Below are 72,089 nucleotides of genomic sequence, written 5' to 3' on the forward strand. Positions count from 1 at the left end.
AGGTTCTGGCCTATCTGGGCAACCTGGTCAGATGGCACCAGTGATTCTCACTGTGCCAACAATTCCTCCTTCCAGCCCTGTTGCATCAACATCCCAGGAAACCATTTGTCCCCCAACCTTTGTACCTAGCACAGTTTCCACCATCTTGTGCCCCCCAGTCCTGGATTCTGACCTACAGCTCCACACTAAGGAATCACAGCAACATACATGATGCATACTAACAATATCATGTGACAAAGTCTTTCTGACTGGAAATACATTGCACCCAGTACACATCACAGCTGTCAACTACACAGGGATCTAATGTGACCCAAATAGTTGTCAACGTGTGTCCACAACATGGATTTGAGTGACACCCAACTATCTGCTACTCAATTGCCCCTCAAAATGTGACTTTTTTCTGACAGTCTAAAAATACCATCAGTGGTCGTGGACCTTGCACCACCGTCATATGCCATCTGTGCCCAATAACACACTACATTGGTGATTGTTAGTTGGACCTACACAAGGCAAATTGAGTATGTTTGTGGTGATCCTAAACATATATTGTTGTTGTGACACATTTAACAGGGCCATATACAGTGTTTCAAACCACCTGTGTCTGTTGGCAGAAGTCATCCGCATGGTGGGCGGTACCAACTGTGGTGGACACAGCCATATGGTTAACCTTGTTTCCTATGGCAGTCACAGCCCAATGGCTTTGTCCGCATACGTGACATATGTATACGCTGTGTTGTGCTAAATCAGTCACTTGACTCCTGACACTGCTGCCAGCAACACCTCTAGCACTTCAGCTGCTCTGTGCCACCTCTGGGAGCAAACATGCCACATCCAGCAGGTGAACAGGTGCCTGCCTTTTCTCCAGAGGAGCTGAAAAGGCTTGTGAGCGAGGCCCTTCTCCTGTATGGTGAGCTCTATGGCTCACCAGAGGAGAAAATAAATACCTCATAGGTACAATGACTCTGTTCAACACCATCCTTTCCCTCCTCCTACAATGTGCCTCTGTTTGCCAGTTAGACTTCTTGCATGCCTGTTGTTGCAGTTTGTGTGCCATCAATGGGGTGTAAATGGTGCAGGTTTTGGAGATCAGTATAATATGTTGTGTTTATTCACATTGTGTTATGTGAGGTTTTCTGGGGTCCTAGATACTTTTTGTGTTGAATTCACATTATTAGACAATGAGACCTTGCTGCCATACAATGTTATTTCTTTGTTTATGATCATTGTAAATGTTAGACAACATGTATGTGCATGACAACATGAGCTGTGTATGCATTATGTCTGAGTCATTTTAGGATCTTGTAAGCAATGTGCATTGTGCTACTTATTTTTCACCCCACAACTGGCCTTGTCAAACTGTTGTCCAGAAGACGTATCATGACTCACTGTGCCCTTTAGGTTGCCACACAAGCCACATTGATGATGGCCACATGATGTACCGTCATGCATGGAAGTGATGGAAATGTGTCAAGTAGGTTCTGTATGCTCAGCCTGCAGTGACCAGGGCCTGTCAAATGTATCCCCCAGTATGTGACAAACACCATGATGTGAGAGAGCCACTGTGGCTATGCAACTGTGGTAGTAGTCCCACTCCCTGAAGACGTTGACATTCTGTCAAGAGGGCAATATGAGGCTCTAGTGGAAAGACTTGGCTGCATCCCTCAGTCCATTAACTAGATTAGGAATGGGTACTGAGGTAAATCCCTGAACTAGTCCATATATGCATTTTGCATCATTGTAAATGTGTAAATGTGTATTTTTGACTCATGTCAGGTCCCGTACTATCCCAGCTCTGTTGTCACCTTCACATAAGTCATATTCGTTCTGTACAGGCGTATTGCACAAATGACAAACCCACAGTGCAGACAGTGTGTACATTCCTGGGAGGCCATGACATGTGAATCAGTAGCTTGGTAACATAGCAGAAATAGAACAAGACATACCTGTGTATCTTGTATTCCATCTCTGTAGGTTAGAAACATATGTTCAAAGGTGTGTTCTGTGGTACAGGTACATACCACAGAAACCCACCCTGAAGACACTTTCTGACCCACCATGACAGCTCTTTCATTGTCACTCAAGTGTAAGTGTGAAGATTGCACTATGGTAGTTGCCTGTCAGGACTGCATGCATTGAGTCAATGTTACAGAGTGTAAATGTGTTGGTTCATTCAGACCTAAGGAGTTTACCCTTCGGAAGCCACATTGGTGGATAGTGTTTCATTGTGACTCACATCACAGTACATGTTGCTGGAGCATGGGCTACCTGATGTCAGTAGGCTTAGTTAGTCATTGTAGGCCATGAGCAGGGTAGTGGGTTAGTCTCCAGGAGACTCCAAAAGTGTGTAGTCATGTCCCTTTACTTATTGGCAGGTGTGCTTTACACTTGTGGTATGTTGACAAATTGCCCATTTTGTGCTTGGTGTTTCTGACATACGTGTGACACAACCATGTGTGCCAAAACTTGTGTTTGTAATCGTTTGATTTGTCTCTTGCATCCAAACAGGTCAACGCCCATCAGACAAAGGGGATATGGAGAGCCATCATCCAGAAGGTGTGAACCGTGGGGGTCCATAGCCGGCAGAGCTCCCACTTTCGCAAGAGGTAGGGGGACCTGAGACACTGGGGGTGGAAAATCGTGGAGGGATAGCTGGGGCTGTTCTCCCAATGTAGGCTGTCGCATGTCAGAACATGACTCCCCTAAAGGCCAGCATTCTGACCGTGACCTACCCGGAGCTTGATGGGCATTTGAGGGGAGCACAGCAGCCACAACGGGGTGAGTACAGGGCATATTTCTGCCTGTCACATAGCCAAGTTGATATGTTAGGGTCTGTCTTCTCTGCCTGATGATTTTTGATAGGCCATGTGTGACACACAAAATGAGTAACTTGAATTTGATGCATACTGATGTGTCTTGCCTATTAGCCCAGGGACCCTGGATACAACTGAGTACACTCCACCAAAAAATTGCTCTCCAGGGCCAACACATGGCTGTGTACAGTGATCAATCCATTAACATTTGTTTTTGTAGTGGGTAGAAATGCTATGCAACATACCACTACTCCTCATTGTTACGGCCCAAAGAGAAAGAAGTGACGAATCACTGTCATCAGCCATGTGTCTGGTCAAGCGAGTAAATTGGCATCCCACCCCCCCCCCCCAGAGGCCACTTGCCTTCAGTGGTGACGAGTGCTGAGCAACATTAGTACGACCTCCATGACTCCATTAGGACAATTTACACAGGGTGAAGTGTGCATTGTTGATATGTTTTCAGTGTGACATAGTATTTCCATGTCACCTTCTTCAGGCTACTGTACTGCTGTCAGCAACATGGCAGGATTTTGGAGCATCCTTTCTTATTGTTGTGGTATTCTGTATGTGACAAATAGATGTCTGCATGCCCTTGTACGGGATCTGTGGGAATTAACTTGGCATTGCCCTACTATTGTATGGCAGCAATAAATGTGATGATATCTCCTACTTCATCAATGGTTACTGTGTTGCACAACTTCACCCATGCAATTGGAGTTGGTTGAGATTCTGATTTTCCTGTGAGAAACTGTTGACAGTTCATGTAGCATGCATGTATATGGTATGGTACATGTAGGAGCTATTTTGATGTAGTTTGTTGCTGAGGCCTACTTGATGTTTTGATGATGTTTGCTAATCACAGCCGTTGTTCAAGTGTGATCAGGAGCATGTGGTGACCCTTTTTCCCTTTGTATTTGCAGCATCATCCCAGGCAAGTGAGGGAGACAGGGTGGATCCAAGTGGGGAAGCATCTGGTCATGGTACCTCTAGTTATGACACCACTGACACAAAGGGACCCAGTGGCCCAGAGGGTGAGTGGAGTGCCACGGAGGACCAAAGATCAAGCTCATCATTTTGTAATTCTACCACCAGTGACCACTTCCTAGTGGTGGCAGACTCATCAGGGCCTGATCCTGGACCATCCTTGTCTACCACCCCAAGTTTTATAGCCACCCTCCCTGTTGTTCACCCAGTTGGCAGTGTCCAGTCACCCAAGAGGGTGGCATCTTCTTTGTCCCAGACACCTCACCCCCAGCCCCTGTTACCCCTGCTGCCTTGAGTGAGTAGGCTATTGACCTCCCGAGGAGTATCTCTGTGGGGCAGACTGCCATTGTGAATGCCTTCCGGGGTTGGCAAGCCAACTTCAGCAGTCAAATGCGTACCTGGCAGGCATTCATAGTGACATGTCTAGCCTACAGAGATCTTTTAAGGCTCTGGCCTCTTCATTGATGGCAGCCATCCACCCCCCCTTCCTCCTCCCTGCTCCTCCCTCTTCCCAAGCCATATTCCCCATTCCCCTGCTTCTCTCAAGCACACAGTCACATCTGCATGCACCCACCTCAACACACACAAGCAGCACACATAGACACAAACACCACAAGACATACTGGCACACAGGCATTCAGCAGTCACCCACAGACAACATATCAGCCACCATTTCAACAGACACCCCCACCACCTCCATTGACACACTCACCATGACCACCATACCTGCAGTCACCACCACAACAGCCAGTGACAACAGCTCACAACCTGTGGACCCACACACCTCAGGCACCACACCTGCAACCACCATCACAACATCACACAGACCCATCTACCATATCCCCAGATACCACCCCATCACACACAGACACATCCACATCACCATACCCACAGATACCACCCCAATAGACACACACACATATCTACTTCCACATCACCCAGCACTTCCACCTCACAGCCCCTCCAAGACACACAAATGACCACACACAACAGACACCACCCAAATACAAGCAGGCCTCACATATACACGTACATCCAAGGCATCTACACCCACAGATAAGCCTACCACTACCTCAACCTCCAGATCCCCAGCCCCTTCTGATGACCCTACCTGTTTTCCCAAGGAGAGTTTCCTTTTTTTGCTTGACCTTCCCCTGTTCCCTCCATCCCCTCCCAAACTGAAGAGGCCCCCACCCACATCCCAATCCATCTCTTCCACATCAAACACTCCCCATCACACCTGCTCTTGCAAGTACTCATACACCTCCCCCAAAGAAGAAGCTCACACTTCCAAAGAAAAAGCCCACCCCTCCCAAACCCACCCATCCCAAATCTGACCCCACCACATCCAAGACTGACCCTGAGGTACCTGCCTGCTCACTTGATGCCCCTTCCTTTGGAGGTTCCCTGGCAGTGATTGGAGTCAAGGTTTTCACAATACTATACATGGACTCATTTGGACCAGACAATGGCATTTGACCTACGTCATTTGGAGTTAATAAATCCAAGTTGTTGTTTTGTTGGGTACACCTTTGTCCTGCCATTACTTTTCTACCTTTTTGTTGTTCCTGTGTAAGTTGTGTTGGATGCATACAGTTGTGTGTGTTTTACCCTGATTGCTGATCCATTTGCTGTTGTTTGCAATATTTGACTTTGTGGGCAGTGCTGGTGTCACCCAAGACAAAGGTAGAAGTACACTGTATGGATATGAGTTTTAATCCAACTGGGGTGTCATTGCATTGTTTTATGTTTGCTATGGTATTACATCTTGTGTTGGCCAGTAAGGGCATGCATGATGTTAGAATTTTCCCTGTGATATGGATTGTACATTTGTGTCATGTGTGGAAGGTAGAGTTTTGTTTGTCCACACATGGAGGGTGTTCAATTGTGTCATTTTCCTTTGCATTTGACAAGCTTGTGTCCATTTTGATGTGTGTACCTTGCAGCTACTTCATCTAGATGTATAGACCAAGCTGTTGCTGTTGTATTTGCTTTCTTGACTTGCACTTACATATTTGGCAGATTGGCATGTCACTTTGCTCTACCATTGGTCGTCCCTGAGATACATGAAGGCCCAGTTCCTATACAAATGTTGTTTTGGGGGCATGTGCAAAGTTTAGTGTGTCTGGGGTCAGCATCCATCCAGGAGTGCTCCTGATACCCCCATCCCTATTGTGCAGGTATTGTTTGCATTGTGAGCTTTTGATATTTGTTTAACCCCTTCTGTGCCTTGGACGAGATGATCTCGTCCAAGGCTACAGTTCCCCTGTGCCTTGGACGAGATCATCTCGTCCTAGGCACAGGGGAACTTGGGGGCGCGCTAGCGCGCCCCCGTGCACCCCCCTCCCCCCCCAAGTCGGGGATGGAAGGGGAAGACCTTCCCCTTACACCCCCGACCCCCCCCACCCCCCCCTGTGACGTCAGCGCGCGCGCGCACGCTGATGTGTCACAGGGGCCTCCCTAGTCGCGCTGGAAGCTCTGCTTCCAGCGCGATTGAAAAAGAAATGCAAAAGCATTTCTTTTTCAATCACTGGGAGGCCCGGAGGGGCTTCAAAGGGAAGGAAAAGTATTTCCTTCCCTTTGAAGTCCCTCCAATGGTTTCAAAAGCCGGATTGCTTGCAATCCGGCTTTTGAAACCCCACTAGACACCAGGGTTTTTTTTTTTTTTTTTATTGAAAGTGACAAAAGGGAGCGACCCCTTAGGCAAGGGTCGCTCCCAGGGGGGGCATTTTTTTGAGAAGGCCTTTTTTGCCCCCCCTGGGGGCAGAAACCTCTAGGCACCAGGGACCATTTTTTTTTTTTTTCATTTTTTTTTTTTTGGTGGGGAGCGACCCCTTAGGCAAGGGTCGCTCCCCTTGGGGGAAAATTATATTTTGGCCATTTCTGCCCCCCTTGGGGGCAGATTGGCCTATTTTGATGAGGCCAATCTGCCCCCAAGGGGGGAAGAAACCACTAGACACCAGGGATTTTTTTTTTTTTTTATTGTTATTGACAAAAGGGAGCGACCCCTTGGGCAAGGGTCGCTCCCAGGGGGGGCATATTTTCGGGAAGGCCTTTTCTGCCCCCCCGGGGGCAGATCGGCCTACTATTAGGCCGATCTGCCCCCAGGGGGGGCAGAAACCTCTAGGCGCCAGGGCAAATTTTGTTTTGTGTTTTTTTTTTTTTTTTGTTTGTTTGTTTTTTTAGAGATGGGGAGTGACCCATCAGGCAAGGGTCGCTCCCCAGGAGGGCAAATTGTATTTAGACCATTTCTGCCCCCCTGGGGACAGATTGGCAGAGTTTAGGTCAATCTGCCCCCAAGGGGGCAGAAACCACTAGGCACCGGGGATTTGTTTTTTGGTGCCAATGTCACGCAGGGGGAGCGACCCCGTAGGCAAGGGTCGCTCCCGGGGAGGGTGGGGGTTGGGGTGGCAAATTTATTTTAGGGCATTTCTGCCCCCCCCCCCTGGGGCCGGCTGAGCTACAGGCCAAACACCACAGGTAGGCACCTTGCAAAAAACACCTCTGTTTTCTGTGAAAAAATATGTTGTGTCCACGTTGTGTTTTGGGCCATTTCCTTTTGTGGGCGCTAGGCCTACCCACAGAAGTGAGGTACCATTTTTATCGAGAGACTTAGGGGAACGCTGGGTGGAAGGAAATTTGTGGCTCCTCTCAGATTCCACAACTTTCTGTCACCGAAATGAGAGGAAAAAGTGTTTTTTGGGCCAAATTTTGATGTTTGCAAAGGATTCTGGGTAACATAACCTGGTCAGAGCCCCGCAAGTCACCCCATCTTGGATTCCCCTGGGTTTCTAGTTTTCAAAAATGCACTGGTTTGCTAAGTTTCCTCAGGTGTCGGCTGAGCTACAGGCCAAAATCCACAGGTAGGCACTGCTTTTTATAAAAAAAATGTGATGTGTCCACGTTGTGTTTTGGGCCCTTTGCTTTTGTGGGCGCTAGTCCTACCCACACAAGTGAGGCATCATTTTTATCGGGAGACTTGGGGGAACGCTGGGTAGAAGGAAATTTGTGGCTCCTCTCAGATTCCAGAACTTTCTGCCACAGAAATGTGAGTAACATGTGTATTTTTAGCCAAATTTTGAGGTTTGCAAAGGATTCTGGGTAACAGAACCTGGTCCGAGCCCCGCAAGTCACCCCTCCTTGGATTCCCCTAGGTCTCTAGTTTTCAGAAATGCACAGGTTTGGTAGGTTTCCCTAGGTGCCGGCTGAGCTAGAGGCCAAAATCTACAGGTAGGCACTTCGCAAAAAACACCTCTGTTTTCTCCCAAAATTTTGGATGTGTCCACGTTGCGCTTTGGGGCGTTTCCTGTCACGGGCGCTAGGCCTACCCACGCATGTGAGGTATCATTTTTATCGGGAGACTTAGGGGAACATAGATTAGCAAAACAAGTGCTATTGCCCCTTGTCTTTCTCTACATTTTTTCCTTCCAAATATAGGAGAGTGTGTAAAAAAGACATCTATTTGAGAAATTCCCTATAATTCACATGCTTGTATGGTCACCCCGGAATTCAGAGATGTGCAAATAACCACTGCTCCTCAGCACCTTATCTTGTGCCCTTTTTGGAAATGCAAAGGTTTTCTTGATAGCAATTTTTTACTCTTTATATTTCAGCAAATGAATTGCTGTATACCCGGTATAGAATGAAAACGCACTGCAGGGTGCAGCTCATTTATTGGCTCTGGGTTCCTCGGGTTCTTGATGAACCTACAAGCCCTATATATCCCCGCAACCAGAGGAGTCCAGCAGACGTAACGGTATATTGCTTTCCATAATCTGACATTGCAGGGAAAAGTTACAGAGTAAAACGTAGAGAAAAATTGATGTTTTTTTCACCTCAATTTCAATATTTTTCTTTTTCAGCTGTTATTTTCTGTAGGAAACCCTTGTAGGATCTACACAAATGACCCCTTGCTGAATTCAGAATTTTGTCTACTTTTCAGAAATGGTTAGGTTTCTGGGATCCAGCATTAGTTTCATGCCCATTCCTGTCACTGACTGGAAGGAGGCTGAAAGCACAAAAAATTGCAAAAATGGGGTATGCCCCAGTAAAATGCCAAAATTGTGTTGAAAAATTGGGTTTTCTGATTCAAGTCTGCCTGTTCCTGAAAGCTAGGAAGCTGCTGAGTTTAGCACTACAAACCCTTTGTTGATGCCATTTTCAGGGGGAAATCCACAAGCCTTCTTCTGCAGCCACTTTTTCCATTTTTTTAAAAAAAAAACGAAATTTTCACTGTATTTTGGCCAATTTCTTGGCCTCCTTCAAGGGAACCCACAAAGTCTGGGTACCTCTAGAATCCCTAGGATGTTGGAAAAAAAGGACACAAATTTGGCTTGGTTAGCTTATGTGGACAAAAAGTTATGAGGGCCTAAGCGCAAACTGCCCCAAATAGGCAAAAAAAGGCCTGGCACAGGAGGGGGAAAAGGCCTGGCAGCGAAGGGGTTAAAAAATATTGTGTATCCCATTAACCTTCCATTGTGTTGCAAGGTGGGTGAGGTGTGGGTCCATTACAGGGATTGTTTATTATGAGGGCTATTTGCTTTCTATGACACATTCACATATGTGCTTTTTGAAGCTGATGACAGTCCAAGGCATGTGAGGGTGTCAGCTGAATTTTTAGATGTGATGTTGGTGTTGTTTGACACAATGTTCTGTCACTGTCTCTGTGCCTGAGCTGAGTAGACGTGTTTTTGTGAAGTGTGGCAGTGCAGTGTCAGTGACCTGCCCAAAGTGGGCGTGTAATAGCTGTGAATATGTCATTCTTTGTGAATGACTCAGACTGTGAACACAATGTCAAGTGTACTTGGTGCCAGTAGCGTATGTCTCATATCATGTGGATGACGGTGGGTGAAACTGTTGTTGAGCTTCATGCCACAGGCATGTGTTTTGTCTTACTGCCGGATGCGTCCACATCGGGTGGATTCTGGGCTCCATCAATTAGCAGCAGCACCGGCAGAGCATGTGTGGGGGGCTCCATGGTGGCACAGGATGAGTAATGCTGCTTGCAGGTGAGTTACTTTCTTTTTACTCTCTGTTTCTGCCTGCTCGGACATGGTGGTTGGACCGCCATGGTCACGTTGGTGGTGAGCAACATCATAATATGCCTGGCAGAAACACTTGCTCCATCAACCTGTTTGGCCTACCTTGCCACCGCAGTGGTCTGCGCTGCCTGGCGGTGTAGGTGAGACACCCATGGCGCTGCACGGACCACCAAACTCGTAATCAGGACCAATATTTTTTTATAAAGTAATGTAATTGTTGAGGAATAAAAACTTTGTATTACAATAAACGTTTTGTCTTTATATATTAAAAATGTATGTGTACATTACTAAAAAAGCATCATGGTCACAACCATTGTAAAAACAATGAGCACAGCAGGATAAATATGCTTTGCACATTTGCACAGTAAAGCATATCCACTTTTACATCTGCAGTTGACCAATTCTTGTGACTTGGTACGTGCAGGAATTAAAGTGATCCAGAATGGTTACCAAAGTGTTAAATGTCTACCTTGGGTAAAATCAAGGATATTTAAGTCTAGAGCTGAGGTAATTTCTGAAGCGCCTGGCCTCAAATATGTCCTTCCTGGTAGGCTATTCTAAGCACATGCTGTTGAAGGGTATCTAGAGTTGGAGGAATTGTGTATACATCCCTGTTTTTCTCTGGAAGTCTAGCCTTATTCACACTTGTCTCTTGATAGCAGGGTTCAAATAAAATATGATAAACCATCCAATAGCAGCAATACCTGCTCCAGTCTCTGCTACTGTAGAAGAGCTGGAAAGCGTACAAAGGGCTGGGGTCACTTCTGGGTAATTCTGGTTATACCCAGCAGGTTATTTTTTTGACTTCTTGAAAATGTTAATGTGCTTGATGTGGTGTTCTTCAGAGCATGGAATGCTAATAGCTCTATATTGGTTGTTAAAAATCGGGTTACTGGTTGGGGGATGAAACTCTACTCAAGCAGAAACCGCAAACATTGCAAACTAGCCCCTGGAGTAATTCTAAGGTCTTGGGTTCAAAGGACGCAGGTCTAGTCCTTCTCACCCAGGCAACAGTGCAGCGTACAGCAGTTCAGTACTACAGGTCAGCCGACCTGTAGAGCAGGAGTCAAGCAGAGTGGCAGTTGTTTCATGTGTGCTGAAGAGTTAGGGCCTACTTATGAGTCTTGCAGTCCCTAGACCGCCAGACTTTCAGTGGGGGTCTGGACCGCCATTGCTGTTGCAGTCTGATTGCCACATTACCACCCTGGCAGTCCAACAGATAGGGTACTGCTGTCTCCGCCGGGATCAGTGATGCTGATGAGCTGATGGTGGGTGCAGGTTGCAATCAGCCAGGACGGACCTGCACTCAGTTTCACCACTATGAAAAGGATGGGGGAGAACAGGTGCAGGAGGCTACACGTCCCCCTGCCCAGCACTCTCATAATGCGCTCTGTCTGATGCCACCACTCTCCTGCTGGGATGACCAGCAGAATCCTTGGTTTTTGCCTGTCAGGCCAGCGTTTAAGTCATAATGGGGCAGGTTGCCACTACAGTGTTTACAGGATTTTGACGGACGAGTGTTCCCATCTACCAAACTCGTAATCAGGGCCTTAGTGTCCGAAGTCCACTATTTATACCTGGTGCCTCCTTTCAAAAGGGTGAAGCCTCTAGAGGTTACCCTTTGAAGTACACAGATTTCGTGCCTCGCCAGCCCTGACTCCAGGCTAACTACATGGGCTATGCAGCACTTTGTGTGGAGGCAGGACACAGCTTATTCAAGTGTAAGTAGGGCTGCACCCAGCTCTGCTCTCCCATCCTGCCAGTGATGGCCCATGCAGGCACACCTAAGCTCTGTATAGTGTGTGGTTTATTAGGAGCAATACATGAAGTACATAAAGCCCAATTGTAAGTTACACTCAGTCATGTGATCCAGAGACAGGCTGCAAGCACTAAGGCGGTCATTCCAACCCTGGCGGTCCGAGACCGCCAGGGTTGGGGACCGCGGGAGCACCGCCAACAGGCTGGCGGTGCTCCCATGGGCATTCTGACCGCGGCGGTACAGCCGCGGTCAGAAACGGAAAACCGGCGGTGTACCGCCGGTTTTCCGCTGCCCTGGGGAATCCTCCATGGCGGCGCAGCTTGCTGCGCCGCCATGGGGATTCCGACCCCCACACCGCCATCCTGTTCCTGGCGGTTTCGGCCGCCAGGAACAGGATGGCGGTATGGGGTGTCGTGGGGCCCCCTAACAGGGCCCCACAAAGATTTTCAGTGTGTGCCATGCAGACACTGAAAATCGCGACGGGTGCAACTGCACCCGTCGCACCCCTTCCACTCCGCCGGCTCCATTCGGAGCTGGCATCCTCATGGAAGGGTGTTTCCCGCTGGGCTGGCGGGCGGCCTTCTGGCGGCTGCCCGCCAGCCCAGCGGGAAACCCAGAATAACCGCGCGGTCTTCTGACCGCGCAGCGGTATTCTGGCGGCTCCCGCCGGCCCTGCGGTTACCGCGGCCGGCAGGAGTCAGAATGACCCCCTAAATGTCTAAAGCAGACACATTTCTAAATGTGTCATTTTTTAACACTGTAATTTAAAATCCAACCTTACCATAAGAGAGATTTTTTTCTTACAGTTCCAAAGGCACAAAACATGAAATGGTTACTTGTTCCCATTTGGAAGTTACATCTTCTTAAATGTAATAAGATAATTCCCATGTTATCCTATGGGGTAGGTAGACCCTGCAGTACTGAAAAATTACTGTAAGCGTTTTTCACTACCAGGATGTAAAACTAAAAAGTAGATATCCAACTTTTTAAGTACACCTAGGACCCTGCCCTCTGGGCTGTTCAGGGACTACTCAAGGGGTGACTCAAATGTATTAAAAAGGAAGGTTTGGGCCTGGCAAGGGCTTTATCTTGGCAGGTGAATATAGCAGTTTAAAACTGCACACACCCGTTGCAATGGCAAACCTGAGACATGTTCAAAGGGCTACTTAAGTGGGTGGCACAATCGGTGCTGCAGGCCCATACATTGCATTTAACTTACAGGCACTTGAGTACATGTAGTACCACTTTACTAGGGTCTTACAAATAAATTAAATAGGGCAATAGGGTATAAACCAAGTCTACTATGTTTTAAGGAGAAAGCACAATCACGTTAGCGCTGGTTTGCAGTGGTAAAGTGCACAAAGTCCTAAAAGCCCAACAAAATGGGTTCAGAAGCCAGGGAGGGTAGAGGCAAAAAGTTGGGGATGGCTCTACAGAAAGGGCCAAGTCCAACATGACTCTCCTCCAGACAAACACGAGGGTAAACTAATACCTCAATGGATTTCCGTACTGAGACAGAACATGGACCAAGGCCTTGTTATGCTAAGGTACTTTCAGTTGGTATTTGAACAAAAATTGGAGAAAAAAATATGGTGACTCAAAAATATGATGTCAACAATATCTCAATGTCAATAATATCATTGCTAGTTATATCGTAGGTAAGATTTTGTTTTTTAATATTGTGTTAAATATTGTAAAAATATTGCTTAAGAAAATATTGTTATACATAATATGATTTGTAAGTGTTATTTTATATGTTACTGTGTTTGATAATATATTTATAATAATTTTTTATTTGTGTTTTTATAATCATGAAATTGTTGGACTTAGCATTTTGAGGTGTTTTTATGATAAAAATCATAGTTTTCTATATTTTTAGCAGCAGGATATGAGCTTTTTAGGGGGTAAAGGTGGGGAGAAAATGAAAAAGTGAATAATTTAATTCAAATGTAAATGTTCAGTATTCTTGTTATATGCAAATTAGCATAGTTAATTCCCAGCAGAGGCTTTGATTTCGTGGCAGTCCGACCGTCAGGATCATAATCTGGCAGTCCACCAAACTCGTAATTAGGCCCTTTGTATTGCTTTGAGGGAGCTCTTGTCAATTTGTTTTGTTTCTGCATATTTTTGAGCTTTTGGAAAATCTTTTTTCTGTTTTTGATGGATCATTGTTTTTGACTATGTGGATACAGAGGAAGAGCTGCATTTACAGAACAGTAAGTCATATTTATATTATTTATTTAGGTTAAGAAATGTTCTATTTTATTGTTTGTATAAATATTATGTGAGTGTTCTTTGGAAATCTGCCATTTATGTGTTGTATTCATTTACGTCATGGATTGAATTTGTTCTTTGAGTTTTTTAGTTGGCGAGATTTAGATTTTTCTTGTAAACAATTTATATATTATTTTACTCTCTCAGCCCTATTTCACATTGGAGTTTTATTTAATGTTTAGATTGATGTAATAAAATATTAAGTTTATTATTTATAGAAAAAAACGATTTGTAATGTTGGTGAATATTATGATATACTTTTTTGGGAGTTTTCTGTGTTAGTATTATTTTTTAAATACTCTTTTGGCTATTATTTCTAATAAATCTCCTCCCTTGTTGTTTATGAAGAGTTTTACTTTAGATTGTGGTTTATCATACATTCTTTTGGTTTGTTTGCTTTTTTTTTTTAAGGATATCTTTAGTGCATTTTTTTAAACATATGTTCTCAATCTTAAGTGTTCTTGACAATGTTTCTTACATCACAGGTAACACAAGATAAGCAATTAGCAGCACTCCCCTACTATTTGTCAATGCATGTAATTTATGCCCCATCCTATGTTCTCCCCGTAATGACTTAAGGTGTGGGGAGAGGTTTGCATCTGTTTGTGGTTTCTTAATAGATTGCAACACAGCTTAAACTATAAACTGAACTAAGCATCGCTGGGGAGCCCCGCCTATTGAGTATGTATGTGTTTAAGTAAGGGCATGCAATTAGCTTTTATAGTGCATTGAGTCAGACTCAGCATCAGAAAGGGTCTTGGGCAGATTTTCTATAATGACCTGTTCTAACCACTCTCTTTCTGAGATACTGTTTATACAGTGGGTGGGTGGGTACAGCCTGCTCACCCCGGTTGGGCCTTGGTCTGTCGCCCCCCTCATGCATCTTAGTCCACAGTTATCCCATCTGTGCTTCACCTTGGTCTAGCTCATCTTCTGCACACTCTTTGCTCGTGCTGTCTTGTTCCCCACATGACCCCAGTGTTGGTATGGTTTCCCAACCATTCAACACCTCCTACCACATCTCAGCCACAGGTTGCCACCTGAAGCATCTTCTTAGTGCAGAGTCCGTCCCTCCACCCAACCCAGACTGTGACCTCTTTCGCCCATGTTTCTACTGTAATCCCAGTACTGGATTTCCAATGCCATCGCAATTTTACATTTAGCCAAGGCCAGTGCTAAGTCTATGAACCTTGTACCTACCCTATGGCTGGTAGGTGTAGGAAAATTACCCAGCAAACATGCTACCATGGCCCGTGGGGGTACCCGCCCAATCAGGTCCCCAAGCCGCTGTAGATTTGCCAGCATCCAGTGTGTGACATTTCGGGCAGACCCTAGAATCCCCTCCGTAGATCACCTGGAGTCTGTGTGGGGTGAGGTATGTGATGTGGAGATAGTTAAACTGTATGTATCTTAACCAAGTGTTGCGTGATATTTGTCGAGGGTATGCAAGAATTTTGTCCCAGTACGATTTTAGTATATCATGCCCCAGCATCTCTTCCCATCTGGTTTTGAGTGCGGTCATGGGCAATCGAGTCATGTCAGTCAATGCCATATATATCGACATCACCTGCCCTGTGGAGGTGCCCAAAGTTAACAGTGTGTGCAGTACTAGGTGTTGTGAGGGTTCTTGTCGGCCAGTTCCCCATAGATCTCAGAATGCACACACTAGTGCCTCATAGAGCACAAATTGGCCATGTGGGAGTTGAAATTTATCAGTCAGGTTGGACAATGGCATCAGTGTCCCCATTTCAAAGCTATCTCCTGTCGTTGTCAACCCTGCTTCTGTCCATACCCTTAATTGTTTTTCAGTAAAATAGCACAGCAGTCTCCTGTCTGGTAGTCCTACCAATGGCAATGCTCGTGTATACATCGGGGCTCCAGCACTCGTCTCGGTCCCCCACCCCATCCATGTATGGCTGCTTGCATTAACACTCCCGGTTGATGCAGCTGGGTCTCATGGCGCAGAAGTATGTTCTGGTGAGTGCTAGCCCCAACCAACTCAGGCTCCGGTCCTCCATCCCATCCATCCATCTAGCCAACCATTGTAGCTGAGCAGCCTGATAATACAACTCAAAGTCCGGCACTCCTAGTCCCCCCAAATCCATTGGTCTTTGTAAGATATGCAATGAGACTCTGTGCCTCTCCCCGTTCCAGATGAGGTCTCTGAGCAGGCTATTGAGTTGCTTGAACCACACCGTTGGTAGTTTCACTGGGGTATTGGCAAACTAATATAACAGCCTAGGCAGCATCACCCTCTTAGAGAGTGCTACCCTTGCTATCAGTGGCAGGGTCAAGGTTCTCCAAAATGCTACACTAGCATGTAGCAAGCGCAGCACCCTATCTAGGTTCCCTTCCTTCCAACTTTTGTTTGCTAGTTTTAGGCGCAATTTGGGTTACAGATTACTCCATTCACAGTTGGTGGTAGCTTTGCTCATTTTGAAATGCTTCTGTAAATTTATAGAGTGTAGGTTGGGTTCTTCCGAGTGTGGATTGAAAGGCATTGTGCAATTCTTTCACTGTGTTCTTTGTTGTGGCTTCTTGCCAAGGTATTGTCACAGACATTCCACCGTGGTATGTGGGATTTGGGGTGGCATCTGTATCCCGAGTGATGCAGTCTGCCAACCAAGTGGCTTCTATATAATCCATAAAGGGGCTTAATTTTTCTTAGTTTTATTGGTAGTAATTTATTTAGTAAATTGTAATGGTTAGCTAACTCTGCAATAGGCACATAGAAAAGTGCTATAATTTTTTCATTTAAAAGGCAAATTGGCTGCTTGTAGTATAATCTATGTTTTTGTTTACAAAAAACTGTTTTTAATAGGGTTTTTAAATTAAAAAAAGCAGTGTCACAACAACATTTGTGATGCTATAATTCTTAAGTTAGCTGCCACTCTATTGTTACTAGGAAGTAGCTCATTTGTAAGTTTGTAAATTGGGCGGCTCGACCATCAGCATGCCCTATGGTAAAGTATTGAAGGTATGTATGCTGATCTGGCATGTTTTAATAAGTCTGCAACTAGGGTTGAGCTCTAATTTAAGGGGGAGGGGAACAATAACTTGGTTTCAACAATAGGCAATATCATGTGTGTAGCATATGTACTGGTAAAGCCAGATCTGAGCTCCAGCTGGGTCATGTTCAATGTCACGAGTGAGGATGAGGGTTGGGCTGCTACCCTATGTCCCCGACTCAGAGTACTGAAAGACTATGCGGTGGGAGAATTGATCCATGGGGCGCAATGGTGTGGAGTGGGAACAAATAGGGTAGTGGCTCAGTCCTTCTCTCTTGAGTGTGAATAACGTTGTCCTCCATTCTCAATTCATGGGGTAGGTCATCATTGCAATGATTTGCTAAAATTGATCAAGGAGAGCATCCCAGGCTGCTGAGATCGGTCGCTTGCACAGCCATTTGACTTCCACCATTTCCGCACCACCCTGTGCCACACTGCCTTTGGTGGTGCCCACTCCACCCCCTCACTGTAGGGTGAGGGCTTTCTTAGTGAGCAGGAGGGCCTTGTCAGTAAAATGCATTGACACCTTATGTTGCTTCCTGTGTTTGAATGTGCCTAGCGTGAAAGCTTCCCTAGTACAGATGTCAGTGAGTTTGATTACCTCTTGTAGTACAGTGTGGATTTCGTGCTCGTAAGAGGATCAGGCAGGGCAGGGCCATAGAATGTGTTGCAGATTCGCAGAGACCAAACACCAGCGGGAACAACTTAGGTGTGCATGAGGGAAGAAGTGGTTAAGCTGTTCTGGCGTCAAATAGGCCCTATTTAGGATGGAGAATTGTAAACTTTTAAACTATGCATTTCTGATACTTGTTGAGGAAATTCCAGCTCATGTTCCCACTCTTGATTGTTTAAAACCCATCCTATATTGCCTTTCCATATGCCTCTCAGGGCTGTCAACTGGTACCCTGTGAGCTCTCATATGGCCTTGTATATTCATCTTATTAAGTTACGCCCTGTCTCCATGTGCAATATAGTCTGGGTAACAGTGTTTGTTGGGGGCTCTTCATCTTGGGTGAATCAGATGACTTGACAAGTATCGCATGCCTATATGATGAACAGTCCCGAGGCATAGCATTTTCTGAGATAAGTTAGTCAAAGGTGAGGAGGTGTCCATCAAAAAAGAGGTCCCCTACTGTGTCTAAGGATTGCTCATGCCAGCTCCCCAAGTCAGAGGTGGAGAAGAAGCTGGGAAATCATGGCAAGCCCTAGAGTGGAATTGCTGTGGCATATGATAGACTAAGGCATGTGATGTAGTAAACCCTGGTAAGGCATTTGCGGGCAACAGTTGTTTGTAGGGACTATGGCCTTCATTATGACATTGGCGGTAAGTCCCGCTTACCGCCATGCCGACTGCCGCCAACATATCCCTGCCGCGGCGGTTTACCGCTACCCATATTATGACCCACACATAGCAATCCGTCATTATACAGACACACACACAAGTCCGCCAGCCCAAAGGTCAGTGATAAACTGGTGGTATCCAAACCCACACCGTTACACTAACAGAACTACGCTCATCACATTATGACCCACGAATCACCGCGGCAGACATTCAACCATGGTAAACCATTGGCGGTACATACTGACGCACTCAAAATACACACATACGAACACTACATTGGACAATTCAAACTACACACCAGACCTGACACACATACACACTCTACACCCACACCACTATAAAACACACACACATTACCAACAATTCTATATGACTCAAAAAAATTGACAACCGAGAGAGAGACACACCAAGAGCACCCACAGAACCAGAGCCACAGAACACTATCACCCATATACCATCCATGCACCTTACAGCACACACCCCAACACATCACCCCACACACCCTCACACACACCACACACACTACACCCATGGCACCACAAAGGCACCCCAGGATCTCAGAGGAGGAACTAAGGGTCATGGTGGAGGAAATCATCAGGGTAGAGCCACATCTATTCGGATCACAAGTGCAGCAGACATCCATTGCTGTACAGAGGACCGACGGTGGACCCCCACCTCTCCCCCCCCACAACTAACAACATGGGAGGAGCAAGTCTTGGCAATACTGCATCCTGAGGGCCTGGCAGGAGTAGCAGGAGGACTGGACTCTGGTAAGTCAAATCTCTATTACTATCACCCCTACCTGCATGCCATCACATACACCCACCCCTACACTCACCCCATCACTCCACCACCTCACATACACCGTACCATCACAACCCACCCATCCCAATGCCAAGCCCTGCATGCACCACCAGTGCATTGACATCTCTCACAGCCCCGGATGGCCACCCATCACTAAAGCATGCACATTATAGAGAATCACCCAGCCCACAAAATCACTACTCACACAAAGCAAAGCTGACAGGGCAATCACAACCATAGAGGGCAACACACTCATGCAAAAGATGTCACACGCAGAAACAATAACACTGTATTTCCATCCCCCCAAGTCCCCCACACAACGTCACTGGAGAGGAGGTGCCAGCAACATCCAGTCCCCCCACAGAAGAGGCCCACAGTGATGACAGCACCTCTGGTAGCCTGGATCTGGATGACCAACCTGGCCCATCAGGGATCTCTGGTCAGTCGGTTACCCAGGCACAGACCCATACCACCACAGAGCCTCCTCCCTCAGTAAACACCACCACAGCACCCATTCAGCGGGCCCATACCTCTGACACCAGGACACATCAATCAGCAGTGTGTCCACCACTACAGGGACCTCAGGCAACCCCACAAAAACAGGACGATCAGGGACCTGGGGTCAGTGGCAGTGGGCACAAGGTTCAGGGGACAGAGGCACAGGACAACAGGGACACTGGGAGGACTGCTGCGTGACAGGGGGAGGACAGGCCTAGGGAACCCACTCTCCACGAGACACTTACCAACATCCTGTGAGCATACCACCATTCCTAGGAGACAATGGGCCAGATACTGGACAAGTTGCAGGAGACCCAGCGGCTGCAGGAGGGACTGTACCTGGGGATCAGGGAGGACCTGAAGGACATCCACACCACCCTGGTCACCATTGCAGGGGTGCTGGCAGACATGGCCAACACCATGAGGGATGCAGTGGCACACCACCGGGCCCCTGACACTAGCTACAACGATGAACAGCCCTCCACCTCCGCAGCCACTAGTGGACAGGAGGCCCCACCACAGGAACAACAGGCCACCAGCAACCCGCCCCCTTCAGAAGGAGAACCACCCCGCAAATGGTCCCTGCAATCCAGGCAGAAGCCAGAGAACATTGCCAAGAACCCCGGCAGAAACTAAGACTCTCCTGATTGTCATCCTTGTATCCCACTCTGTCACCCTGTCCACCTTGAACTGCCATTGCTCCCCTTCCTATGCCCCCTTGGACAATGCACATATGATACTGGACTCTATCCTGGACTTTCCTCCACCATCACCCCAGCCCATTGCACATACCCCTCTATTTATTAGCACTTAAATAAACACCCTTTAAGAAATATTACAAGTATGGCGTATGTCAAATGATTTAACTATATATTTGTTTAGCAAGGTTTAAACTCTGCATTACAACTGTACACTAATGTTTACATAGGAATGACCTGTAGTTGGCTGCAGTCAACACACCAGGTGCCAGAGTGGGGCACAGATATCTGAAAATAGAGATGCCAAAGGGTACAGTAAGTGGCCATAGAATTGGGATAATCTGCCTGCCTGCCATGTACAATGTCAAATACAAAACTGTCAATGCAAAGTGAAGTTACAGTGTCTTACCTGTGTGTCACTTGAAGTACTGTCATATAATAGCTGTTCTGTTGTCCTCATCCTCATCCTCTTTCTCCTCATCTTCACTGTCCACAGGGTCCACTACTGCCACACGCCTATCTCCAGCCTCATCCGCCTGCAGAAAAGGCACCGGGCATCTCAAGGCAAGGTTATGCAGCATGCCACGATTATCTGGCACACCTTCTTGGGTGAGTAGTACAGGGATCCACCTGTTAGATGGAGGCAACAAAACCTGGCCTTCAGGAGGCCAAATGTCCTTTCTATTACTCTCCTTGTTTGCCCATGTGCCTCAGTGTAACGTTTCTCTGCCCTTGTCCTGGGATTCCTCACAGGGGTCAGTAGCCATGAGAGGTTGGGATAACCAGAGTCACCTGCAAATATTGAGGGACAACTGTTAGCCACACACTAACCCTTAGGGCCCACACCAAACCCAAACCCATACACCAATATCTACTGGGTGGGAACCAGGGCTCACCTATTAGCCACACCTGGTTCCTCTGGAGTTGAGCCATCACATATGGGATGCTGCTATTCCTCAGGATAAAGGCATCATGCACAGAGCCAGGATACTTTGCATTGACATGGGAGATGTACTGGTCCGCCAGGCACACTATCTGCACATTAATCGAGTGAAAGCTCTTTTGATTTCTGAAGACCTGTTCATTTCTCCGGGAAGGGGGCAAGAGGGGGGGATCAAATGCAATATGTATACCATCAATAGCCCCAATAATGTTGGGGATATGTCCCATTGCATAGAAGTCAGCTTTCACTGTGGCCAAATCCTCCACCTGGGGGAAAACAATGTAACTGCACATGTGTTTAATCAGAACAGACAACGCTCTGGTCAGCACTATTGAGAACATTGGCTGAGACATTCCTGCTGCCAAGCCCACTGTCACTTGAAAGGAGCCAGTTGCCAAGAAATGGAGTACAGATAGGACTTGCACAAGAGGGGGGATCCCAGTGGGCTGACGGATAGCAGATATCAGGTCAGGCTCCAATTGGGCACACAGCTCTGTGATTGTGGCCCTGTCCAGTCTATAGGTGAGGATGATGTGCCTGTCCTCCATTGTTGCCAAGTCCACCAGGGGTCTGTACACGGGGATGTCTCCATCTCCTATTCATAAGCAGCGGTTGTAATCTAGGGGGCAAAACGGGGGGCAGCTGGTCAGTATACCACATTTCCAAACACTACACTGCATTGCATTGTGACTGTAACAGTATGTTGTTGGATGGGCCCAAATAGTGCCCATGTGTACTGTGACGCAGTTAGGTGCCATGGCCTGCCCCCCTCCCCGAAATGGCGCCCGCCTGTCTTGTGTGGAAGGACATGTGAAAATGATGTAATGCAGCTGACGTTGTGCGCCGTTGTGGGAGGCGATCGAGTACCGCCGTGCAACTCCTCATTGGTTGTCATTGGGCCCTATGGGTTACAGTGGCCAATGGTGATGTATGCAGGCGGTGACGGTATGCACCGCCGTGGACGTGACCAACATTTTCTATCTGTTCACTCACTTGCTACCTGACCTTCAACAGGAGAGGACCTACACTGCAAGTGCTGCTGCGACCTGTGTCTGGAACCTACCATGGCTCGTGTCACTGGGTAAAGGCCCCTGCCTTCACCGCTGTGGAGTTGGAGAGACTGGTGGATGGGGTCCTACCCCACTACCGAATGCTGTATGGGCCTCCAGACCAACAGGTGAGTACATTGTGAGCATGATGCAAGGGCATGGATGCATGGAGTGCTGGGTGTGAGGGCCTTGTGTGGGGGGGTTAGTGGAAGGGTTCTGGGCAGCGTGCTGCATGTATGTGGGCAATGTCTGTGCATAAGAGGTTGTGAGGTCAATGGTGGCCATGAGTGTAACAGGCAGGACGGTATGACTGACACCTTTTTCTATGTTTTTTTTCTACAGGTCAGTGCCCATCAGAAAAAGGGCATATGGCGTGCCATCTCCAAGGACGTGCGGACCCTGGGGGTCTACGGCAGGCGGAGCACCCACTGTCGGAAACGGTGGGAGGACCTGAGATGCTGGGCAAGGAAGACGGCAGAGGCCCAGCTGGGGATTGCCTCCCAACGAGGAAGGGGTGCCCTTCGAACCCTGACCCCCCTGATGGCCCACATACTGGTGGTGGCCTATCCGGAGCTAGATGGGCGCTTGAGGGCATCACAGCAGCCACAAGGGGGTGAGTACAGTTTCCCAATATACTACTTGCGTGTGGTGGGGTGGTCTCCGGGTGGGGGATGTGGGCCTGTGGGTGCCCCTAGGCCAGGCTGGACATTGCAGGGTAGGTCCCATGTTGGGCAGGGGCTGATGAACACCACCTCCTACCAAGCTAGTAGGCATCCACTACTGGGCAGGGGTCTGTGAGTGTCAGGTATGCTGCTATTGGTGTTAGGTATTCCTGTCCCTGTGCTGGTGACTAGCATTGTAACTGGTAGTGCTTTGCCTAGTGCGTAGGACTGTTCTCCATGTGTGTGTGTGTCGTGTACGCCAATGGTGGTGCTGTTGCTGCCATTGACCAAGTGTCTCTTTCCCCCCTTTTTGTTTTGTCACCCTGTCCTTATGTGCATTAGCATCATCTGGTGGGGGAGCAGAGGCATCGGTGACGGAGGGAGCTGCATCCTACAGGGCTGCATCCTACAGGGCCCAGAAGGCCGGATCCACCAACGGTGAGGGCACCAGTGGAACGGAGAGCGAGGGGAGCACCACGGAGGAGACAGAAGGGGACAGTTCAGACAGTGATACCTCTTCCGATGGAAGTTCCCTGCCGGTGGCAGACACCTCTGTGCCCACCCTAACTACAGGTACAGCCGCCACTCCCCATACCAGCACCGCCCTCCCAGCAGCCCCTCAGCGAGTTTCCCGTGCCCGATCACCCAGGAGGGTGCGCATCTCCTTTGCCCCAGGCACCTCAGGTCCTGCCCCAGTTAGCCCTGCTGCCCTGAGTGAGGAGGCTATTGACCTCCTGCGATCCATCTCCGTTGGGCAGTCAACCATAGTGAATGTCATCCAGGGGCTGGCAGCCCATTTGCAACAAACTAATGCATTCACCCAACAGATCAATCCAGGCTCTAGCCTCCTCCCTGATGGCAGCCATTGTCCCTGTCTCTAGCCTCCCCCCTCCAACTTCCTCTACCCAGTCCCATTCCTCTCAACCCCAACCTATCCCAAGCACACAGGCAGACCAGCATGCACCCAAGAGAACACACAGGAGTGGCTCAAGCAAACACAAGCACCACAGACATCCCACAGGCACTCACGCAAACACCATCCAGATGCAGACATAACAACATCCACTGCCTCCACTGTGTCCCCCTCCTCCTACTCGTCCACCACCCTCCCAGTAGCGTCTCTACTCACACCTGCATGCACTACATCCTCATCCACTACCCCCATCACCATCACACCTATCACTACACACCCCTCACTGGCAGTCACCACCCCCACATCCATGCACACATCCCCTGTGTCTTCTCCCACTGTGTCTGTGCCCCCTCCTCCCAAAGTACACAAACACAAGCACTCAGACAGCCAACAGCCATCCACCTCATAACAGCATCCAGCCCATGCATCTGCACCCAAACACAGCAGACAGGCACCTCCAACAACCACTCCCAACCCTTCACCCTCTTCCCGCCCCAGTGTCCCTAAGAAGCTTTTCCTCTCCGCCGTTGACCTCTTCCCTACCCCTCCCCCCGTCCTTCACGTCGGGCCAGGGTGGTCAGAACCCAGGCGAGCACCTCAGCCATCCAGTCCACGGCCACAGTAGTGTCGGCAGCTACTGCAGGTGGGAAAGGCTCCAGGGAACCAGCCATCAGCACTGACAGTGTGCCTGCACCAACTGCCAAGGGGAAGGGCAAGGAGGCACCACCAGCTGCCAAGGGGAAGGGCAAGGGGACTGCACCTGCAGGCAGGAAGGACAGGAGGCCTGATGCTGGGACTGATTCTGAGCCCCCACCACCAACCATGGTGGTTCAGCTGTCCGAGGCTGCAAGGGAAGGGCTGGAGCCTCCCCCACCACTGACTGCACCAGCACCACTGCCAGCAGCAGCAGCCTCAGTCAGCAGCCATCCGAGGCTGCAGGGAAAGGGCTGGAGACTCCCCCCACCACTGCCAGCAGCAGCAGCCCCAATGGGCAGCCGTCCGAGGCTGCAGGGGAAGGGCTGGAGCCTCCTTCCACCACTGGCATCCCCAACACCAGCACCACTGCCAGCAGCAGCAGCCCCAGTGGGCAGCCGTCAGAGGCTGCAGGGGAAGGGCTGGAGCCTCCCCCCACCTCTGGCATCCCCGACACCAGCACCGCCACTGCCACTACTGAGCAGCTGTCACAGCTGGCGGGCAGTGTGTACTCCTGCCTCCATGGGCTGTAGTGCGTCCTGGACTCTGCAAATCCTGTAGGTGTGACACCCAGGTGAGAGACTGTGACCTTGCACTCCCCAAGTGCTGCATCACAGGTCACAAGGCCCCCTCCAGAACCAGTGGAAGAAGCCATCCACTCACCCCATCCTTGCCAAGATGAAGCACACTGGGCACAAGGCCCCCTCCAGAACCAGTGGAAGAAGCCATCCACTCACCCCATCCTTGCCAGGATGAAGCACACTGGGCACAATGCCCCCTCCAGAACCAGTGGAGAAGCCATTGACTAGAGAGACTGCTGCTTTGCACTCCCCAGGAGCAAGCAGTGGGCAAACCACCCACTTGAGAGTCTGTGGCTTTGCTTCCCCAGGACCAAGCAGTGGGCAAACCACCCACTAGAGAGTCTGTGGCTTTGCACTCCCCAGGACCAAGCAGTAGGCAAAGCACCCACTAGAGAGACTGTGGCTTTGCACTACCCAGGACATCCTACAGGGCATGTAGCCCCCTCCAGGACCAGTGGTGTTGTACCATCTTCTGGCTGAGGTGCCCCCCGTTCCCTGTCCCCCTGAGGTGCCTGTGTATTTTTGACCTGATGCCCCTGCATTGTTCTCTCTGTGTTTTTGCAGGAGTCAAGTGGGGCCTTGGCCTATGTGATGTGGCCCTGTGGCCCAAGGACATTGAAGACTGGGCAGTGTCCTTCCATTTGTACATATGTACATACTGTTTTGCTGTTGAAGCACAATTTTCTAGTATTTTATCTTATTACACTCACTTTCATCAATTCCTTTTGTATTTGTATTATTCCTGAGGGGTACAGGGTGAATATGTAATGTTACTGCATCTGTTTCTGTGTATGGTGTTGGGGTGGGGGTGGGGATATGCGTGTGTGTGTCACTCTCTTTTTCCTCCCCCTCCCTTGTGTGCTAGGCGGCAGTACTCACCGTGGTCGTCTTCGCCGGCGTTGCTGATTGTAGTGCATCAGGAGGTATACAAGCATGGGGAAGATGTGCAACTCGGGCTCCATGGCATTGTGGTTCTTCCTTGAGTCTCCAGAGGTGAGTCCTTTGCCTTCTGTGTACTGTTTCTGTCGTGCTTTTGATGTCGTTGGTACCGCCTAGGAAAAGGTGACGGATAGGCCTGTTGTAATACTGTGGGCAGAACAATGTCTTCCGCCTGGCTGTTGCCGGTTACCGCCATGGTGCTTGTTGCTACCGCCGTGGCAGTCGATGTGTTAAAGTGGCTGTCTGTGTGGGCGGTTTCCGCCGTGATCATAATTCAATTTTTTTTACCACCGGCCTTTTGGCGGTATTACCACCGCTTTACCACCAACCGCCAGGGTTGTAATGAGGGCCTTTGTGACATGGGGTGTCACATTGCGGAGCAGGAAGTTTCAGAGCACTGATAATGTAAGGGGTCCAGATCCATTGCTTGTCTCCCCCATGTGCCGCCCCGTTAGCCAACACGTTGCCCACTGTAATTGTGCTGCTAGGTAGTAAGCTGGAACTATGGAGCACTGAGCCCACCTCTGCTTGCTGAGAGCTGCTGCTTTTTCAGTGCTATTTCATGATGCTTGTCTCCCCAGATAAGTTTCCCTAGCATGGTGTCAAGTTCCTACAAAATTGCATGGGGGGACATGGAGACATTTACAAAGTAGTAGAGCAACCAGGGCAAGATTATCATTTTATAAAAAGCTATTTTCATAGTTGCAGCTAATGGCAGGTCCTTCCTGAATTTTATCTGAGACTTAAGGTCAGAAAGGGCTCTCTTGAAGTTGCCTTCATAGAGATCAGCTGAAGAGCAATAGATATGGACTCCGAGGTATTAGACCGAGCCGCTTTCCCCACTCAGGTATCTCCGAGTCCAGCCTTGCATGGGGCTTTGTCATGGCTGAGTGGGAACATGCTCGACTTGGAGGCCTGTTGCCTATGCAAATGAGCATGGAGTGGCATGGATGGGGGAGAGATCTGCCTGGATGACATGCAGGTAGAGGAGCAGATCCTCCGCATTTAAAGACCCTGTGTGGGTTGCTTCATCTAAGAGTATTCCTCATTTCCCACCTTTTAGGCAGAGCCAAGCAGAAAGGGGCTAAATGGCTATTGTAAATACCAGGGGTTGACAGAGTGCAACACTGTCTGTAGAATATTCTACATTTAGTGCAGAGTGTTAGAGGTGTCTCCATATGCTCTGATTGAAACTATAGTAACATTCTTCCATGACTATGTGGGGGGGTAAATGTTTAAAGTGGTTTGAATTATGACTTGTTCAAAGTCTATGATTATTTTTTGTGGGCTGTAGAGTCAACAGAGTTAAGTTTATTGTTATAAGTTAATAAAAATCATCACAAAGGTACACTGTTCCCCATACATAAAAGCACATAATATCTAAATGAAATATTGTGCCGACTTTGACCAGTTCTTCTTTCACAGCTGGTATTAAAATCAGCAATCATTGACAGCAGTAATATAAAATTTGTAAGAGCCAGATAAAATTGCCCTAGTACACTACCAAATGTAATTGGCTTTTAGGTGCCATGGTTCTACTGAGTCTATAAACATTTAAACTTAAAATTAGTTCAAAGGTGACTGATGAAATTATTTCCAGTGTTATGATCTCTGTTTAAAAAAAATTCAAATAAAACCAGGAATTTCATCAATTTACAATTAATAGGAGGGTCAGAGGGATTGAGGCCTCTAATTATGGTGGTTCTACAGGTTCTGATGTCCCTTTTGTTGAAAATATTTTTCAGTAATAAAATACAAATGTTCTTTAAAACTGGACATATGCAGACCACATGGATGATGTCTTCCTTTATGGCGCCACATAAACCTGCATGAGTTTGGGCTGGAATGTTTCCATGATGGTTGACTGGCCAAAGTGGCAGATCACCAAATCAGATGGCCACCAGCTTTCAATTTAACCGCTTCAGTATGGGCATCGACCACTGGTCAACGCCCACACTACCTCCCTGATGCGGGTCGCGATCAGTGGCCGACACCAGGGAGGGAGTTGAAAAATACCCAGGGAGACATGGAGGATCTTTCCTGTCAACCCCCCACTCACCCCTTTGTGACGTCAGAGCACCTCGAGGCACACTGTTGTCACTGTTTGTTTTCCCCACCGGAGCAGGAAGCGGCGAAAACAGCCCCAAACGGCTTTCCCGACATTCGGGAAGGCCTCGTTTGAAAGGGGAGACTCTCCAATTTCAAACGAGGCCTTTCTGAATTGGTTTCCTGGCCCTCGATTGGAGCACAGCTGCGATCGAGGGCCAGGACACACCTCATGGGTTCGCTCTGTTCAAGTGGCCCTTAGCATTGATCTCTCACCAATTCGGGTCGACTGTTTTTGCATAGAGAACCGGCTACATTGATTTTCTAAAAAAATCTTTTGTGTTTCTGATGATTTAGCTTGTGAACGGACATTTCAATCTAAGGTGGGCCTATTAGATGTAATGTCCGTTTTCAATTCTTCCGCTCATTTATGATGCAGGGTAGAATGTCTGGAATTGTACACATCTTATCGATGATTGGGCCACACCCACGGACTTCTTGCTGAATTGAGGATTATTTTCCTTGTAAGCTGATTATCAAGTCTGTCTGTTTCTTCCACTTTTCTGTTAATGCTAGCGATGTGAATGGCAATAGTATACATAAGGTCAATCTGAAGGTCCAATTTGTCTGATTGCATGTTGAGTGTAGTTTGTAGAATATTTAAAAGCGAGGAGTGTAGATTTGAGAAAATCTCCACCGTTAAAAGGTCGTGGATCTCATTACACTGGCTGCCCACACGCATATCATTCATGTCACTGCTTGCCTTTGATTCTGTGTCTGCTAAGCCCTGATTTGAGGTAATTGAGGCTTGTCCTGATCGTTGACATCCGTGCTTGGGTCTTATTGGGCTGCTGCATCAGGGTGACTCGAAATTTCTACATTTGAATGAGTGCATTCTTCATATTTGCGCGTCTGATTGATGGTCTTGACCTCTTTTGCTTGTACAAGATCTGTGTAAAATGGAATGTAGCCAGGAGTTATCAGTCTCTAGCTGAATTGCTGTCACATAGGAGAAAGAGTAGAAACTGATTGTGGCTCGGCCTTTGGTGTAGAGTGTTGTCGGTTTGAGACATGGACCTGAAACTCTGTTGTGCTGATGTTGCTCCCTGAGGTTTCACTCGTTACTGTGGCTGTTGTTTGCACAAACTCTTTTTTGGGTGTAGGATAAGCTGTTGGTCTGAACTTGTTATGTTTGAAACTGACTTTTGAAGCATCAGTGGGGTCGGAAGGCCATTGATGTTTTCTGGTATCTTATAAATAGGTGCAGCTGTGTCCTTTAAAAGCATGAATTTACTAGCACTGGCATTGTTTCTCTTACTGAAGAATGTTTGAATGGGCAATACCAGTGGGCTAACTTGGCCTGTGCTTGCCTTCGTCATGTCATGTGAGACACCATCTATCCTAAACTTCTTTGAGGGCCTTTGTAGATTACGGCTATTTTGTGAAACTTATTGTCTGACCTTGTCAGATCTCATGATACCTGTCAACTTGAAACAGTTTTGTTTTTCCGAACCTCAGTGACCTTCAGCAGGGGGCTTTGACACTTCAATCTTCACTTAGTTGAGCACAGTCAAGCACAGCCTTGCCCCTCCTTGGTGAAGGGGCAGAAGCACATACTTCTTTATGAACCATTGGACACCACCTTACTTCCCCTCGTGCCTATTTTTTCCGCAGTTAGAGAGTGGGGGAGGGGATGAGCACGTCTTGCCGTGTGGGGCAAGTGCATTAAAGCAGAGGGTTATTGGGCAGGGAAGAGCTGATTCCAAACACTGTAGTCCTTTTGATCCTGACCCACCAGCCTGTGCAATTGAGTGGGGGAGAGCACCCGGGCTGCATGCCGCACCACACCTAGGCTGACGGCTTCTGAAAACCACAGAGCTCAACCTAAGCTTGGGAAGCTAGTCCACAGCACTGCCCTTGTGGCTTTGATGCTGAATAGTTGTAGCTATAGCTGTAGCTGTGTCTCTATGGCTGTGTAACTCTGCAGCTGAGTGGTGGACATGAGGAGCTAACCTTCACCCCTTCTGCACTGTTCTGAGCTGTTCAGGGGGTAAGTAGGACTACAGAGCCTCCCAGGTCTTTAACTCCCCTCTTTTCCCCTCACTCCCCCTGTTTCTACTGTGGAATGATGGCTGTGGTGACACTAAGTCCAGAAAGTTGGTACCACTATGTGACGTATTCATCCCAACCTGGCATTGTCCTTGACTGTTTCTTTGGATAATGCCCTGGTTTCTGGGTCTGTGGCATTGCTGCATCACAGTGGCTTGGCAGGGGGCGGCCTGGGCAAGTCAGGACAGGGACAGCACTGTGCACTCTGTTGTGCTGCTGGTGCCGGGTTCTGCAGTTGCTGCAGGGTATAACTGAGCATGGCAGGAGGAAAAGTAAGGAAACTTATAAACTTAACAAAATGTATTTATTTATACCATTATACTACTTCCAGATGCAATGACAGAGAGAGCTAAATATATGCCATCCCAGAAAGGAAAGCAGTTACTAAATTACATCGGCTACAACTAAAATAACTACAAAAATACATCAATAGGAAAATTGATTTGGAAATGTACTAAATATTCTAATGCATGCTCTGGGAGAGATACTGCAAAAGATGACTTAATTTATGTAAAAAAACACAACCACACCCACATGTATCAGAAATACATGAAAGGGAAGTATTGCAAGATATTAGAGAAGCAAGCACTAGCTCCCAGGAACCCACATCAAAATCCTAGAAGATATACTTCCTAAAGTCCTTAAACACATCACAAGCTAACTACCACTATACTCATTTTAAACCGTTTAATTACATGAACTAAAAAAGCCACCAGTGATACTCCTCCTACACCTAGGAGATACCAAGACATAGAAATAACTGACCATTTAATAATGAAACATAAAGAAGAGCCTTTCCTCTGATATGACAACCTAAACAATGATAAATAAATCTTAGTTTCCACAGCAGAAAACATACCATAACTAAGCCAATGTCAATTAATCAATCAATCAGATATTCTTAAAGCACACTACTCACCTATAGGGTGGACTGAGGCAGAGATGGCGACTGTCTGAGATGAAGACGTAAGGTGTTCCAATCTTTTGCTGCCAGGTGTGTGAAAGATCTTCCTCCAGCCGACGACTTCTTTATGCCGGCTATGTTGGTTCGCGTCTTCTGACATGAGCGGAGAGGTCTGGAAGGGGAGTACCAGGTGATGTGGTGGTTGAGGTAGCTAGGTCCACTGTTGTGGAGGGCTCTGCAGGTGTGTACAAGGAGTTTGAAGTTGATACTCTTCTCAACGGTGAGCCAATGTAGGATTTTCAGGTGGTCTCTGATGTGTTCTCGGCAGGGGATGTCTAGAATGAGTCTGGCGGTGGTGTTCTGGATTTGTTGCAGCTTGCTCAGGTTCTTCTTGGCAGTTCGGACATGAATGGTGTTGCTGTAGTCAAGTCTGCTTGTGATTAGTGCGTGTCTCATGGTTTTTCAGGAGTCAGATGGTATCCATCTGAAGATCTTCCACAGGAGTTGGAGGGTGTGGAAGCAGGTGGAGGCGACAGAGTTGACCTGTCTGGTCATGGTGAGCGCTGAGTCAAGGATGATGCAATGGTTTTGTGCGTGGTCTTTGGGGGGCCTACCAAGTGTTGTGGGACATAATGAGTCATCCCAGATTGAGGAGGAAGGTCCCAGGATGAGGATCTTGGTTTTGTCAGAGTTCAGCTTAAGGCAGCTCTCCTGCATCCAGGTGACAACTGCTTCCATCCTGTCCCTGAAGTTCTTCTTGGCTGTTGAGGAGATCTCGGTCAGCGAGATGATCAACTGGGTGTCATCTGCGTAGGAAATGATGTTCATATTGTAGTTCCTGACAATAGGGGCAAGCCTGTTCATGTATCTGTTGAACAGCACGGGGCTCAACGATGATCCTTGGGGTACTCCACAGCTGATGTCTGTAGGTTCTGATAGGTGTGGAGTGAGTCTGACCTTCTGTGTTCTGCCTGTCATAAAGGAGTGTATCCATCGAAGGGCCTTGCCCCATATGCCTGCTGCTTGGAGTCTCGCGCATAGGGTGTGGTGAGTTACTGTACTGAAGGCGGCTGAAAGATCAAGTAGGATGAGGACAGCTTTTTGTCTGCGGTCAAAGAGGGAGCGAATGTCATCTGTGGTAGCGAGCAGGGCAGATTCGGGGCTGTAGTTAGTTCTGAATCCTGATTGGGAGATGTTGAGGATGTTGTTGTCCTTGATGTGTTGGCGTAGCTGACTGTTGAATGCTTTCTCTGTGACTTTAGCTGGGAAGGGCAGCAGCGAGATGGGGCGGTTGTTCTTCAGATCCGTTGGTTTGGCTGTGGATTTCTCAGGAAGTTGATGGATCTAAGTGTGCTTCCACTCCTGGATGATGGATGGGACCTTCCAAATGTATCCCAAATGATTCACTTGATGCAAAACATAAGTGTTGAATATCACAACACAAATATTTCTTTTATATATGTCCTATTGTCAAATAAACAAAGCAGCACTGCCTACGAACTCTTAAACTACATTAAACATAATACAAATAACTACAGCCCACTTTTGAGAGTTGTAGCGGCTTGCTATACAAACAAGCATTGGCAAAGGTAATAAGTTTGGTGTTGGTGACAGTTTTTTCACTTCTTTATCACATACCTGCAAATACACCCGATTTGTCTGGAGACTTGAGAAATTTTTGGGCCGCAAATGGCTTTATTTTGGCTGTATCCTGCCTGATATTGTCTCTGGTTCAATAAACATCAATGGAAGAAATACATCTTCTTGATTATTTCTTTAAAATCTCCCCCTTTCTTCTACTAAAATGACTGTCAGTCTTTCTATTGTTCATATTGTGTATTTGTGTTGAGAGGTACTGAGAGGAGGAGGAGGAGCTTGGAGCCTCAGATCTGACAACGTAAGGAAGCTGTGGTTGCCATCTTCCCAGCTGCCGGTACATCGTAAATCTTTCAGCTGACCATTTCCCCTGCTGCTCTGCTGCTCCCATGCCTACATCTACCCACAGCTCGCCATGCTGTGCCTCCAACATGGACAACATCAACGCATCGGCCTGTTCCATTCGAGTCGTTTGAGGCAGTATGATTGTGAGGCGGTGCGATGCAAGACAGCATGACCGTGAGGCGATGCAGCAAAATTGTGCACAGAGGGAGCTAAGAGGGTGCCTTGCATTGCGCAATCCTCCATAACAGCCCTGCAGCAGAGAAATACTAGTTCGTTTTTGTTTAATTCTTTCCTGGCCTATTCTCTTTCTGTCTGTCCTCCTCCTATTTTTCAACTTTCCCTGATGACTCTAGTTCTGGTCACACTCCTTCCTCCGAACGACCCAAAGGCTGAAGCAAGCAGCACCGGGAACAAGGCCTGCTCCACCTGCCTCGCGTTGAGGTTGCAGTGCTCGGTACTTATAAAAATAAATATATTTTACGCATGTTAAGAATCGTGTGCATATTCATTGCTTACAAATAATGTAAGTGTATAAAAATATATATTATAATGTCAATCACTGAAAATATCTAATGGTGCGTCAGTCTCCAAAACCAGCAAAAGGCAGTAAAATGCTCCTCTCACCTCCCTTGCTCTCCTCAATTGGTCATTTGTATAGGAAAATCCTTTTCTTCACTCATAGAGGAGGCGGGTCAAGCACCCAATTAGATCCAAGATACACAGTCTCCTTATTACAGGGGCCCACGTCCCAAGAGGGCAGCATCGGTGATTGTGGCAGCACAGAAACATTTTGAGCAAAGACGTTGGAAAGAACTTTTATTACTTTCATTTTGACTGTAGTGCCTTTTGAAATATTAAGCATTGTGCTATGATTGAAATATGGAGCACTCCAGTCTAAATATATACTTCGTTTCAATGTGCATTTGGAGGAATGTATTTTATTAACATACATGAATTGTGAAGTGACTCTGGCAGTAAATTTTTTATGAGTAAATATACGCTGGAAACAACTTGATGATAACTATGACTGCAGTGCTGTTTAAATGCATTATGCTATGATTATTATATGAAGCACTTCAGCCTGACTTTTCTTGTGGCTTTAGCGTGCATTATGGGAAATGTATTTTCACCTAGATCATTGTAACATCAAATGCCTGCCTCTAAAACCACGTGGACACTTTACCTTGCAAATGCTGCTCACCTGTGAAAAAGGCTCCTGTGAGAGCCGAAACGCGTCAGGATATTAATGTGGCTGCAACTCTGCAATGTACAATAAAGTGGCTGATATATATATATATATATATATATATATATATATATATATATATATATGTAACCTACCGGTGGTCGCCAGTAGGTAGTTATAGTTAGGACCTAGTAGTTTCCATAGAAAATGCATTTTTTGACTAAGCCATATCTTTGGAGTCATTTGATGAAGCTTCATGAAATTATCAAAAAAAAAGTAGCCTCTGGGCTTTAGATGTGCACGGAAAGTTTTGGGGGGTCGACAAAGGGGGGGCTGAGAAAAAAAATGGGGAAGTAAAAAACAATGGGGGTCATTATGACCCTGGCGGAAGATGGAGAAGCGGCGGTAAGACCGCCAACAGGCTGGCGGTCTTTTTTTTTGTATTATGACCATGGCGGTTACCGCCATGGTCATCCGCCAGTTCTCCGTTCCGCCCGCCAGGTTACTATACCGCCGCCGGTATTTTGACCTGGCTTACCGCCATGGATTTCATGCGGTTTGAAACCGCCATGAAATCCATGACGGTAAGCACTATCAGTGGCAAGGAATTCCTTCCCTGGCACTGATAGGGGTCTCTCCCACCCACCACCCCTACCCCCCCACCACCCCTGCCACCCCCCAAAGGTGGCAGGACCCCCTTCCCCACCCCGACCCCCAACATAACATCTCTCATACACACACGACATGCATGCAGGCACCACCAACACACATACACGCACACACACAGACATACATGCAAACATCCACACACACAGTCAGACACGCGCATCCACATTCAAACATACACGCACACATCCATACAGACATACCTACAGACATACACGTACTCATTCCCATACACACAACACCCCCGCAAGCATACACGCACTCACACACCCCCTCTACATACACACACGCACACCCCCACGCACGCACACAACACCCCCCACCCCCCTCCCCTCACAGACGATCGACTTACCTGGTCCGACGATCCTCCGGGAGGGGACGGGAGCCATGGGGGCTGCTCCGCCGACACCACACCGCCAACAGGAAACCGCCACGCCGAATCACAGGACGTGATTCGCTGGGCGGGGTTCTGTTGGCGTGGCGGTGGAGGTGGAGCAACCTCCACTTCCTCGCCGGCCGCCAGTATGGCTGTTGGTGGCTCTCTGTCCGTAAAAGGACGGAGAGCTGCCAACAGTTCTAATAGGCCAAGCGGCAAACCCCCACCACTGGCGGTCTTCCGCACGGCGTTCCCTCGGCGGTCTTGAAAAAAGACCGCCGAGGTCAAAATGACCCCCTATGTGATTTCCGTATTAATTCCCATTGAGAATTTAGACACCACTACTGCCCAAACCGATAGATGGATTACACCAAATTTGGCAGAAAGGTAGCTCTTGGTCCAGAAAGCACTCTTTTTGTTATTTTGTGTAAATCTGTTAAGTAGTTTTCAAGAAATGGAAGGAAATCTAAATTTGTATGTCTAGGGTTGCGACAACTTCACGTATGCTCCGGATCTAAGGCAGAGATTTAATTGGCTGTCTACACTTCAACCAGGAACTATTGGCAGCCATTTTGGCACTTGGCTTCAGCTGGGTCCCCAAAAAAAAGCAAAAAAAGAAAAGGTTAAAGGGTACGAATATCCTATCTCCTGCTAGCCTTGGGGTCCCCTTGAGACCCAGCCAGGGCAAAAAAGCACTTCGTTTTAATTCACAGCAAAATTTGCAAATATCCCCAAATATCGCTCCGAATTTAAAAAAAATAAGCGCTGTTTTTATCAAACTGAAAAAACATGTGCTTGATTCGTATATACATTTATGTGCTTGCCCCAGCTCCTGTAACCTTCAGTATTAAAGTGTGTTTTGAATTAAGCAGCACCAATAACACAACAGTAATAAAAGCTGTGAAATACTGCAATATATTTCTTATACATTTCTAAGTTTAAAGTTGTCTATAGCCACTGCCAGATGCAGTCGCTATGGTACATGTGCACACCTGTGCATACTGTATTAGTGCTTCTGAACAGTCCAGAGTCACAGATGCCTTAATGCTGTCCCGGTGATATTTGACATACAGCGTGAGAATTAAACGCAGCCAGCAGTATTGGTTACCCTTTTAATGTGCCAGTGACCCTCGCACACAGAGTTAGATTTCGGTGACAACAGGCTATGTGTAATCTCCACTGCTCCTTTCAAACCTGGGTAAACCTTAGCTCACATTAATGCCTTGGTGCAACTTGCTTTTAATAGGTTTGGCTGCCCCTCTGGGCTCCGGTGACCTTCTGCACACAATCCTTCTCACTCACCTGCAGCCAACTCAGGTCACTGATGTCCCAGGTCAGCTTCATCCCATAAGAGCAGATGCAGTCCTGGTTGTCAAAGGGGTCTGTGGGGGCCCAGTTCATGGTGAAGCAGAAGGTCTGCACCCCCACGGGAAGTAAGGAGGATTCAGAGTGGAAATGAGACTGCTACAGGAGGTGGGAGAGGTGGCAGAATAGTGCTGGGGTGCTAGGGAGGAGAGGGGTCATACCCTGTGCCCCTGGAGCAGTGACCCGCTCCCTTCCTCTGCTGCTGACAGTGTGTCTGCACGAGGAACAGAAAACCTGCAATGTCTTTAATGTTTCCTCCTCCCTCCCTCACCTCACTCCCCTTCCACCTCCACCTGACATCACTTGTCTGTGGCGAGGAAGCAGCTTTAAGATTCACCTGTACAGAGCCCGTCCCCCACTCCGGAGAGAGAAATCAAAGGAGCCTTGGTACTCCGACCAACCCTGGACACCAGACCTCACTGCTTATGTGCTTTGGGCCTCTGAACATTCTTTGCAATGTAAATATGCAGGTGTTTACTCACTGTCTAACATCAAAATACAGCCCAGTTCTTAGACAGCCTGTCAGACCGCTGCACGGGGAGACAGAGCGATGTGCTTCATATCACACAAAACAGAAAAACACAAAAGCCAAGATTGGAACCAATGTCTCTGGACCACAGTCAACAGCCAGACCCCACCTGATGTTTTATGGTGGGGAGTGTAAATTAGTTTGTTTGGGCTCTGCAGACTCACCTAGGGCTGAGGAAACAGACAACTTTAAAAACTCATAAACAACATGCTCAATGTGAAATGCTCAATCACTTGCTATTGGGGGCACAGATCTGGCATCTAATGCATTGGCACTTGTGGGTTTAGATGGGGAAGTTTCAGAAATCAGCATCTTTGGATACATATGAAGCAAGTGTTGACTATTCTCTTGAGTGTTTAAAAAAAAAAGCCCACAAACTGCAGACACCTTCCGTTTGATCAGTTTCTCACATTGAAAACACACTATTTGGCAAACAGGAGCCACAATTACCCCATTTGTGGTTTCTCTGTGTCTGGCACTGCACGGGTATTCTGGGTGAAAAGAGAGTTCAGCTCTGCAGTTGGGCAGCCAGCTGCATGCCACCCTGCAGACCCTTCTCAACCATCCTGCTACATCCTCACCAATGATAACATGGTTTTAACATCTAGCACCTCTGCTGATCTTAGGCACTATAATACCAGACATCTCTGTTACCCGATTTAATCCTACTCAGTGTGCCTAACTGGCAGGGATGGAGGACTGCATGTGTGATTTGATCTTGTGGCCAGAAGATCACAAGAGACATCAGTGGTGCTGATTCCGTGCACACGGACAACTTGCAGGATGACTGTGAAGACCTTCTGTCCTTACAACCTCAATGTGATAGTGACCTCTGTCCACTGCCTCTCTGTGTCCCACTAGAACATGCTTCTCCACACAGATGAGGGAACAACAAACACACACCATGGTCACACAGCTCAACCTGCTAGCAGGTGTAAAGCTGGGGTAGGGGTCTCACTTTTTACAAAGAATGACAAAATAGATGCAATTATGATAAAGTGATTATGGACAACCAACTATGCTGAAACATTAACTTAGCAGTACAGTGATAAATATAGAGAACCCATTATGAACAGAGCCGAAATTCAAAATATACAAAACCTCTAACCTGGAACCTGTGCCACACAGTACCTCAAAAGCCCCAACATCACACTTCACACTAAATGGTGTTTGAAACATAAATTGAACTCTCAGCTTGAAACATAATCATGAAACAGCACCAGCCCTAAGCTAAAAAATAACTCTTAATCAAGGTCTTGCACCCGAAGACTACAACTAGTCACTGATAGCAGGCCTAACCTTTAAAAGACCACTTATGCAGCCCCCAAATGAATCCTTCAAATACTAACCATATGTCAAGCCACCACTATTCATCTCTAGAGTCTATAATAAAAAAAATGTTTTCCAGTGTTTAACTGATTTCACCCTTTTCCTTAAATTTCACTTGTTTGCATCCTTGCTTTTTTGAGCTCAATATCTCTTGTAGTGACTGTGACGGTGGGCTCTTTCTAGTCCTCTGCTGCTGAGAACAGTAATCATGATCCCCCTTTTAAATACAATAAATATGTAAAATGGGCTAATAGCCCCACCTTTTTGGCCCCATCCCATATTCATTAGTGGTGCGCAACATCTTACTGCCATTTTCCAGGATGATGGACAGCTCAACAAAAGAACCTACTGAGTGTGTTTCCATCCAATTTTGGAAACACATTCTTGATGCACAGGAATAATATCACATCTCCACTTCATGTGTGGCATCAGGTGGTTATGGGGCTAGGTTGAAGGGCCTGGCACAGGCCAGGCCCTGTGATGAATCTCTGCCATGCAAAGCCGAAGGTTAGATTAACGTAAATAATTACAATTACTTAACGTTATAAAAACCCATAGAAACTTACTGAATAAACGAAAGAATACGGGGATGTTATAGTTATGAAATAGAATTCATTAAAAAAACAAAATTTACAGGGACATTATGGTTAGGTTCTGAATGTACTCACACAAAACCATAGAAATTCATCAGTTATAGTTAGTTGAAGTAACTATAACTCTTGCCCTACGGTAACTATAACTCACACCCTCACCATGCACTGCTAATTATCCCACATATTACATCACTTATGACATCTTTGACAATGTCATTCATAATAACAATGTAGCATTTGTAGTAAAATTTATGAGAGAGAAATTTAGCATGGTGAGTGCTTGAGTTATGGCTACATGGGGGCTTATGTTCCATGGACCACTAGCCAGGACTGCCTCCAACCTGGCCACACCATGGGTAACTGCAGCTGGGCTCCACTGCCACCCCTACTGCCACCAGTCTCTCTTCCTCCTCAGATTCATCAACACCAAGTCTCCTTCACTGAGTAACATGAGAGCTGACACACCTGAGATGGGAGGCAAGCCAATTCAGGCACGAGACGGCACAGTCCAGGCGTGAGCAGCAGAACATGGCTTGGTAAATTGATGCCCGCAAGGCCCTTTTTATTGATTTTTTTGTTTTGGTGAGAGGGCATGTTTTGGATGGAATGGGTAGGAAGGACATAAAGTTGAGGAAAGGGTAGAGATTGGACTTTTAACTTTTTGGGACATTTTGTGGACTGGAGAGGTGGTGTTCCTGTTCTGGGTGGAGAAAAAGGGTCTTTAAAAAGAGGGTTTGACCTTTTTTCTTTGTCATCATCATCATTATCTCACTTTCCTTTGCTAGTTAGCATAGCATGGCATAGCATTGTTGAGTGTTACTGTTGACATGAGTGTGCCACAGAGTTGCCCTTTGAACCTGTCACAGAGACCTTATACATCAACTTGTCTTCCTATACTTTCCCTACCTCAAGTCCTTGCTTGTATTTTTCAGTCTGTTACTTAGCTGCCCCTGCCGTCCAGTAATTTATAACCTGCCACATAACCTGCCATCAGAGTGGCACTGTCCAGCAACAGATTAGTCATTAATTTAATTTATGTTTCACTCGATAAGGTTGTGCAGCACCTAGCCCCCAAATAATTATAAGATATAGTAGTTGGTGTAGTGGGAACTTATGATGTCCTATCCTCTGTAACTATTTGTCCAGTAAGGTATCTGTCAACCATAAACAAACATGTAGTATTTATTATCTTTCCTTTCCAAAGGACAACTTCATTAGTAAGTCATCAACTAGTTCTTCACATTCACTTCTTTCCTGAATTGATTAAGTGATTATACGTTATGCAATCTTCCCAAACCTATGTGCAGGGTTTCCCAAAAGAGCCTTCTTATTAATGGTGGTAGTATTAGTTTTCTTGTGCTCAAAGGAAGACATCAAAAGGCGCACTTCCACCTATTCCAAATGAGGTGAACTCCAACTGTCGCATTATTCATCACAGATAACTATACTGAAAGAAAACTCAGAGTTACAGGGTTTTCAAAGACTGAGACCAGACCACCATGACAAAAAACTCTTATTACAAGTAACTCTTAAGCAGAATACAACTAAACTTACAAAATCCTTGAATCAGGATTAAGGAGTGGAAGGTTTGGCTGCATGTTGCATAGATCCTTTACAAATAGTAACTACTCCATCAATAACTATACAAGTAGCAACTTTGTGAGTACTAAGAACATCCTGCAGTAAGTTGGTGTCACCTTCACCACATACGTCCCACCAAGTGTGTGATCCATTTGTGGTGTACATTTGTAAGTCACACCTCAATATATATCATACAGCCTAGGGGAAGAGGATTAGGAGTTTGATAAATAGATGTGAATGGGGAGTTGGGGAAAGCTGTGACAAACACAAACACTGCACAACAGCAATATTCATCAGGTCGATGAGCAGCACCTCATAATCATCAAATCTGATGTGGAAGGAAATGAAGGAATAACACAGTCCAGCTAATGCATTATAAATTGTTCCTCAGCCCAAGAGGCCTGAGTAGTTTATCTAATTGTTCTGTCACCTAGGTATAAAAAATACAAATTAGGAAGGAGTGAAACTACACATTTCTAAAATTATGATTAATAAAATTAAAATTATACTGTACATAAATGGCAAATTGGGTGGTGCATTTGCATTCTTCTTGGAATGTCCAACATTGGTGCATGGCTGAACAAGTTCAGTAAGGTAAGCAAGAGTGCTGGAGCTTTCATGCAGAAGAAAATAGAAGGCCTGTAGATTGTAAAACAGTAAACGGCAATATTGTAGAATCAAAGAAAAGGTAAGCTTCATGAGGAGAGGACTAAGAGGCAGAGCAAGAGCATAGGCTACTGCAGTGCAAACAATCACATAATGACTCATATCATGTGCAATTAACTAAGAAGTGAGAACAATTTTTACAAACAATCCAGACAAGTAACTGCACATACCTGGCTGATCAATCTCACAACTGTCATAACATTTAGCTGAGTGTGTCCTTCATGTTATATGACACGTCTGTCTCCAGTTACAGCCCCCCCCAACCACAACCATTTCATTAGAGGAGCTTGAAAATTGAGCGAGCAGCACACTACTCAGCATTTCCCAGATCAACACACCTCTCTCCAGTGAAGTCCAGAGGGATGAGAAAGTCTCTTTAAGTCATGCTGGTTTCCCTTTGAACTTGAAGTAGATAACTTAATCTAGCTATTGCTGTATACCTGCCCTGAGTCTGTCTGACTCCAGGTCCTGACTCTGGCTGACTCCAAAATCCTAATTCTCCTCACCCAAATGAGGTTAAGAGACATAGGGGGTCATTCTGACCCTGGCGGTAAATACCGCCAGGGCGGGGGTTGGCGGTAGCACCGCCAACAGGCTGGCGGTGCTCCGCCGGGCATTCTGACCGCGGCGGTACAGCCGCGGCCAGAAGCGGAAAGCCGGCGGTGTACTGCCGACTTTCCGCTGCCCATGGGAATCCGCCATGGCGGCGCAGCTTGCTGCGCCGCCATGGGGATTCTGACACCCCATACCGCCATCCTGTTCCTGGCAGGTCGCCCGCCAGGAACAGGATGGCGGTATGGGGTGTCGTGGGGCCCCTGGGGGCCCCTGCAGTGCCCATGCCAATGGCATGGGCACTGCAGGGGCCCCCGTAAGAGGGACAGACACTGAAATTCGCGACGGGTGCAACTGCACCCGTCGCACCTTCCCACTCCGCCGGCTCCATTCGGAGCCGGCTTCCTTGTGGGAAGGGTGTTTCCCACTGGGCTGGCGGGCGGACTTTTGGCGGTCGCCCGCCAGCCCAGTGGGAAACCCAGAATGACCGCCGCGGTCTTTTGACCGCGGGACGGTCTTCTGGCGGTTCCCGCTTGGCTGGCGGCTCCCGCCGCCCGCCAAGCTTAGAATCAGGCCCATAGACCTGTAGTGCACGTCTGTAGATGAACAAGAAGAGCAAAAGAATTGGAGCGTTTTTGGGTAGATTATATCTGTTAAGTAAACTGAAAAAGTACAGCAAGGAGTGGACCATGCAAGTAAATATAGCTAAGTTTGAAGGGAAGGGCCAACAACCGTCAGACACAATCACTCAGTAGCCTCAAACATTGCAAAATGTCAAAATCAGGTTTACAAATATTAGTTAAACAATACCCTCACTGTCTGCCACCACAATTAATCATCACCACTCACTCAATATAACTCTTTGGTGCAATAGTAATCCATTCCAACCCAAGAATGGTGCTACACAATTGTCCATTGTTGTATCTCCCTTTTTCCCATGAAAGCAACACAATGGAAGTTTTGTAAATTAATGTTATTTAGTGGAGCAGCCCAGCTAAGGAATGAAAATAATGGATAGGGATATGATGGAGACAGGCGTTGTTTGTCCTTTAAGCAAAAGGACACTGATCCAACTTCAATCCAGCCATAAATGTGCCTAAATGGTGGAGGCTGCATAAGTCAGACACCAAATATATAATGGTCCTCCAGCTATTCATTGATGATATGAAAGTTATTTGTGGCCTCCTCAGTCAGGGAAGTAGAGTTCATCCTCAAACTCAGGGGGTTTGCCCAGAAGTTGGTCAGCTAACACACCTGGGTCTTACCAAGAGCTGTTTCAGGAACAGTGTAATCTTGTGGTATGAAGTGTTGGTTCATTTTAATTATGGTCAACCTCTCCACGTTTTGAGGTGAGAGACTGGACTTTCTGACTGTGACAACTGCACCAGCTGCATTGAACATGCGCTCAGCAGACACACTGGCCACCCGACAAGCCATATGCTTTATTGCCAGCCTGCTGAAACCGAACCGTGGCAATTCTTCTATTACTGGTGTTGTAGTTGTCAGTGTTCTTGGTGCTGGTGTTGCTGGTGTTGGCTGTTGTGAGACAACAGCATTGCCCCCTCTGGAGTTTGAAGGCTACACACCATAAGTTCTGCCCGGGACTCTTACTTCCAGTCGTTCTTCTTCCAGGTCTCCTTCTTGCTCAACAATCCACGTCTCCTATGGCGAAAGATTAACTTCTAAAAAAGGAATGAAAGTGCCAGTATTTTGTTTGCACAGTGAATCAAGTAATGTGGCACAGATGTACTTTTTGGAGGACACAATCTCTCTTTGCAGTCTTGGATTAACAGCCAAGTGAACGATTAAGGGTCAGATGTAGCAAAATTGAATTTTACATTTCCTAAATAGCGACTTTATAGAAATCGTTATTTAGGAAATGCAAACTAATATGTATGTAATTACTGATTTCCTAACAGCAATTCCTACAAAGTAGGAATTACTTTTAGGAAATCACAATTAGGAAATCCCATTGCATTTGTTTCAAAGGTCTGGATTTGCATTTCCCAAATAGAGATTTCCTAGTAGGAAATTGATATTTGGGAAATGCAAAAGCTAGGATGGCTCTGGGCAACAGGTCCCCCATGAGCACCCCAACTATAGTTGTGCACATGTAGAGCACACATATGCTCTAGGGCACCGAAAAGCAAATCTGGGAGCTTCTTTTAAATTGCACATGGTTACCACCGACTTGAAGTTGAGAGTAATTGCACTTTATAAATGCCTATTTTGAGTTAGAAAATGCTTTGTACGGGTGCTTTGGAAACCACATATGAGAAATCCCTATTTGTGATTCCCTAGAGGGCTTTGTACACTTCAAAAGCCCATTTAGCATTTTTTAACGGCACAAAATAGTGATTCGGACTGTTAAGAAATGCTAAAGTGCTTTTTACATCTGGCCCTAATCTCTCAACCAACTCATAAGCTTCTTCGTTCATACTGGAGAACCTTTACAATACCTTTTTTAACTGGCCATGAAGCAGATGCAACAACGAGATAGCTTGGCTCAATATACTGTCCTCCTTTCTGACTTCCTGTGTTAAAATCTCAAAAGGAAGTAGTATCTGTGACAGGCTTTTGAATAGCCCTATTTGTCCATTACTGTGGTCATGCTTCTCCCAGTTGCGCTCCCTCCTCTTTAAAGGACATAGTCAGAGATTGGTCTATACTGTTCAAACAGACGTTGCTACATTTAATTCTGTTGAGTTTCAATATGTTGGCACCTGCTGTATGAGGGCTTTAACTGGTTCTCTATTAGCATGCTGAATGATCCTCAACTTCTTCCGGCTTTAAAAGAATGGCTGAAATGAGTGCAACTTCTTGTTCAGGTGGTCAGTATGTTGCTGACTATGTTTTCTTTTATGAGAAAGTCCTGCACAATCATGCTGATGTGATGCGCCAAACAAGGGTTCATGTAATAGTCACCATCTGGCATGGCTTTGGCTATATTACTGCCATTGTCTATGGCAACAAATCAATTCTCAAACCTCTGTGTTGTAGCCATTCAAACACCATGCCGTTAAAGTCTTCTAAGATGTCTGCAGCTGACTGAGATTTCTCTAGTGCGAACATCGGTACTGTTGCATGCAGCTGAAAGCCCTTAAAAGTTTTTTCAGCACTGACACCTGTAAGCTAGCTGTTGCCTAACCCCCACAAAAGAGATCCAGTGTGCAGCAATACACATGTAATCAGTTGCTTGACAGGTAGATAGTGTGAACAGCACTCTGCTGCAAAACTTGTCCAACCAATTGCAGCACATCGTGATGGAACACTGGAACAATAACTCTAGCAAAATAGGTCTGGCTGGGAACCTTCGGGCAGATTGCCACTACAAATTCTAAAAATCCCACTTCCTCCAGAAAAGAAAAAGGGAGAAGGTCCAGTGCTAACATTTCAGCCATCTTCCCATTGAACAAACATGTCATTGGTTGGTTGTGTTCATAGGACATCTCCTGCCTAAGCATGCCCATAAAAGTAGCTTGGATTGATGTCTTTCGTGGTGCCACTGATGCAGGCAACTTCCAGGGAAATCCAGAAGGTAGTAAACTCGATGTGAGTCTTGGGGGATCACTGTATGTGGCAGTGTCTCTACTTGAGTGTTATGCCATTTGGAGGATGCTGATGTGGGTGATGCTGATACACTTTGGGGGATGTGGATATTCTATTATATTCTGTGGGATTCATATAGTGCTTGGCTACCCAACGGGTCTCACATCGCTCGTAACAACATCAGCCCTAGACTTAAAAAACTAAATTAGGCTTAGGCTAAAAAAAATATTCTTTCAAGTTCTTGCTAAAGTTGCTTTCTGGTTTATACAGTCTCAGATGTATTGGGAGGGCATTCCACAGCTTGGGGGCTACCTTAGCAGTTTCCTCAAAGTCTGGATGAGTCCAAAGCCACATGCGGCCAAATTATTGTCCTGAACCTTCATGGTGAGCCTGTCATTAATCCAGACTCCCAAAGCTTCGACTGTTGAGGAGGATGCGGGAAGTAGGCTAAGTTCGTCCATCCAGTTGAGGTACAACCATCATGAGGGTATTTTTCCTACCACCAGGACCTCTCTAATGTCACCGTTAAGTTTTAAACTATTGGCGGACATCCAGTGGGTGTCTTGCTTGAGACAGGTATTTAATTGATTGAGGTTGTGAAAGCGTCTACTGTGAGAGAATTAATGATCTCTGTGTCATCTGCTCAGGAAACTGAAGCTAGCCCATGGGGTTTTACTACTTCCTCTATCAGGTGCACATACGCATTAAAGAGTGTTGGATCTAAGGGTGATGCTTTGGGGACTCCATATTTCAGTGGATGCATAGACAAGCTAGATGATTCCTCTTGGACTTGGACACTTCTGTGCTCTAGAAAGGCTGTAAGCCATTTGAGGGCATCACCAACAATCTCTACCTCTTCTAACCTTTGGATTAGTACTGGGTGAGAAACTGTGTCAAATGCCACACTGAGATCTCATAGGATCATTCCTGCAGTGTCCCCTTGAGATCTTCCATTGCTGCAAGCACAGCAGTTTCTGTGCTCCAGCCTCTCCTAAGCCCTGTTTGAGTGGGATGCAGGATAGCGTGGGCTTCTGGAAAAGCATACAGATGTTTATTTACAAGCTTCCCCACCGTTTTGCCTACCATAGGGAGGAGTGAGAATAGCCAGTAGTTCTCAACATGAAGAGGGTCTGCTGACAGCTTCTTCAAGAGCGGTTTAACCACAACATGCTTTCATGCAGTGTCAACTAACCACTCTTCAGGGAATGGTTAATCATATCGATCAGTATACTTAGAACAGTGTTATCCCCCTTTTTTAGTAATTCTGGAGGGGATGGCTTCAATGGGGACTCTGATTTGATAGTGCTGAGGGTTTCCTGTGTTAGTTCCATACTCATTAGAGGAAAGGATTGTAATTTAGCTTTGGCTGAAGTAGATGCTTCCAGAGCTGGTTTATAAATGTCACATTTTGGTAGGGCTAGCAGAATGTTATTCACTTGTTCTAAAAAGAAGTTGGAAAACATATTACATTGCTCAATTGAAGAGGAAGGTCCTGTCAGGTTTTTTGCAGATTTAATGAAACTGCTTACTATTTTGAACAGTTCTTTTGAGCTAGGTTTTTTTTCTATTTCAGTACTAAAGAATATGACTCTTTTCTCCCTTATAGTGTATTGATACTTTTTTACAGCCTTCTTATCTGCTGCCTTGCTCGGCCCGTCATACAATTTCCTCCATTCCCTTTCAATTTATTTTTAGCACTTATTTAGCTGCTGACATTTTGCAGTAAACCGTGACACTCATCCCAAATAACAAATTTGTGTTTGTGCTTTTATAGAAACCAAGATGTCCAGAGAGCGCTTGTTCCATTTTTCAGAACTATTATATCTCTACCCTATACTCCCTTCCAGTCTTGGGATGGAATCAGTAAGGGACTTTTCCCAACAATTGGGCTTGATTGTAGACCAACATCTCTTTAACCTACTGGAATTAGAAGTCTTGATAATGTACTTTGTGTGAAAATGTCATCCTATTCTTCCTTATCACCACCTACCGTGATAAGAGCTGATTCCCCTGTCTCATCACAGCCACCGCCGCCCCCACCAGCAATATGTTTTAAGGTGCTCCTCCCCACTGATTGCACGATGTTTTTCCATATGATTTGTTTGGCCTCCAGTGCCATAATGTGAACCTAGGCTTACCTCGACAAACACTTGCATGGCAAATGGAACATGTTGCAATCCTATTCTCCTGTCTGTTAATCATAAAGAAGACCCAATCTGGGGAGGAGAACTTTTTAGTGTGCCACTGACAATGCTTGCATAACTGGAGGCAGGTGGGTATGTCGATTGCCTCTGTGCAGTGCGTACCTCTACTGACATAGTGGTAGATGTTAGTCTTAGCAAGGACCTTACAAATATGGAAGCAGGTGGCGGTAGAACCAATGCTACATCCCTCTAAGCAGGTTGAATTAGAGGGGTAATGTTGGTGTCCTCTGAGCCTGCTTCCATACTGACAATCACTGGCTCACCCTCATCCCTTTCCATAATTATAAGATTGACAGGAACATTTCTTTTCCCTTGCCTCTCATGGCAGGTCTCAGACTCAGCCAGGGTCTAATTTAGATCCATATAATCAGGAGGGGGCTTGGAAAACATGGTGGAGTACCATTTCTTTCCCTTGCTGGAGAGCAAGAAACCAATGGTTCAAGCAGAAAGCTCAACCTCCTACTCTACTCCTACTTCAGGAAAAACTGTTGCTGGCTGCAGCTCCTGCTGTTGCTTTTGCTCACTTTCCTGCAGTGATTGGGTACTTTACTTCGGAGACAAATCCAATTCAGACTCAATGCAGATTGCAGTGGCTGCATTTCTGAGTGAACTTGGCTTGGGCTTAGGTTAGGGTGTTGCCTTTATTGATAAGGGGGTGTGGCTCCCAACTTGCTGGCTGGAGGACAGTGCGGAAGGCACATGAAGTTGCCTGAGAAAGGGGGAGGGCTGCAAGTCTGCAATCTGCAATCTGCTTCGTCTTCTCCTCCTCACTGGCCAATTCTTGGCAGCACCTTTCTTTGGGGTCATCTTCAAGCTCTTTCACTTGGCAGTTAGCTGCACAAGTGGAACAGAGGAGGTCTCTTCTCACGTGGTTTGGCTACATCACTTTCTGCGAGCCTTCTGTCTTTCTGTACTCTGGGTGATGCCTCATGTGCACCTAAAGGCAAACAAATAAGAAAAAGTTTTAGTAAAACATTGCATTTTTGTAGCTTTAATTATTCATAGTGCAGACAATATAATTAATTTAGTGAGGTTAGCCCAAATAATTAACAATAATTGTGTATCCTTTCGAATCTACACCAAAACACAATATTTCAATCAGGATAACAAGAGACAAATGTAACTGTTTGCTTTATGTGCCTCTATGGGGAGTCACAGTGGCAGGCTAGATGTGCAGGGAAAAAATGAATAATCCTTAAAAAATGAATGCTTGTGTTCGCTGATGGCAGACGGGGGGAGGGGAAAATGCAGTAATCCTTAAAAAATCAATGCTGGTGTGCACCTATGTAGGAGGCTGGCCTGGTTTGTAGTGGGTACCTTGGGTACTTACACCTTACACCAGGTCCAGTTATCTCTTATTAGTGAAATGTAGTAGTGTTCTAGCAGCTTAGGCTGTTAGAGGTGGCTATAGCAGAGCAGCTTAGGCTGAACTAGGAGACATGCAAAGCTCCTGCAGTACCACTTATAGTTACACAGTACTTATACACAAGTAAAGACAATACCCAGTGTTACCAAAAATAAAGGTAGTTTTTTTGGGTGACACACGCCCAAAAATATCTTAGAGGCAATACTCCTTCTGGAGGTAAGTATTATACACAATATATACACTAGACACCAAAATAAGGTAAGTAATTAGACATAGGATAGTGCAAACAATAGGGAATGCTATAGAATGCAATGGGAGAAAATAGGTCTAGGGGCAACACAAACCATGTGCTAAGAAAGTGGAATGCGAATCACGAATTCCCCCCTAGACAAGTGTAGGAGGTGACTTATAAGTTACTTAAGTGTAGTGAAAATTGCTGTAAGATAATGTGTGCACTATTTTACGAAGGCTGCAATGACAGTCCTGTGAAAGGGTTTGTCTGAGCTCGTTATGGGTGGCTAAAGAAATGCTGTAGCTCATAAGGATCTCCTGGAACCCCAATGCCCTTGGTACCTAGGTTCCATATACTATATATTCAGAGTTACCATTGTGAAGCTGCATATTGGTATTGACCTATAAGTATTGCACATGTGTAATGGCATCCCCACACTCACAAAGTCCCGGGAATTTGCCCTGAACTATGTGGGGGAAAATTTGCCAGTGCAAGGGTGCCCTCACACTTAGTAACTTTGCACCTAGCCTTCATTAAATGAAGGTTAGACATATAGGTGACTCATACGTTACTTAAGTGCAGTGAAAATGGCTGTGAAATAATGTGTGCACTATTTGAGAAAGGGCTGCAGTGGCAGTACTGTGAAAGGGTTTTTCTGAGCTCCTTCTGGGTGGCAAAAGAAATGCTGCAGCCCATAAGGATCTCCTGGAACCCCAATGCCCTGGGTACCTAGGTTCCATATACCAGGGACTTATGAGAGGGATCCAGTGTGCCAATTGAAATTGGTAAATGAAGTCACTAGCCTATAGTGATAAATTTTAAATCAGAGAGAGCATAAGCACTAAGGTTCTGGTTAGCAGAGCCTCAGTGACACAGTTAAGCACTATACACAGACACACATTAGGCCATAAACTATGAGCATTGGGTTCCTGACTAGCAGGATCCCAGTGAGACAGGCAAAAACATACTGACATACAGGTAAAAATGGGGGTAACATGCCAAGAAAAATGGTATTTTCCTACAACCTATATCAGGCAGGGTAAAGGGGAAAATAGCATAATCCTTAATAACATAAATGCTGTCTTCTCCTACGGCCTAAGAGATCTATGGCAGGCATGGGGTTACATGGGAAAATTGAATAATCCTTCAAAATGTAGTGCTTGTGTGTGCCTCTGGCAGGCAGGAGGCACAGGAGAAAATGGAACAATCGTTAAAAAAATGAATGCTGGTGTGTGCCTGTGGCAGGCAGGGGGTGCAGGGGGAAATTGTAAAAATACTTAAAAGTGAATGCTGGTGTGTGCTGTGGCAGGCAGGGGGTGCTGAGAAAATGGATTACTCTTTAAAAGATGACTTCTGGTGTGCACCTGTGACAGGCAGGGTTTTCAGGGGGAAATTGCATAATCCTTAAAAAAAGAACACTGGTCTGCCCCGTGGCAGGCAGGGGGTTCAGGGGAAAACTGAATTTCCTTAAACAATGAATGCTGATGTGCACTTACGGCAGGCAGGGGATGCAGGGGAAAATTGAATAATCCATAAAAAAAGAAATGCTGGTGTTGTGCTGTGGCAGGCAGGGTGTAGTGGGAAAATTGAATAATCCTTAAAAAATGAATGCTGGTGTGTGCCTAGACAGACAGGAGTTGCAGAAAAAAATTGAATAACCCTTAAAAAATTAATGCTGGTGTGCGTCTACAGCAGGCAGGGTTTGCATGGAAAATGAAATAATCCTTACAAAATGAATGCTGATGTGCACGTACTGCAAGATGGGGGTGCAGGGGAGGATGGAATAATCCTTAAAAAATGAATGCTGGTGTGTGCCTATGGCCTGAGAGACCTGTAGCAGGGGGTGGAGCAAAAATATGAAAGTAAAAGTAATTGCTGATGTATCACTAGGGACTATGAGAAGTCCATTGGGAGGCAAGAAGGTGCAGGGGAAAATGGAAAAATGCATATAATATTATATAAACACTGTTCATACATATACTACAATGATGCTAAAGCATTTTTTAAATGAACAAAAACCAAACAGGCAGAGCCCTCTTCTTGGCTGCACAAAATGGCCACATGGTCAAACAACAACAAGCAAGGAGGTTTGGACAACAAGAATGCATGCAGGCCTATGGATGGACACTGACAACACAAAATGGCTGTCAGCCACATTGCATGGAGAACAAAAGGCAAAATGGTGGCCCACACACACGGGTACACGTGCACAAACACAGACACACACACAGAATCACACACTCCACACACAAACAAGGCAGACAAAGGAGGCATGGTGAACAATGAAGAAAATGCTAACATTAATTCAGCAATGCCAAAAAAATGAAAATTTAGTCAGCTATGACATTTTTTATAACAACACACATCCTTCCAAGGCATGATATTCCCCAACATAAATAAGTTTTTGCAGTAAAAAAACTAAACATAAAATACAAAAAAACATTTTTCATTCAATCCAGTGCCATCCCTGGACTAAATCATAGATGTGTTTAAACAGTATATACCAGAGAAACAGTTTTTTCATATACCCTTTGACTAAGGGTAATGGCTCGATGGCCAGTGGGCAGTGTAGGCCACAAGGTTAAATAAATAAATAGTGCAAATTGTACAAATTGTACTTAACTGCGCCACTTTTTTCCCTTTAAAAGATACAAAATGAAATGCAAAATGCAAAAATACTAAGTGCCTACCAGGCCATCCACTGCAACCGCAATCAAATTTAAACGTTGAATAAACGTACAAAAAAAAATACTGGTGCATGCACTCCATCAAACAACACCCTTAGCCAAAGGTTTTTTACTTTTCTTTTTGTGATGTCACAAAAACAAAAGGACTAATTACGAGTCTGGCAGTCTCTAGACCGCCGGACTCACGGTGGAAGTCCTGACTGCTGCAGCTTTAACAGTCTGACCACCAAATTAAGATCTTGGTGGTTGGATGGCCAACGCCATCTCCGCCAGGATCGGTGATCCCCCCAGGATGGCGGCGGTTGTGGTTGTAATCAGCCATGGCGGTGCTGAAGTCAGTGCTGTCGTGTTGACCACAACCTTGTCGTCCACCAGCCTTTTCATGGAGGTCTGACTGCTATGAAAAAGCTGGGTGAGAACAAGTGCAGGGGGCCACAGAGGACCCTTGAAATGCACACTTTCTGCCTTGCAGACACTATGCTTTCAAAGGGTGCTGGTGCACCCTGCGTGCGTCAGAATTGCCGCTGGCTCTATTATACGCCATTGCCACTGCACCTTTTCCACTGGGATGATTGGCAGAAAACTTGGTTTCCCCCAGTCATCCCAGTGGGAAAGTTGTAATGATGCCAGTGGAGAGACCACCAGCACCATGGCAGTTTCCTCATCTGGAGTTTGGTGGACAGACGTTTCTGTCCACCAAACTCCTAATGACCCCCAAAGTCCTTAAAATTCAATAGTATTTATGCAGCAGGAATTGCAGATAAAAACAGTAATTCTTTCACCTTGAAATCCAAATGAAGAGTGACCAAGAGATGGACAAAGCACTGGTAAGAGCCTTCTGGACAGGAAGAGGAAGTTGGAGTCTCTGGGGCACTTCTTTCCTGTTGAAAAAAAATTACAATGAAAAAAATGCTATTTACACTAAAAACGACCTGAACCATTTATTAGAGAGGAAAACCAATTTGAAATGTATTTTGGTGTTGATTTAGCAGCTTCTGGAGTAGAAACTTCACTTAAGAAGCAGTTGCGGTCATGCGGTCTCCACCCCAAAAAAACGAAAGAGAGCCGAAATTGCCCAGAGGAGGGATAAAATATTTTATAAGGCCGGGCCCCGGGGGATGGGATCCTCAAAGCCGAAATTGGCTTGAGAAGGGGCTTGAGAACGGCCTTGAGATGGGGCCCCCCTCCTCAATTTAATGAAGGCCAAACCCTGGGGATAAGGTCTCCGGTGGTGAGATCGGCCAGGCATGGGGAGCCGCACGGCCTCCCCTCCCTCACACTGCCCATTCGCCCTACCAGGTAACACTTACTAACTAAACAGTAGAAAGGACTCCGGTTGGGTAGCCATTTTCTTCAAAACTGTGGAATCGTGTTGGATAAACAAGAACTGAGCTTCCGTTCTGGCCACAATGCTCCTTTCACAGATATTAAACCTCAACAGGAATCACTTACAAGTATAAACTTAGCAGGTGGCCCAGTTGAAGTTATTCTTTTGGAAAGGACAAATGATCCTAACTCCTGGGCTTGGCAAAGCAAAGCAAGTGTCTTTAATCCACGATGCCACATTGAAAAAGGATATGAAATACTTTGTGAGTAACTATAAATCATGGCCTAAGGTAACTATAACTCGTGCCCCGCCATGTTCAGTTTTTCCTTCAATATTTGACTTCTAATGTTTCATTGATGTTTTTATTGACATCTTAATAGTTGTCATGAGTGCTGTAATATCTGGGGTAATTAGCAGTGTATGGCAAGGGTGCAAGTTATAGTTACCTTAAGCCGTGAGTTACAGTTAATTGAAATAACTCTAACTATAACTGCTGAATTTCTCTGATTTTGTGCAAGTAAATTCAGAATCTAACTATGAATCACAGTAACCTTTAGTTTTTTCAGTGAATTTCTATGTTTTCTTTTAATTCTGTTCCCTAACTAGAACTTCCCTGTAGCCTTAGTTTGTGTTGCAGTGAATATATATATATATATATATATATATATATATATATATATATATATATATATATATATATATATATCTCAGTTTGAAGCAATTTCTCAATCCAGAAAAAAAAAACGGACACCATGACCATGCAGTCTTCCATTTATTGACGCCTTTCGGCCATAGCCTTGCTCACAAGGCTACGGCCGAAACATGTCAATAAATGGAAGACTGCATGGTCATGGTGTCCAGTTTTCTTTTTCTGGATTGAGAAATTTCTTCAAACTGAAATTTTTGAGCTCCTGGAACCTGCATCGGACCGCTTAAGAATCCGCCTCGATACTTTACAAGGACAGTGTATGTATGTTTATATATATATATATATATATATATATATATATATATATATATACACAGTATATATACACACGCACACATATATACACATACATATATGTTGACTTCATATTGCCTTCATAGTAATAGTTTTATATATTTACATTTATTTTTAGTAATTATTTTAAAGTTTAATATTTTAAAGTGATTACATATATCGATGTATTTATATATATCTCAATATACTTACATTTATTTAATAATATTCTGGTTGCCAATATTGTTTCCATTATTTTTGTAGTTTATGAAATATTAGGGTATCATGATAATAATATCCCCAATATTTTGTCATACAACCCCTGTAAGAGACCAATGCTGGAATTTAGGTTAGGGGTGGCTCCTATCTCTAGTCTGATGGCTTCATTTGTTGCATGTCAAGGTCAAAGTTAAATAAACGGAGCTTGAACCCTTTCAAAGGTTGTCCTCAATTTTTTTTCTATATATGTGTTCACGTTATTATAATCTGCTTCACACTCCCCATTAAAAAAAAAAAATACTCAACTGAGTTTAATAGAGACACTCTTCCACAGAATAGGACAGTCAACGTCTGTCTGATTGAAACGAAAATTGCAACTTCTGTGAAGCTTAGCTTTAAATTGGTTGAGGGTGGCTTTCATTCCTTTGCAACCATTTAATCGAGTCAGAGTAACATTTTCTTCATTCAAGCTATATGTAGATTTTTACTTTGTTTGTGCTGCATTTCATTCAGTATTCTAGACCTAAAGTTGCAAAGATCTGATAATGGGGTGGTTGTACCTCCCAGTATTTGTACTACCTGATTTGTTATTAACACCACATTTATTTTACCAGACGGCTTCTAATGAGGTCCCTAGTAGCGATAGCAGAAAAGCACAACAGCAACTAATTCAAGCCACTACAATATCCTAAAAGCCTTCCTCCAGCTACTCTAGTACAGATAGCACGTAGATGCCCAGTGTAAGTCCAGAAGGCTATCATCCACGCAAGACTTTCACCTTAACCACATAAATCAGATTTACATGCAATTGACGTGAATGGAACACATTTACATAGTCAGTGGTTACCACAAAACTTTGTAGTAGATCTGGCACTCCAGGAAACTTTTTGGACATCACTGGTCTCGTGGAATGTTTGAGAACATTGCAAGATTCTTTAGAATTTAGGATTTAATTGTAAATGGGCCAAGAATATGGACATTTACCATCACTCCACATAATTTAGATCATTACAAATGAAGGTGGATGTTGAGGAAAATAATGTTTGCAATTCAGGAAACTGGAAGACTTGTTTGGTCAGGGATAGATCCGGATGCCAACATCTCACAGATCCCAAATTAAAGATCAGTAAGCCAGTTAAGACATTTGCTCAGTTTTCTGGCAGCCATTAACTGAGACAGCAGTTATAGTGACAATAAACAATGTTCTTCTCTGCGGGTAAGTAAAACTGAGGCTAGAATGCAAATTGAGGAAAGTGTAATAGATGTGACTGCTTAAGAAGGATTCCTATTACGTTTTCTGTATCTAGCTAATAGAAATGCTTTCTGTGATAAAGGATACATTATATTCTTATTTTAAGATGTCAGTGGAATCTTGATGGAGATAAGGAGAGAGGAAGGAGCACAACAAGGACTATGTAATCTATTTCTGAGATGAAAAAGGAGAGACAGGAGTGCCTTGAATATGTCCTGCCATAAACTATTGCTTCTAAGCATTGATTCTGCTAGAGGTAACAGATTACATTCACTATTTTTAGACTAATGAAAGAGAAAGAAATGTGACCTAGTCCATAAGATATGTCTATAATTTTCCAGATAAAAGTATGAACCTTTTTTATATACCCAAATCATAATTGTGAGCATTGTATGCACTGGTTCAATGCAACTTGGGGCACCAGTAGATATATGTTTTTCATTCCAACACTTAAAAGACTTGAAAATATCAACAGAGTTTACTTCATTTTTATGACTTAGTTCTACAATCATTTCTCTCCGAGTAACTTTGAACAAAATTTAATATGTAAGCCACTTTTGCATTCCAGAATTGTGCTGAAAGTACCGTTATAAAGAAATCACTACTTTGCTAGGTTCTACTTTTTACATCAAGAAAAATATCTGAAACACACATTGACTTGTAGCTTATTTACCCCATTACAGATTGCAATGCTTGCACAGAAAGGCCACAGTAAGCATCGTATGCAGTAAAAACTGGAGGTAGACTGAATTGGCGCTGTTTCGTTCCGTGGAAGTCTGCAGAATTACATTAAAATTCTGTGGAATTCTGCCAAGGGGCAGAGTAGGCACCACAATGTGCAGTGCATTACCCTCAGTGTGCCCTTACATACAAGGGCACTGAGAAGTATGCAGTGTACTCCAGTGCAGTGTATATGCCTCAGTGCCCCTACATAAGTATGTAAGGGCCGGAGGGGTATGCAGTACACTGCAGTATTTTAAACAGGGCTAGAAGAGGTAGCAGTCCCTCTATGCTTAAGAAAATTACTGCAGATTAAATTTTATCGTTCTGTGGTTTTTAAACTTGGAAGGATTGCTCGCTCTTTCAGCCCTGTTTAAACCACTGCAGTGTACTGCATACCTCTCTGTGCCCGTACATAAGAATGCAAGATCTCTGTCTTCCAGTCCTTTTTAAAACCAAACATTGGTGATTTAATTACGCCAACAGAATTAATTAGTAATTCCGTGTTACATGAGTAACACAAAATTACAAAATTACTGCAATTCTAAATTAAGAAAACATGGGATTCCACACCTAGCAACACTTGTAATCATAGGGAGTGGTATTTTGTTGGGAAATTCGGAGGAATACTATTCTGTTCAATCGATTAAGTCCTATGAAAGCAGTTCTTCTGTGCTGCTTAGGTGTCTGATTTTAAATCTGTCTCTGGTGTTTACGTTTAGCATAAATCTGATATGAACTGGCTATGAATATGCTCTATATCTCTCTTCAAGGCTTCATAGCCTTGTATTTGCAAATGACCAAAACAAAGTAGGTCACCGAGGTGATCACACACATCTGTCATTCCAATGGTTGTTTTTTAACTATCCTTTATAGACCTCACAATATGTCAAATCTAGGCTGTTAAAAGGAATGAGTTAACATTTCACCAACCAATGTGACTATCTTGTCTAATGGCCAAAGACATGTGTAGATAGAAGTCCTAAGTGAATTGAGAAGGTAAAAAATAGATGAAAATATTAAAGGTGCTGCAGTTCCTGGAAGATATCTTCAGCAGCCAGTAATATGTTTTTATGATGGCACTGACTACAAAAGGATCCTTTGATAAGTTTTGTCCCATAGCTTGTCAAATGGTGTCCTCTCTTCATTAATTCACACTGACCCTCTGGTCATCTTGAGATTGAAAATGTTATAAGTCAGAAGTGTAAAACATATACTTATGAAAGCAGGATCATGACACATTTTATAAGATAAATTTCCCTACTGTTAGTCTAATTGGACAAAATTAGTGGATTCCGGGTACCTAGGCCAACGTTGGAGGCTCCAATTCAAGAATCAAAAGACACGCTTTCATAGAACTCTATTTAACGCTAAATGTTTCTGGCAACAATAACATTTTTAATGGATACATATGTCATGTTTCTGAATCATGCATTTGCATTATAAATTATGCATTTGTACCATTTTGTGTTTTCCCCATAGTCTGTGAGAGCATATTGCATTGGGCACTGCTATCACGATCAGCTGTTCCTTATTTCTTAGTCTGCTGACATTTGTGTCAGAGTATGGTCCCACACTGATTAATCTGATACATTATTTAATGAGAGTACAGCTGCTTCAGATACATTTTGTGAGGAAGAATATACAATTTTCCCAGGATACATATTTTCATATCTCTAATATATTTTCCTTTGTCATTTCTTTGGATTTTCTGCACATGTTGGTTGCTACTAACCTATCCTTGCCAGTGGGGCAGGAATTTCTAACATACACATTGCCTCAAAGTTAAGCCAGACTGCTCTGTGGCCCTACCAAACTACCAAAGGGTGCAGCACAGGTTAATTTAGGGTTTGGCTTGTGCCTCACCCTGACGAGGATTGTGGTTGCTGCTTGAACAGAACTCACACGCCAGTTAATCAACAACCCGATTTCTTACAGTGTAGCACTATGACACATATATGTAAAAATGCAACACTTCATACAGTAATGCAGTGAAAACACCTCACAAAAAGGATCCCACACCAAGTTAGAAAAATAAAAAAATTCGTTAATAAATAAAGCAAGAACATAACACAAAATCCAATCAATAGAACCGGAGATATGCAGTTCTAAAGATGCTGGTAAAAATAGCACAAAAACACAATAAAAAACACCAACTGTGAATAGCTGGTCATGCCAGACCTGGACAGATCAGAAGTTGAGGCTGACCACGATGGAGTGCGGGCAGCTACAGGAACCCAGTTAGGCCCACTGAGCAAAGTACCTTATTTGCTAGTTTATGAGGCGCTGTCAGGATCCGCATAAGAGATGTGTTGCCCAACCAAAGTGATCTATCGGTTCCAAGATGCTGCAAGGCTGTGATGTGAGGGCTTGCATCACCATAGAAGATCCTGACAATGGGGCTTGTGATGCAAAGTCTGGCATCGAGGATGCAGCGCGCAGTTTGGGTGATGTGTCGGTTCTGAGGCACAGTGAGGCTGTGATATAGAGCCTGGCATCGTCCTTGAGGCTGCCTTCAATGAGGGATGTGAGGGCATGCACAGAGGATGTGTCAGGTTCTGCTGGATCTACAGATGCTTTCAGTACATCTTAAGCCCTATTCCAAGGGTCCAGGACTAGGGTGACAGCATTTAGCGGGGTAGGACTCAGAGATGGCAGAGTCCAGGTGTCGGTGCAAGCTTGTTGGAAGCCTGTTATGTTCCAGATCAGGAGGTCAACCACCTAACCCTTGGAATCACTCTTGGTTGTTGGTTCAGATGCAAGACCAGTTTTTATCACCCAGGCAAGAAGGCAGCAGTCATCAGGTCAGCACAGCAGGGCAGCAGTCCAGCAGAGTGGCAGTCCTTCATCCGCAAAGCAGTCCTTCCTGGCAGAGTATCTACAGGTCCAGAAATGCACTGAAAAGTTCTTGTCTGAGGTGCACTCCTTATACCATGTTGTATCTTTGAAGTAGGGAGAAGGTTCTAGAGGCATGCATTTTAAGTTCACAGGTACCGTGCCTTCCTGACCCTAGCTCCAAACTAACTACAGGGGGTATGCAACCCTTTGTGTGGAGGCAGGACACAGTCTATTCAGGAGTAATTGGGGCTGGGCCCAGCTTTTTCCTCCCATTGAACCAGTGTTGACCCATCCATTCACATATAAGCTCCCCATTATGTGTGGCTGTCTAGGAGGAATACACAACGCCCAACTGTCAACTATTTATCCATTTGTGTGATTAAGATACGTTCTGCAGGCACCAAACGGCTAAGGCAGGGAAATGCCAAATTTCTAATAGTGCCATTTTCAAAATTGTAATTTAAAATTTGACTTCACCGTAATTTAGGGTTTTTCATTACAGTTCCAGAGACACCAAACATGTACTAGTAACCTGTTCCCATTTGGAAATTGCACTTATAAAATGTAATGAGGTATTTCCAGTGTTATCCTATGGGAGAGGTAGACCTTGCAGTAGTGAAAAATATATATAAGATTTCTTCACTATCAGGACATGTGAAACCTAAAAGTACATGTGCTACTTTTTAAATACATTACATCCTGCCCTATGGGCTGTCCAGGGCCTACGCTAGGGGCTACTTATATGTATTAAATTTGAAGGTTTGGGTTTGGCAGAAGATTTATTTTGCCAGGTCGAAATGGCAGTTTAAACCTGCAAACACACAGGCTGCAATTGCAGGCTAGAGGCATGTTTAATGTGCTAATTAAGTAGGAAGCACACTCATTGTTACAGGTCCGCTCGTAGCATTTAATGTACAGGCCCTGGGCATAGGTAGTGTCATTTTACTAGGGAAAAGTAAATTAAAAATGTCAATTGGGTATAAGCCAATCAAATGTGTTTTAATGGGTGTATACAAGCACTTTAGCATGGGTTAGTAGTGCTAAAGTGTGCAGAGTCCTAAGGCCAGCAAAACATTATGGTGGTCATTACAATCAGTGTTAAAGCGGCGGCAAGACCGCCAACAGGCCGTCGCTAAAAAAATTGCAACTACAACCGTGGCGGAAACCGCCAACAAAGACAGCCACTTTAACACTTCGACCGCCACGGTCGGCGGTAGAAACAAACAGCTTGGCGGTCACCGCCAACAGACAGGTGGAGGACAATGTACCGCCCACAGCATCATAACCAACCAATCCGCCACCTTTTCTGGGGTGGATTCACCGCGGACAAAAACACGGTGGAAACAAAACTCCGAAGAGAAAACGCTCACCTCTACACACCCCACGAGGAATCCGGACGCCATGGAACCCGAGCTCCAGATCCTGCCAGCCCTCATCTTCTTGCTCCTCTACCAGGAGCACGAACGCCGGCGGCGAAGACAACAGTGAGTACTGCACCTACGACACAGGGGAGGGGGGAGGGAAAAAACAGGGACACACACTAATACAGCATTATACATTACAGTTACACCCCCCAAACCCCCTGGAAGAATGCAAAGACAAAAGCAAATGAGTAACCAATGTAATCTATTAAAATCCAGGACGCAAAAATATATATACACTGTTAACAAATATACACACCAAAGAATAGTAGTCCAGGTAGAGCTCCATTGAAGTCCGTGGAACACTGGGCCCACACGGCATGGGCGAGGCCCACACTCAATCCCCGAACATGACGGAGAGAACACTGCAGGGGCATCAGATAGCAATAAAACAGGAACCTCAGGGGGAAGGGAAAGGGGAGGTATTTCAGCCGGTTGAGTGCATGACGCCAAATCCACGAGGGGGCCACATGCCCACTGTTCCATCCTGGGGAGTGCAAAGCCTCAGTGTCTCAAGTCTCTACAGTGGGTGGGTTGCCCACTGCTTTATCCTGGGGAGTCCAAAGCCACAGTCTCTCAAGTCTCTACAGTGGGTGGGTTGCCCACTGATTTATCCTGGGGAGTGCAAAGCCACAGTCTCTCAAGTCTCTACAGTGGGTGGGTTGCCCACTGCATCATCCTGGGGAGTGCAAAGCCATGGTCTCTCAAGTCTCTACAGTGGGTGGGTTGCCCACTGCTTTATCCAGGGGAGTACAAAGCCACAGTCTCTCAAGTCTCTCCAGTGGGTGGGTTGCCCACTGCTTTATCCTTGGGAGTCTCAGGTGGATGTATCTCTCCACTGGTTCTGGAGGGGGCCTTGTGCCCAGAGTGCTTCATCCTGCCAAGGACAGAGGTAGTGGATGTATCTCTCCACTGGTTCTGGAGAGGGCCTTGTACCCAGAGTGCTTCATCCTGCCAAGGATAGAGGTAGTGGATGTGATTCTCCACTGGTTCTGGAGGGGGCCTTGTGCTTCATCCTGCTCGTGACGGACTCAGTAGCGTCAGTGCCCTTGGCGCTCATGGGCCAGCGGTGCTTGTTGCGGCAGTGTCCTTGGCAGCGGTGCTTGTTCCAGCGGTGTCCTTGGCAGCGGTGCTTGTGGCGGCGGTGTCCTGTTCAGCGGTGCTTGTTGCAGCGTGGTCCTGATCAGCTGTGCTTGTGGCGGCGGTGTCCTGTTCGGCAGTGTTCTTGGCAGCGGTGCTTGTGGCGGCGGTGTCCTGTTCAGCGGTGCTTGTTGCGGCGGGGTCCTTGGCAGTGACTCAGCTGCTGGCGGTCCTGTCTGGCCCAGCGGGGTTGGTGCTGGTGGTTCTGTCTGGCCCAGCGGGGCTGGTGCTGGCGTTACTTCATGGCCCAGCGGGGCTGGTGCTGGCAGTCCTGTCTGGCCCAGTGGGGCTGGTTCTGGCGGTCCTGTCTGGCCCAGAAGGGCTGGTGTTGGCGGTCCTGTCCGGCCCAGCAGGGCTGGTGCTGGCGGTCCTGTCTGGCGCAGCGGGGCTGGAGCTGGCGGTCCTGTCTGGCCCAGCTGGGCTGGTGCTGGCGGTGGCCTCCTGGGCAGCTGGGCTGGTGCTGGCGGTGGCCTCCTGGGCAGCTGGGCTGGTGCTGGCGATGGCCTCCTGGGAAGCTGGGCTAGTGCTTGCGGTGGCCGCCTGGGCAGCGGGGATGATGGCAGTGGCCTCCTGGGCAGCGGGGATGATGGCGGTGGCCTCCTGGGCAGCTGGGCTGGTGCTGGTGGTGGCCTCCTGGGCAGCGGGGATGATAGCGGTGGCCTCCTGGACAGCGGGAATGATGGCAGTCTTCTCCACTGTGCTGCTCTTCCCAGACTTTCTGACTTTCTTGTGGCCCTTCCCCACCTTGGAAGGTGTCGCAGCTGACTCCACACTCCCACCTGTACCCCTGGGAGCAGCTTTGGTGGCTGGAGCCTTCCCCCTCTCCCGCCGGGCACTGGCCAAATTTTGATGTTTGACAGGTGTGGGACTGTCCGTGCTGTGCCTCCGTGCCACACTGGCTGCCCGGTGCACTCCAGATTCCGGTGACTACAGGCACCACTGGTCCCGGAGATGTTGTGGCTGAGGAGCTAGGTTGGGACCTGGAGAGTCGGGCCCTAGGAGACTGACGGGGTGGGGGAGGTGAGGGAAAGAGGTCAAGGTTGGACAGGAAAAGTTTCTTGGGAACACTGGGACGGGTAGCTGGAGGGGGTTTGGGAGTGGAGGAAGAAGTTGTGGTTGTAGGAGGTGTTCGTTTGGTGACTTTGGGTGAAGGTGCATGCGCTGGAGGCCGTCGTGAGGTTGATGGCTCTTGGGTGGGTGTATGCCTGCGTTTGTGTATCTTGGGAGGTGGCGTCACAGACACACTGGGAGAGGACACAAGGGACGTGTGAATGGTAATGGGGGTGGTGACTGCACGTGAGCGGGGTGTGGTGGTGTGTGTGCTGGTGATGGAAGTAGTGGCTGTAGATGTTGTGCATGTAGGTGTGAGTAGAGACGAGACTGAGAGGGAGGAGGGAGACGAGGAGGAGGGGGACACATTGGAGGCAGTGGATGTTGGTGTGTCTGCATGTGTGTTATGCTTGCGTGAGTGCCTGTGGAATGTGTGGTGCTTATGTTTGCCAGAGCTTCCCTTGTGTGTTGAGGTGTGTGCATGCTGGTCTGAAGGTGTGCTTGGGATAGGCTGAGGTAGAGGGGATTGGGTCTGGGTGGAGGAAGTTGGAGGGGGGAGGCTAGAGACAGGGACAATGGCTGCCATCAGTGCTGAGGCCAGAGTCTGAAAAACTCGCTGAAGGGCCACCTGACCAGAATGAATGCCCTCCAGGAATGCATTTGTTTGTTGCAACTGCCTCTCTACACCCTGGATGGCATTCAAAATGGTAGACTGCCCAACAGTGAGGGACCTGAGAAGGTCAATGGCCTCCTCACTGAGGGCAGCAGGGGTGACTGGGGCAGGGGCTGAGGTGCCTGGGGCGCAGGTGATGGCCATCCTCCTGGGTGAGCGGGCACGTGGCCAAGGCTGAGGGGCTGCTGGGAGGGCGGTGCTGGTAGGGGGGGTGGCGGCTGTACCTGTAGATGCGGGGGTCACAGATGTTGCCGTCACCACAAGGGAGCTCCCATCAGAGGACGACTCCTTATCACTGGTCTCAGCTCCTGTCCCCGCCGTGGGGCTCCCCTCGCCCTCCGTCCCACTGGTGAACTCCGAGTCCGTTGTCTCGCCCTCAAGGGCCATGTGGTATGCAGCTCCCTCCTGCTCCGGTGCCACTGCTCCTCCGCCTGATGATGCTAATGCACACAAGAACAGGGAAACCACAAAAAGGGGGGGACGACAGAAGAAAGACACGTTGAGTGCATGCAATACCACTACCGTTGGTGGACACGACAGACACAGAAACCCCCTGCACTACGCCGCGCACTTGGAGTCCACTGTTCAATCCATGGGACATGGCCTACAAGGCTATGGCCGACATCTGAACACATGGATGACACAGGAGCCTGACTAGGTGTACTTGGCACTGTACACAGGCGGGGTGGGGTGCCACTGCACGCAAAATCAGCAGAATGAGAGTAAAAGGAGAACCAACAACCCACCTACCCCACCCAGACACTGAATCAGCAGAATAAGAGTGTACTCACCCCCTTGTTGCTGCTGTGATGCCCTCAAGCGCCCATCCAACTCCGGATACGCCACCGCCAGGATCCTAAACATCAGGGAGGTCATTGTGCGACGGGCACCCCCCCACGTTGGGAGGCCATCCCCAGCTGGGCATCCGCCGTCTTCTTGCTCCAGCGGCGAATGTCCTCCCATCTTTTACGGCAGTGGGTGCTCCGTCTGTGGTAGGCCCCCAGAGTCCGGACGTCCTTGGCGATGGCACACCAAATATCCTTTTTCTGGTGGGCGCTGACCTACATGAATTGTACAGGGGGAAAAGAAAAGTTATTACCAACTGCACCGTCACAGTCATTGGCCCCCATCCCTACCCTTGCCATGTGGCACATGCACTCACTGTCGTTTCATGCACGCCTCAATCTCCCCCCCCATCTTTCATCCACCCCACTCCACACAGGCATAGCCCATACAGCATGCTCCCAGTGTACTTACCTGTTTGTTTGGAGGACCGTAGAGTAGCGTCTACTGGGGGAGGACCCCATCCATGAGTTTCTCCAACTCCTCCAATATGAAAGCAGGGGCCCTTTCCCCAGATGCACGAGCCATTGTCTCTTCCAGACCGAGGTCACAGCAGCACTTGCAGTGTAGGTCCTCTCCTGTCGAAGATCAGGTATCGAGTGATTGATCAGATAGAAAATGGCAGTTACGTCCGCGGCAGTGCGTACCGTCAACGCCGGCGTACATCGTCATTGGCTCCTGGGACCCATAGGGTCCTATGTTAACCAATGCAGAATTGCGCCGCGGTCTTTGACCGCCTACTGCGACGGTGTACAACGCCAGCGCAGTTACCTCACATCCCATTGTCCCACTTTACAGGTCAGGCAGCCGCCATTTCAGGGGCCCACATGACTTAATTTCTAACTGCGTCACACATACCTAGGCCTTGCCTCAACACTCATACAGGCCACATTTCAGACTATGATTCGTGTTCTGTGTAAGCTGTGGGTACGTACCTCTGAGTTGGTTGACTCTGTGCTCGCTGTTGTCCTTCATAGGCATCGTCTGCTGGGACATGTGAGGAGATGGCGGTATCCTCCGGTGTACAGACCGCTGGTGGACCTGTCGACAATGGAGGAAAGACATGTGATCATCACCTACAGGCTTGATTGTGCCACAATCCTGGAACTGTGTGCCCAGCTGGAGCCAGACCTGATGTCAGCTATCCGCCATCCCACATGGAATCCCCCCTCATGTGCAGGTGCGGTCAGTACTCCATTTCCTTGCAAGTGAGTCATTTCAAACAACAGTTGCCATAGCATCAGGGATGTCCAAGCCTATGTTTTCCAACGTGTTGTCCAGAGTGTTGTCTGCCCTGCTGAAACACATGCGGAGCTACATCGTTTTCCCTCAGGTGGAGGATTTGCCTACAGTGAAAGGTGACTTCTATTCCCTGGGACATATCCCCAACATCATAGGTGCCATTGATGGGACATATGTGGCTTTGGTACCCCCCTGCAGGAGTGAACAGGTGTAGAGAAACCAGAAGACTTATCATTCCATGAATGTGCAGATGGTGTGTTTGGCAAACCAGTACATCTCCCATGTTAATGCCAAATTCCCTGGCTCAGTGCATGACGCTTACATCCTGCGGAATAGCAGCATCCCTTGTGTGATGGGGCAACTCCAGAGGCACTGTGTGTGGCTATTAGGTGAGCACCTGGAAGCAAGTCAGTGGGAATGGTTGTTTGGGTCTGAGGATATCCCTACAGGTTAGTGTGTGTCTTACAGTTGTCCCTCGCCATTTGCAGGCGACTCTGGTTACCCCAACCTGACATGGTTACTGACCCCACTGAGGGATCCCAGGACAAGGGCAGAGGAACGCTACAATGAGGCCCATGGGCGAACTAGGGGGATTATAGAGCGGACCTTCGGGCTCCTGAAGGCCAGGTTCAGGTGCCTCCATATGACAGGTGGATCCCTATTCTACTCACCAAAGAAGGTGTGCCAGATCATTGTGGCCTGCTGTATGCTTCACAACTTGGCTTTGCAGTGACAGGTGCCTTTTCTGCAGGAGGATGGTCCAGATGGCGGTGTTGTTGCAGCTGTGGAGCCTGTGGACAGTGAAGACGAGGAAGCAGAAGAAGAGGACATCGACAACAGGAACTCAGTGATCCTGCAATATTTCCAGTGAGACACAGGTAAGAATACAAACCTGCTTACTACATGTACTTTAACACTACTACCTCTCAGCTGTCTGTCGTTTTCACCCAGTGTATGGTCACTGAGTTGTCACTTTCCCTTACGATTTCACAGATGTGGGTCCCAGTGTGTGACATCTGCTTTGTTTCCTCATGGACTAGAGCTTTGTGACATAGGTATGTTGACATAACATTTGAAAGAGCATTTTGACACTGTAATTGCTTATACACTATTTCGAAATCACAGACTGACTCCAGATTGTTTTGTACTTCAAGGGTGTTTATTTAAGTGCTCAATATTGGAGGGGGTTGTAAAATGGTGAGGGGTGATGGTGGAGGAATGTCCATGGCAGAGTCCAGTCTATTAGTCTCACAGGTGCATTGCCCAAATGGGCATAGGAAGTGGAACTAGGGCAGTTTGAGGATGGACAGGGTGACAAAGTGGGACAGAAGGATGACATTTAGGGTGGTCTCATTTCTTGGTCTTGGCATCGTTCTCTGTCTTTGTCCTGGATCTCAGGGACTGTTTGCAGCATGGTTCTCCCTCTGCAGGGGGTGGGGTGCTGGTGTGGTGGTCCTGTGGCGGTGCCTCCTGTCCACTAGCACCGGCGGAGGTAGTGGGCAGTTCATCGTCCAGGCTAGTGTCAGGGGCCCCTTGTTGTGCCACAGTGTCACTCCTGGTGTTGAAGACTTCCTTCAGCACCCCTACGACGGTGCCCAGGGTGGAATTGATGGATCTGAGTTCCTCCATGAACCCCAAATACTGTTCCTCCTGCAGGAGCTAGGTCTCCTGAAACTTGGCCAGTACTGTTGCCATCGTCTCCTGGGAATGGTGGTAGGCTGCCATGATGTTGGAGAGGGCCTCGTGGAGAGTGGGTTCCCTTGGCCTGTCCTCCCCCTGTCGTTCAGCAGCCCTTCCAGTTCCCCTGTGTTCCTGGGCCTCCGTCCCCTGGACCGTGTGCCCACTGCCACTGCCCCCAGGTCCCTGTTGTTGTTGGGGTGGTGGGTTAGCCTGGGTTCCCTGTTGTGGTGCACACACTGCTGATTGACGTGTCCTTGGGACAGAGGTATGGGCACGCTGGGTGGGTGCTGTGCTGGTGTTTCCAGAGGGGGGAAGCTCTGTGGGGGCCTGTGACTGTATCAGGGAACCGACTGTCCTGAGGTCCCTGATGGGCCGGGCTGGTCATCTAGATCCAGTTGGACAGAGCTGCTGTCATCACTGTGGGCCTCTTCTGTTGGTGGTGTGGACATATGTGGACCCTCCTGTCCAGTGACGTTGGGTAGGGGTCCTGCAGGGGTATAAAAAGATGTTTAATACATCTGTGTGTGGCATGGTGTGCAATGGGTGGGTGACCGTGTACACCAGTGCTTGCATTCCTGTGTGGGACCTTGTGTGATGGTGGTTTAGGGAGGTGTATGGGTATGTGCAGTGGCCATGCTTTGGTGATGGGTGTCCATGCTTTGGTTTTGTATGCAGGGCTTGGTGTTGGGATGTGTGGTTTGTGATAGTGGGACATTTGTGAGGTGTTGGAGTGATGGGGGTGGGGGTGAGGGTGGGGGTGTGTGATAGCATGCAAGTAGGGTGGGGGATGTAATAGTTAAGATTTGACTTACCAGAGTCCATTCCTCCATCTACTTCTGCGAGGCCCTCAGGATGCAGAATCGCCAAGACCTGCTCCTCCCATGTTGTTAGTTGTGAGGGAGGAGGTGGGGGTCCGCCTCCAGTCCGCTGAACCGCTGAACCGCAAGGTCAGGTGTCTTGAGACCACGGAACGCACCTTCCCCCGTAGGCCGTTCCACCTCTTCCTGATGTCATCCCTATTTCTTGGGTGCTGTCCCACTGTGTTGACCCTGTCCACTATTCTGCGCCATAGCTCCATCTTCCTAGCTATGGAGGTGTGCTGCACCTGTAACCCGAATAGCTGTGGCTCTACCTGGACGATTTCCTCCACCATGACCCTGAGCTCCTCCTCTGAGAACCTGGGGTGTCTTTGCCATGCCATGGGGTGGTGTGGGTGATGTGTGGGATGGTGTGTGTAGTGATAAGTGGGGTAAATTGTAGTGGTGTGTTGTGTGAGGTGTATAGAATTTATGTGGGTGATGGTATTGTGTGCCTGTGGATGCTTGGTAGTAGTTTGTAGTGTCTCTCTCTGGCCTTCTTTCGGTATTTTGGTCATAGGGGTTTGTGGGTGTGTGTTTTATATTGTAATGGGTGTGTGGGAGTGGTGTGTGTATGTGTATCAGGTGTGTGTATTTGGAATTGTCCAATGTGGCTGTGTTTTGTAAATGTGTGTGTATTTTGAGCGTGTTTGAAAGACCGCTGCGTGGATTCGTGAGTCGTGATAGTGTGGGCGTATTTCTGTTGGCGTGACGGTGGAGGTTTTGTTTTCGCCAGTTTATCACTGACCTTTGGTGTGGCGGACTTGTGTGGGTGTCTTAATTTTGGTGGATTCCGAGCAGTGGGTCATAATGACTGTGGTGGAATTCCGCTGCCGCGGCGGTATGTTGACAGACTTCTGCACGGCGGTAAGCGGCTTTTACCGCCAATGTTGTAATGAGGGCCTATGTCAGCCAAAACGGGAGAGGTATGAAAGCAAAAAGTGAAGGCAAAACCACACCATGGATGCAAGGTCTAACATACAATAATACTACTTCATTTACTCATAAATGTGAGTCAATCATGTATGTGCATAAATGTATGCCATTCCCATATCTTATGTGCAGAGGTGTTCGCCTCTTTCTATATTTAAAGGGTAAAAATGAAAGATACAAGGGAGAGTGGCTGGAAAATAGGGAAAATCAACTTCAAAATGGTAGAAGCAAAGAGAAAATCAGGAAGGGTCAGAGAGAATGGCAAGCCAAATACAAAAACAGTCTTATAAAAGGGAAAGTCAACTGCAATTCACAAAGGTTACACACAAATAGTGATACACTCAAACAGCCTCAAATCTATTCAAACTTAGCCTTGCAGTATGTTACAAACCACACATTGGTACTCCAGAAAAATTGAATATCTGTCCATTACTTCATTACACAAATACACACACACACATTTGGTAATTCAAAATGTATTTACTTTTTTAAGCAATACATTTTGTAAATAAAGGAATACTACTTAAAATAACATTTTAATATAATGTGATTTGAATTCTTCATTAATTTAAATTATTATATTTAATATCAATTAATTTTGCATAAAAAATCCCTGAATCCCAAAAAACACTTACAACCCCGTAGCCTACTTTTCCTTAAATCCTAAACACTTCTTACTAGCCTAATAGTTGACCCATCCATGAACCCTGAAAACTTCTTACAACCACTAAACATTACCTATCCTTGAACACTAAACAGTCCTTACTACCCTATGCAATACCCATCCATGAACCCCAAAAAACTCCTTACTACCCCTTTACACTGTCTATCTCTGAAGCCCAAAATGCTCTTTCTACTACTGTGAACTGAATATTCCTGACCCCTAAAAAGTTCTTATAACCCCTATACACCTAAGATATATTTGAATGCTACAAACAATTACTATCCCTTCCTTGAATACTACAAGCCCAGGATACCTCTGTGTATTTATAGTTAGGTTAGAATTTCCATACACAGAATTTTTTTTTTGTTTTGCTAACAGGTTCGAAGCTTTGATGGTATTTGATGATTCTTCAAAAAACTTTCCAGAACAAAAGTCATACACCTCATCTCCTTGATGGAATGTTTCAGGATGATACACCAAGTGGAGGTCAAGAACATATTATTTCCATGCTAATTCCCATAGGGCATGTTGGCAAACAATGCAGAAAAAAACTGTTGAACAGAACTACACCAAACTTGGCAAAAGGATAGACCTTTACTCAGAATTTTTTTTTTTTTTTGTGATTTAATGTAAATTCATTCAGGCCCATATTTATACTTTTTTAGCGCCGCATTTGCGTCGTTTTTTGACTCAAAATCGGCGCAAACTTACAAAATACATTGTATTTTGTAAGTTTGTGCAGATTTTGTGTCAAAAAACGGCGCAAACGCGGCGCTAAAAAAGTATAAATATGGGCCTCAGTCTTCTTAGTGACAACTAGTGTGATCTGATTTTCCAAAAAGCATTTTTTTTTTCCATTGGTCACCTCCTTCCTGTGGCACTGGCACCAGTCCATCGGGAGTGAATAATCTGATTGGTTGGCAACAGCTTGAGCAGAAATGCTGTAGTCACCACTACAGGACACAGTGAATCAGTCCCTCAGTTTTGAAGTTGAACAAAAAAAACAATAAAGGGCTGGGTAGGTGTACCCTGACCCTCTGGCACTTTTGAACCTCCCAGTCCCAAATATAAACATCATGCCGCCGGTACTGGAGTACCCCTGTGAGTTGCTGCAGGGCTTTTCCAAAAGGTGCTGCACAAGCAGCACACAATGGTAATGTGGGACCTCACAAGTTTCAATAAGTGAAACTTACATCGTTCCACAGTACCATGTAGGTGAAGGTTGTGCTCAGTGTGGGAGGGTGTTGGGTGCAAATGGGGAGTGAGTTGCTTGGTGTGCCCAAAGGTTAGGCCCTGACACCAACATACCTCTGCACATGGCCAAAAGATGTGCTCAGTGGGGTAATTGGATAAATATGATTTAAAAAACACAGAACTCCACTGACAAAACAAAAGGTTTAAAGTAAAGTTATAGCTGAGTCGATGAGTATGGTGATATGGTGATATGGTAAGAGGATCTTACTTTATGTGAAAAAAAAACCTAGAAATTCCCCAAAAAACCCAAAGGTTAAAGTGACGTTATATTTAGGTTTGGTAATAAAATCTTACCTTATGTTAAAAAACTCAGAAATTCACTCAAAAAACATAAAGTACTTAGATGTTGAAATAATACAAATTCTAATGAATAAACACTAAGTAACTCACTTGAAGTTCACTAATTATAATTTACTGAGCTAACTATAACTGGCACCCTTGCTTATGGCGTTACATATTACATCACTAATGACATTTTGAATTACATTATTGAGGACATAACTGATGACATCTAAAATGACATACACTGGAAAAGAATGGCCCAGAGAGATGTATTCCCTTGAAAAAAACACTCCTGGTGCTGGAGTTGTTTTCCTAGATGCTCTGAGGTGTGGAGATCTTTGTTCCTATATCCAAAAGTTAGAATTATTGCTTGCCATTTCCTTGTAACACCTGAATTCTGTTTGGTTAGAGAGCATATGTTCCGCATGTGATTATTAAAGTTACACCATGAGAAAGCCAATAGGCTCACCTGCATATTGATGCACTCCTCATGTTGTGCTCAGAGAATTGGAGGTATTGTGGTTTTGGGGGTTAGGATCTGCTGGTGGGTGGACCATTAGATGTACCACCAGATTAATGAGACCAGGATAGATTTAGAGTGTTACATGTCCTCTAAGTCCTTTCTGTGTTGCACACTCCCTGTAGGTTCTGGCACCCTTTAGAGAGTGTCCCCATGTGCATTTCTGCCTTGCATTCATACATATGTGTTCATTTGTGTGTAGTAACTAATTCTAAGTATAATAAAGTATCTTTCCACAGGATGTCCGATTATCGATTATAATTTGATATGCGGCCACCAAATCACAGCATCTCATCTGAGTAAGCCTTAGTCT

This window comes from Pleurodeles waltl, chromosome 4_1 (genome assembly GCF_031143425.1).
Source record: "Pleurodeles waltl isolate 20211129_DDA chromosome 4_1, aPleWal1.hap1.20221129, whole genome shotgun sequence".
NCBI classification, from domain to species: domain Eukaryota; kingdom Metazoa; phylum Chordata; class Amphibia; order Caudata; family Salamandridae; genus Pleurodeles; species Pleurodeles waltl.